Source organism: Pongo pygmaeus, chromosome X (assembly GCF_028885625.2).
Source record: "Pongo pygmaeus isolate AG05252 chromosome X, NHGRI_mPonPyg2-v2.0_pri, whole genome shotgun sequence".
Lineage (NCBI taxonomy): Eukaryota > Metazoa > Chordata > Mammalia > Primates > Hominidae > Pongo > Pongo pygmaeus.
This window is the reverse complement of record NC_072396.2, coordinates 85,667,517-85,739,605: the sequence shown is the minus strand read 5'-3', so window position 1 is coordinate 85,739,605 and position 72,089 is coordinate 85,667,517. Positions and strand designations below refer to the sequence as shown.

The 72,089-nt window shown below is 35.9% G+C and overlaps 1 non-coding gene across 1 annotated transcript; it reads left to right on the top strand.

Annotated features, from left to right (window-relative positions):
* The first annotated feature begins 47,873 nt into the window (after positions 1-47,873).
* LOC129025513 (U6 spliceosomal RNA) lies at positions 47,874-47,981 on the top strand. The gene has a single exon (XR_008497268.1). It is a non-coding gene; the product is annotated as a U6 spliceosomal RNA (small nuclear RNA).
* The last annotated feature ends 24,108 nt before the right edge of the window (positions 47,982-72,089 follow it).

The window sequence follows — 72,089 nt, the reverse complement described above, 5'->3', positions numbered from 1 at the left end:
ACCATTATGCAATGCCCTTCTTTGTCTTTTTTGATCTTTGCTTTTTTGAAATGTATTTTTTTCTGAAATTAGGGTTGCAACTCATGCTTTTTTTAGTGTGTTCCATTTCCTTGGGAGATTTTCCTCCATACCTTTATTTTGAGCCTATTTGACTTTGTTTTCACACTGCCATAAAGAACTGCCTAAGACTGGGTAATTTATAAATAAAAGAGGTTTAACTGACTCACAATTCCACATGGCTAGGGAGGCCTCAGGAAATTTACAATCACGGTGGAAGGCACTTCTTCACAGGGCGACAGGAGGCAGAATGAGTGCCAGCAGGGAAAATGCCAGATGCTTATAAAACCATCTGATCTCCTAAGAACTCACTTACTATCATGAGAAGAGCATAGGGGAGTCATCCCCATGATTCAGTTACCTCCACCTTGTATCTCCCTTGACCAGTGTGGAATTATGGAGATTACAATTTAAGATGAGGATAGGGTGGAGACACAAAGCCTAACTGTATCAGAATGTCACTATTTGTGAGATGGGTCTCTTGATAACAGCATATCATTTGGTCTTGCTTTTTTATCCTGATTGACGTTCTGTGCCTTTTAAGTGGGGCATTTACCCTGTTTACATTCAAGGTTTGTAATGATAAGTATTGAACTGATCCTGTCATTTTGCTGTTAGCTGGTTATTATGTTGGCTTGTTTTTGTGATTGCTTTATAGTGACACTGGCCTGTGTGTTTGTGTGTTCTTGTATTAGCTGGTAGTGGTCTTTCCTTTCTATATTTACTGCTCCTTTCAGGATATCTCTTAAGACAGGTCAGGTGGTAATGAATTCTCTCAACTTCTGCTTATCTGAAAAGAATCTTATTATTCCTTCACTTACACAGCTTAGTTTGGCTGAATATAAAATTCTTGGTTGAAGATTTTTTTTTTCTTTACAGATATTGAATATAGGTCTCCAATCTCTTCTGGCTTAGAGGTCCACTGTTCGCCTGACGGGATTTTCTTTGTAGGTGACCTGCCCTTTCTCTTTAACTTACTTTAACACTATTTTTTCTTTTTTCACTTCAACCTTTAAAAATCTCATGGTCTTTGGGATGATCTTCTTATGTACAATATTTCAGGAGTTCTCTGTATTTTCTGATTTTGAGTGGCGGCCTCTCTAGCAAGGTTGACAATGTTTCATGAATGATATCCTGAAATATGTTTTTCAAGTTGTTTGCTTTCTCCCCCTCCCTTTTAGGGATGCTAATGATTCATAGATTTAGCCTTTTTACATAACCCTGTACTTTTCAGAGGTTTTGTTCATTCCTTTTTATTTTGATTTTGATATTTTGATCTTACTGTCTTATTTCAGGGAACCAGTTTTCAAGTTCTGAGATTTTTTCATCAGCTTGGTTTATTCTGCTGTTAATACTTGTGATTGCATTGTGAAATTCTGGTATTGTGTTATCCAGCTCTTTCAGACCGCACAGGTTTTTTGTTGTTGTTGTTTTTTATTGACTACTTTGTCTTTCAGCTTCTGCATCCCTTTATTATGATTCTTATTTTCCTTGATTTGGGATTTGCCATCCTCCTGAATCTTGCTGATATTTTGTTCTATCCATATTCTGAATTCTATTTCTGTCATGGCAGTCAATTCAGCCTGATTAAGAACTCTTGTTGGAGAACTGGTGAAGTTGTTTGAAGGACATATGACAGTCTGGCCATTTGAGTTATTGGAGTTCTTGAGATGGTTTTTTATCTCATCTGTTAATAATCTCTTTTATTAATAACTGCATTGTAGATTGAGAACAGTCAATAGACTTCTTTTCTGGATGTTTTCAAAAGGCCGAGTCTCTATGAAGAGTCTTCAACTGCATCTGCCTTCTTGTCTATGTTTTCAGAGGGGGTTATATTAGTGAGGTGTTTTCATGTTGAAGCTTTGGGGTGTGATCCAGCAGGTAGCACTTAGGCTTATTGGTCAGTTGTTAGGCTCTTGATCAGTTGTGTGGCCCTGTTTTCTCACAGTTGCAGCCATGTTCCCTTTCTGTGCTCTGAAAGTGTTGGTTTCTCTCCCCCATGAGTGCTGGCTGCAGATTGCAACTTAGCACTCCTGGGATGCCCACTGCAGTTTTAGGGTGAACTCAGTGTTTATGTTTCTTCCCCAACTTGGAGGCAGCAGAGAAAGGGATCTTAGTAGTGTTTGTCTCCTGGGGGCTCCATCCTAGAGAGATGCAGCTCAGCAATCACTCAGTGCAAAAAGTCCAAGATTGAGGGTAGGTGCTGTGGGCCCAAGCCAGAAGTTCCCAGTCTGGTGACAAGAAGCGGGGGGTGGGGTGTGTGGGACCTATGGGAAATGGACTGGCCTCCTCTCCTAGGGTTGACTGCAGCTTGATGGAAGTATGGATAAGGCACTTAAGGTCTTTGCTCCTTTGTTAGTTTGAGGGTGGTAAGGGCAGTTCTACTGCAAAGGCAGTGGCAGAGACTTTCAGTTGCCCCTGAAGGTTCTGCCCAGGGAGTTGCTGAGTTGCTACTGGCTCGATTGCTCTTGCGTTATGTGGCTGGAGGCCCAGGCTTGGAGAACATTCCTGGTGAGGAGATATGAAAACGTGTACCTGATTTCTTCTTATTTTTTTCAATTTGGATGCACTTTATTTCTTTTTCATGTCAGGTTGTTCTAGTTCTAGGTATGACTTCCAGTACTGTGTTGAAAAACAATGGTGAAAGTGGGCAACCTTGTTATGTACCAGATTGTATTAGTCCATTCTCACACTGCTGGAAGAAATACATGAGACTGAGTAAAAGATATTCTGTCATTTACAACAATGTGGATGGAACTGAATACCAGAATGTTAACAAAATAAACGAGGCACAGAAAACAATCATTGCATATTTTCACTATTTGTGTGATCTAAAAATCAAAACAATTAAACTTATGATGATGGAGAGTAGAAGAATGGTTTATCAGAGATGGGACCCAGTAGTGGGCAGGTAGCAGAAGTAGGGGATGGTTAATGACTACCAAAAAAAAAATAGAAATAATAATAAGATCTAGCATTTGATATTACATAAGGGCGACTATAGTCAATAATAACTTAATCATACATTTATAAATAAATTAAAATGTAATTTGTTTGTAACACAAATGATTAATGATTGAGATAATGAATATCTCATTTTCCATGATGTGATAATTGCACTCTGCATGACAGTATAAAAATATTTCATGTATTTCATAAATATATACAACTACTATATACCCACAAAATTAAAATTTTCTAAATAAAAATATTCTATTGTATTTCATTCACAAGAAGTCAACTTTAATTATAATGAGACACATAGATTAAAATTAGAAGAACAGATAAAGATAAATCATGCTAACATTAATAAAAACAAAACTGGAGTAGTTATATCAGTATTTTATTAAAGATAGATAAATTACATATTGACAAAGTGATTAATTCACAACAAAGACATAACAATTATTAATGTGTACACACCTAACAGCAAAGCATCAAAATATATAAGGCAAAAACTGACAGAATTGCAAAAAGAAATGTATAAATCCATTGTTATAGTTGAGAATTTTACATATCTCTATCGGTAATAGGCAGATCCATCAGATATAAAATTAGTAAGGATATAGTTAAACCTAACAACATAATCAATCAAATGAATATTATTGTTATCTATAAAATAATTTTTACAACAACAGCATAATGCACATTATTCTCCAGCTTGCATAGAATATTCCCCAAAATATATTTCATTCTGGCTGGGAGCATTGGCTCACATCTTGTAATACTAGCTCTTTGGGAGGCAGAGGCAGGAGGATTTCTTGATGCCAAAAGTTTGAAAACCAGCCTGGACAACGTACTGAAAATGCTCCTTTATTAGTCAATTTTCACTCTGCTGATAAAGACATACAGGAGATGGGGAAATTCATACAGGAAAAGGTTTATGGGACTTATAATTTCACATGGCTGGAGAAGTTTCACAATCGTGGTGGAAGGCAAGGAGGAGCAAATCACATCTTCCATGGATGGCAGCAGGTAAAGAGAGAGCTTGTATAGGGAAACTCCACCTTATAAAGCCATCAGATCTTCTGAGACTTATTCACAGTCATGAGAACAGCATGAGGAATACCTGCCCCATGATTCAATTACCTTCCCCCGCATCCCTCCCACAACATGTGGGAATTCAAAATGAGATTTGAGTGGGGACACAGCCAAACCACATCGTTCCACATCTGGCCCCTCTCAAATCTCATGTCCTCATATTTCAAACCAAATCATGCCTTCCCAATAGTTCCTCAAAGTCTTAATTTATTTCAGCATTAACTCAAAGTCCATAGTCCAAAGTCTAATCCGAGACAAGGCAAGGCCCTTCCACCAATGAGCCTGTAAAACCAAAAGCAGGTTAGTTACTTCCTAGATACATTGGGGTACAGGCATTGAGTGAATACAGCCATTCCAAATGGGAGAAATTGGCCAAATCAAAGGGGCTACAGGCCCTGTGCATGTCTGTAATCCAGCAGGTCAGTTAAATCTTAAAGCATCAAAATGATCTCTTCTGACTGCAAGTCTCACATCCAGGTCACACTGATGCAAGTGGTGGATTCCCATGGTCTTGGGCAGCTCCATCCCTGTGGCTTTGCAGGGTACAGCCTCACCTCCTGGCTGCTTTCATGGGCTGGCATTGAGTGTCTGTGGCTTTTCCAGGTGCATGGTGCAAGCCATCAGTGGATCTACAATTCTAGGGTCTAGAGGATGGTGGTCCTCTTCTTACATCTCCACTAGGCGGTGTCCCAGTAGAGATTCTCTGTGGGGGCTCTGACCCCACATTTGTCTTCTGCACTGCCCCAGTAGAGGTTCTTCATGAGGGCCCCGCCCCTGCAGCAAACTTCTGCCTGGGTATCCGGGCATTTCCATACTCCTCTGAAACAGAGGTACACAAACCCCAATTCTTGACTTCTGTGCACTGGCAGGCTCAATACCACATGGAAGCTACCAAGGCTTGAGGCTTGCATCCTATGAAGCCACAGCCTGAGCTTTTTGTTTACCCCTTTCAGGCATGGCTGGAGCACCTGGAATGCAGGGCACCAAGTTTCTAGGCTTCACACAGCACTGCAATTCTGGGCCCAGCCCATTAAACCACTTTTTCCTCCTAGGCCTCCTGGCCTGTGTTGGGAGGGGCTGCCATGAAGACCTCTGATATGCCCTGGAGACATATTCCCCATTGTCTTGGGTATTAACATTAGGCTCCTCATTAACTACGTAAATTTCTGCAGGTGGCTTGAATTTCCCCTCAGAAAATGGAATTTTTATTTTCTATTGCATTGTCAGGCTGCAAATTTTCTGAACTGTTATGCTCTGCTTTTCTTGTAAAACTGAATGCTTTAAACACCACCCAAGTCAAGTCTTGGATGCTTTGCTGCTTAGAAATTACTTCCACCAGCTACTCCAAATCATCTCTATCAAGTTCAAAGTTCCACAAATTCTAGGGCAGGGGCAAAATGCCACCAGTCTCTTTGCTAAAACATAACAAGTGTTACCTTTTCTCCAGTTCCCAACAAGTTCCTGATTTCCCTCTGAGATCACCTCAGCCTGGACTTTATTTTTTATTTTTATTTTTTTGAGATGGAGTCTCTGCCACCCAAGCTGCAGTACAGTGGCGGGATCTCAGCTCACTGCAACCTCTGCCTCCCGGGTTCAAGCAATTCTCCTGCCTTAGCCTCCAGAGTAGCTGGGATTACAGGCACGCACCACCAAGCCCAGCTAATTTTTGTACTTTTAGTAGAGATGTGGTTTCTCCATGTTGATCAGGCTCGTCTCAAACTCCTGACCTCCTGATCCTCCCGCCTCGGCCTCCCAAAGTGCTGGAATTACAGGTGTGAGCCACTGCGCTCGGCTGATCTTTATTGTCCATATTGCTAACAGCATTTTGGGAAAAGCCATTCAACAAGTCTCTAGGAAATTCGACACTTCCCTATATTTTCCTGTCTTCTTCTGAGACCTCCAAATTATTCCAGCCTCTGCCTGTTACCCAGTTCCAAAGCCTCTTCCACATTTTTGGGTATCTTTTCAGCAGTGCCCCACTCCTGGTACAAATTTACTGTATTAGTCTGTTTTTACACTGCTAATAAAGACATACCCAAGACTGGGTAATTTATACAGGAAAAGGGGTTTATTGGACTTACAGTTCCACATGGCTGGAGAAGTCTCACAATCATGGTGGAAGGCAAGGAAAAGCAATTCAAGTCTTACATGGATGGCAGCAGGCAGAAAGCTCATGCAGTGAAACTCTGCCTTATAAAATCATCAGATTTCATGAGACTTATTTACTATCATGAGAACAGCATGGGAAAGACCTGACCCCATGATTCAATTACCTCCCAGCACGTCCCTCCCACAACATGTGGGAATTCAAGATGAGATTTGAATGGGGACACAGCCAAACCATATTACCTACCCCTTCTAAAAATAAATTACCTGGGTGCGGTGGCACATTCCTGTAGCCCCAGCTACCTGGGAGGCTGAGGAGAAAAAATTGCTTGAGCCCAAAACTCAAATCTGCAGTGAACTATTACTTCACCACTGTACTCCAGTCTGAGTGACAGAAAGAAACCCTGTCTCTCACTAAATATATATAAACACTATACTCTGGCCATAAAATACACTGAAACCAATGTAAAATATTAGAAATTACAATGTCTGTTCTCTGACTACAGTGAAATTAAATTGACAGTTAATAATGGGAAGATAGTTTTAAAATATCAAAATACTTTGAGATTAAACAGCACACTTCTAAATAAAATTGTCAAAGAAGTAATTTCAGAAAAATTTAAAAATGTATTTTGAACAAAATGAAATTGAAAATACAATTATCAAAATTCATAGGATGGAGTAAAAGCAGTGTTTAAGAAAAAAATAGCATCGAATGCATATATTGAAGAAAAGAGATTTTAAAATCAGTAATTCTAGACTCCACCTTAGGAAAATGGATAAGTAAAATTAAAAAAGAATAAAAATAAAAGAAAATAAAAAGTAGAAAAATTAAAATCCAAAATAATCAGAACAAAAATAAAATTAAAAATTTGAACACAAATCAATAAAATTGACAACAGAAAATTAATAGAGAAAATCAACAAAATTAAAAGCTGGTCTTTTCAAAAGTTCAAGAAAATAAAAAAAATTCTTGCCATTATAAGAAAACACACACACACAATTTACTGATATCAGAAATTAAATAAGGAACATTTCTACAGATCCCATGAACATGAAAAATATAGTAAAGGAACATATTGAACAAATGTATTTTCAAAAATTGGATAATCCAAATGAAAGAAATTACTTGAAATACACAAACTGCCAAAATTAAAGCATTACCAAAAAAATGCTACAAATTAATATTTCTCATGAACATAGATGCCAAAAATTCTCATCACAATGTTAGCATACTATAATTTAAAAATTGTACAAAAAATTATACACTAAATATCAGTTTATATTTATCCTATGTATGTAAGGTTGTTTTAACACTCAAAAAGAACTTTATGTAATTCATATTAACAGGCTAAACAACAAAACATACATAATTTTATCAGTAAATAAAAAATTATTTGACAAAATCCAACACTTCTTCATAATTAAAACTCTCAGAAAACTAGAAATTGAGGGAAAAATCCCTCAACTTGATAAAGAACACCTGCCAAAACAAACAAACAAATGAACAGTTAACTTCAAACTTGATAGGGAGAAACTAGATGCTCTCTTACCTAAGATTAGGAAAAATTTTTAAATGTCCCTTTTTTCCCTTCTTTTCAACATTATAATGGACATTCTAGCTAATGCAGTAAGATAAGAACAAATGAAAGGCATTCAGTTTGAGAAGAAAAAATACTTTTTGTTCTCAGATAATAAGTTTGTCTATGTAGAAAATCTGAATAAATCAACAAAGAAGTTCCTGGAATTAGCAAGCAATTATAGGAAGGTTGAAGAATACAAGGTTAAAAGCAAAAGTCAATTATTTATTTATACACTAGCGACAATTTACTAGAATCCAAAATTAAAAATACAGTGCCATTAACAAATGCACTGACAAATTAAGTACATAGAAATAAATTATATGTACAAGATTATTATTAAGCAAACAAAAAACTCTAAAAATTTATAAAACTCAGATAAATAAATATTTAATGTGCACACAAGAAAAGATTCAATATTGTCCAGATATCAGTTTTTTCTATGTTGATCTATTCATTTAAAAACATTCTCAATTATAATTCCAGTAAGTTATTATATAAATACCAACAAACTAACTTTTAAGTTTATACAAAAAGGAACAAATATACAGAATAGCTAATATAATCTGGAAGAACAAAGACAAACCTGAAGGACTAAAACTATGCATTCTAAAGATTTATTATAAAAGTACAGTAACCAATCAGTGTGGTATTTGTGAAGAAAAAGACCAGTAAAAAATTGTAACAAAATAAGCAGAAGTATACTCAAACAGTCAAGTAATTTTGATAAGAATCAAAAACAATAAAATGGAGAAAATATTTGTTTCTTTTAAATAAACATTTGCCTTTATAACAAATGACATTGGAACAGCTGGATATGTAATGCAAAGAAAAAAAATCTGGATGCAGATGTTACACACTTTATAGAAATTAACTCAAAATGGATTATAGACCTAAATGTAAAATAGAAAACAATGAAAGATAACTCCTAGCATGTAACATCTGCATGCCTTTGGGTTTGGTAATGATATTTTAAATCCAGCACAAAAAGAAACATTTATGAAAGAAATAATCTTCATTAAAATAAAAATGTCTGCTCTAAGACAGTATCAAAAATAAGAAGATAAGCCACAGACTTGGGAATACATTTGCACAAAACATTTAAGATAAATGATTGTATCTGAAATATACAAAAAAAAAATCTTAAAATTCAACAAAACAAAATGAACTTCACCACTGTATTCCAGTCTGAGTGACAGAAAGAAACCCTGTCTCTCACTAAATATATATAAACACTATACTCTGGCCATAAAATACACTGAAACCAATGTTTAAACCAATAAAATACACTGAAACCTGATTAAAAATAGACAAAATATCTGGACAGACACTTCACCAAAAAAGATATACAAATAAAAAACAAACATATAAAATATGCTGTATATATTTTGTTATCACATAATTGAAAATTAAAACAACAATGAGATACACAGCAATAGAGAGTGAGAGTAAAATGTTGATTACCGGAAGCTGGGGTGGTTGGAAGGGTGGGTTTAAAAAGATCTTGGTTACAGGATACAAAATTACACTTTGATTAAAAGAAATAGTTACTGCATCATCTAAGTGTAATTACATCTAAGTGTAATTTTGTAACCTGTAACCAAGATGTTTTCATCCCCACCCTTCCAACCGCCCCAGCCTCTGCTAATCACCATTTTAGATTGCTGAGAGTGGATATTAAGTATTGTCTTTAAAAAACAACTATGTTAGGTAATGCATATGTTAATTAGATGGATTTAATCATTCAAAAATGTATATATAATCAAAACCTAATCAAAATATATTGTATATCATAAATACATACAATTTAATCTGAAAATGTAAATTAAATATAAATAAAATTGAAAATAAATAAACTAAATCACTATAGACACAGAAAGATGCAGTATTTACCACATGATGTTTTCGAAGCATTTCTGCTTAATCAAAAGTAACTTTAATACATTTTTATTTTTTATTAGATACCATTTTCTACTTGCAGAAGAAAACAATTTTCTCAATTGTGTATTTTTTATAAAATGTTTTGTTAGGTAAATGGAACAAAAAATTGTGAATATAGAATCTAGAGAGTCTACAGGGCATTTGGCAAAGATAATATCATCTATAATAATGTAGTTATAAAAGAAAAAAAGTACAACAAACTATACACCTATTAGAATGTTGAATATACAAAACATTGACAACACCAAATAGTGGCATAAATGTGGAGAAAGAAAAACCTTCACTCATTTCTGGTGGGAATGCAAAGTAGTGTAACTATTTTGAAAGACAGTCTGAAATTTTCTTTTTTTATATAACTTATTTAGGGGTACATGAACAGGTTTGTTATATAAGTAAATTTTGTGCCATGGGGGTTTGGTTTATAGATATTTCACCACTCAGACAATAAGCATAGCACCCAATAAGATAGTTTTTTGATCTTTACCCTAGTCCCTCCCTCCACCCTCAGGTAGGCCCTGGTGTTTGTTTTCCCCTTCTCTGTGTCCCCGTATGTACTAATGGTTTAGCTTACACTGGTAAGTGAGAAAATGCAGTATTTAGTTTTCTGTTCCCATGTTAGTTTACTTAGGATAATGGCCTCCAGCTCTATTAATGTTGCTGCAAAGGGCATGATCTCCTTTTTTTAATCACTGTGTAGTACTTGCATGTACTATATTGTCTTTATCTAGTCTACTGATGATGGACATTTACATTGATTCAATTTCTATGTTATTGGGAATAGTGATGAGATGAACATACATGGCATGTGTCTTTATGATAGAATTACTTATTTTCCTTTGGGTATATGCCCAATAATGGGATTGCAGGGTCGAATAGTAAATCTGCTATGAGTTAGTGGACCAATCAACAAACTGCTTTCCACAGTGGCTGAGTTAATTTACATCTCTACCAGCAGTAAATAAGCATTCCCTTTTCTCCACAACCTCACCAGCATCTGTTAATTTTTGACTTTTTAATAATAGCTATTCTGACTGTTGTGAGATGGTGTCTTAATTTGCATTTCTCTAGTGATTAATGATGTTGAGCATTTTTATATGCTTGTTGGCAATTTGTACGTCTTTTTTTGAAAAGTGTTCATGTCCTCTGCCCACTTTTTTGATGAGGTTGTTAGAGTTGGATTGTTAATTTAAGTTACTTATAGATTCTGGATATTAGAACTTTGCCAGATGCATAGTTTGCTAGTGATTTTTCCAGTTCTGTAGGTTGCCTGTTTACTCAGGGGGGTAGTTTCTTTTGCTGTGCAGAAGCTCTTTAGTTTCATTATGTCCAATTTGTCAATATTTGTTTTTGTTGCAATTGCTTTTGGCATCTTCATCATAAAATCTTTGCCTGGCCCTATGTCTAGAATGGTATCTCCTAGGTTATCTTTCAGTATTTTTATAATTTTAGTTTTTTTTTTTTTTTAACGGAGTCTCACTCTGTCACCCAGGCTGGAGTGCAGTGGCGCGATCTCAGCTCACTGCCAGCTCCACCTCCCAGGTTCATGCCATTCTCCTGCCTCAGCCTCCCGAGTAGCTGGGACTACAGGCACCCACCACAACGCCCGGCTAAATTTTTGTATTTTTTAGTACAGATGGGATTTCACCATGTTAGCCAAGATGGTCTCGATCTCCTGACCTCATGATCCACCCGCCTTGGCCTCCCAAAGTGCTGGGACTACCGGTGAATTTTAGGTTTTATAATTAAGTATGCTATTAATCTTGAGTTGATTTCTGTATATGGTGCCAGAAGTGGTCCAGCTTCAATCTTCTGCATATAGCTAGCCAGTTACCCCAGCACCATTTATTAAACAGGGGATCCTTTCTCCTTTGCTTGTTTTTGTCATCTTTATCAAATATCAGATAGTTAAGGGTGTGCAACATTATTTCTTGACTTTTTTATTTTATTTTTTTATTTTACTTTAAGTTCTGGGATACATGTGCTGAACGTGCAGGTTTGTTACATAGGTGTACATGTACCACGGTGGTTTGCTGCACCCATCAACCCATCATCTAGGTTTTCAGTTCTGCATGCATTGGGTATTTGTCCTAGTACTCTCCCTCCCCTTTCCCTCCACCACCCGACAGGCCCCTGTGTGTGATGTTCCCCTCCCTGTGTCCATGTTTTCTCATTGTTCAGCTTCCACTTATGAGTGAGAACTTGCAGTGTTTGGTTTTTTGTTCCTGTGTTTATTCTGTTCAATTTGTCTATGTGTTTACCAGGCTGTTTTGGTTACTGTAGCCTTGTAGTATAGTTTGAGGTCAGGTAACATGATGCCTCTAGCTTTGTTCTTTTTGCTTAAGATTGCCTTGATTTCTACAAAACCAAACATGTTCTTACAATACAATCTAACAGTTCATCTTCCTTTGGTGTTTATCCAAATAACTGAAAACATTTTGTACACACTAACACCTGCACATATATGTTTACAGCAGCTTTATTATAATTGTCAAAACTTTGAAAGCAAGATTTCCTTTAGTAGATGAATAGATAAACTGTGGTATGACAAGACATTGGAATATTATTGAGTGCTAAACAGAAATGGGCTATCAAGCCTTTAAAAAACACCGAAGAACCTTAAATGCATATTATTAAGTTAATTGAGCTAAACTAAAAAATCTACTATTGTAAAATACCAGTTCATTGTCATTCTACAAAATGCAAAACTACAGAGACTGTAAATAGATTAGTGGTTGCCAAGGATTGAAGAATGGGTTGGTTGAATGGGCAGCGCAGAGTGCATTTGTAGGACAGTAAACTTATTTGGTGTGTTACTATAATTGTGGACACATATTATTCTTTATCAACACCAATAGAATTTACAACACCAAGTGTGTACCCTAATGTGAACTATCAATATTGGGTGATGAAATGTCCATGTAGATTTATTAGTTTTTACAAATGTACCACTTTACTTTGAAATGTTGATAATGGTAGCGTTGTGAGACTTCCCCCTTAGTTCAGCTAAAACGGGGTCCTTGTCACATGGCCACAAAAAATTAGGCTTGCAGATTATTTGAATGGGGAGAAAAATGAGACTTACTGGGCAAAAGTAAAATAAAATGGAAACAGGGACCCTCCACAAAGCCAGAGTCTCTGCTAGTGCACTTTCTGCCTCACAGATTGAATCCCAGATTCCACCAAGGAAGAGTAGGGGCCAGGCTCCTCTCTGCTGCAGAAAGCGTGAACTTCTGTGGCTCCATCCCAGCGTGCACTCCTCCCAGTGTGCAGGCTGATAGGAGTTTCTCTGGGGACCACTTTCCACCTGCTGTCTCATTCCCCGCCTATAGAGAAGTACATAAAATAAGGATAAAGATAAGGACAAAGACCAATCTTAACTACTCCTTCCTGCTGAAGGGGGGCATGGTTTTGGGGAAACGGGCAGTTAGCTCTCTTTCAGAGGCCTATTTAAGGGTTCTCAGCAGAAGGGACCATTGTCAGAGGCTCCAGTTGCATGACCGTTTGAAGTTTGATGGCCCGAAGGCAAAAAGGGACAAACCAGGTTATTAGAAAACATGTATCAATAGGAAACAAAGGAAGGAGTAAGGACAGCTCAAATATCCTGAGGCCTTTTACCAGTTTGCACAGAGAGAGAAAGGCCAAAAGCTTGATTGGCAAAAAACTTTACCCTTTTGCCGGCATGTTGAGTTTCTGGGTTCCCTTCCCCTGGGCCCAATCTTAAGTCAACTAGTTTAAGGTTTGGGAAATTAACTCTTTCCAGTTTGGAGGATGCATCTGAGGGTAGTGTTCCATAGTACGGAGATACTATTATTTATCTGTGAAGAGAGAATCAAGGAGAAAAAAGAAAGAAGGCATTTTTTCAAAGCAGTCCCAGGGGTTCAGGATGCATTAGAAAGGGGTACAGACCAAAGATGAATGGCTGCCCATCTATAAAAAGGGGAGCAGGCATCTCTGGTGTATTTATTTTCCTAGTAAATACCCAGGGTATGTGAGGAAGAGAAGGAAGAGCATCCTGTTTCCCTCTTCTGTCCTTGTATACCCCAGTCCCTGGTCCCTGTGACCTTGGCAAGCACCACCATGCGTGACAAAGTGGCTTGCACCCATGAAGCAGGGGGGCCTAGGGCATGGGAATTATCTCCTCTACCCATGTATGACCTATCTCCCCTGCTCCCCTATCTCCAAAGACCCCTGCAGTAGCCTTGAATTCCCTAGACCTCATTTATGCCATGGATACTAAAATGGCCTCTATCCATGAAATGAGAAGCTTAATCAAAATGAATCAGCCACGGTCACCTGCACTGTGCCTTTTAACTACCATTATCATCTGTCCCAGTATCACTCAGATCCAGTTTTCCTTCCTAGGCCTTCTCCCCAAAGCTTGGAATTGAGTTTGGGACAAAAATGTGTCTCAGGGGGCGTGCATGGGCTTCTTCTCATAAGCCAAAGCTAAGGTGAAACTGTGAAACTGAGTCCTCCTCCAACAATAGAGAGAAAAGGATGTCTTGTGACATGCCGAGATAACTAGTAGCTATAGCTATGCTTGCTAGGATTTGGGTGCATGGTGCTTGGCCTTGGTTAGCTCCCGTAGTCTTACTTTCCCCAAAGGAAACCTCCAAATCATGGGCATTCTATTTATTCCTGCCACCTCGTAGGATTTGCGAGACAATTGCTCAGAACTAGAATATTGATCCAGATATTTATGTTACCTATCCCACTTGCTCTTTCTGAACTACAGCTGGAGATTGCTGGTTGGTTCACAAGAACAAGAAGGGTTAGTCTAAAAATGTAGGCAAAAACTTAAAAACAACTAATGAGTTTAGAATTTAGTGGCAAATGTGTAAAAAGTTTTGAAACATAATTTCTCTTTCTCCAGTCCTCATTTTTGTTAAAACAAAATCATCATAAGACTGAGCTGTTTGCAAAGTGGACTTAAGTCTTATACTTGAACTGATTATTTTCATAAAGTGCAGCAAGAATAATTATTTCTACATAGGCCTTTTCAATGGACTTTGATGACACACTGTTCCAAAAGGAATCTCAGAAAAGATCTTTTAAAGCTGAGTCCAGCCATGGGTTTATATCCTCAAATACCTGTGAGTTGGGTGAATTTCTCCCTTTTGTTTTTTGAAATGGAGTCTTGCTGTGACACCCAGGCTGGAGTGCAACGTCACGATCTTGGCTCACTGCAGCCTCTGCTTCCTGGGTTCAAGCGATTCTCCTGCCCCAGCCTCCTAAGTAGCTAGGACTACAGGCACGAGCCACCATGCCCAGCTAATTTTCGTATTTTTAGTAGGGACAGGGTTTCACCATATTGACCAGGCTTGTCTTGAACTCCTGATCTCAAGTGATCTGCCCTCCTTGACCTCCCAAAATGCTGAGGCCTTCTAATTACCTCTTATTAAAGAACACATTTTATTGTTCTTAAACACCTTGCATGTAAACCTTACTTCCAGTAGTCTCAATTACAAGTCTTAATGATAACTCCTAGCAATTTTTACATAAAATTGTGATTTTAATGTAAAACCTGGTAAGTTGTTTTAATTGTGTGCTAGGTGCAGCCAAGGTTTGACTCCCAGAATAATTAAGTGTGTGGTTAGTTTCCTATGTTCTCAGGCCTTACCAGTTGTGAAGCTGACAAGTCAGATAGTTCTCAAAACCCAAAAGGCATAACCTTAAAACACTTAGCAAACTTTGCGTGTGACCTGCATAATTTAGTTCACCTATTTACATTTTGAGGACATCTGCTTTTTACCAACAATCTTTAAGGCTGTTTTTTATTTCTCAAAGATTAAAATCATGTGAACTCAAAGGTACCACAGCTTTTATCTTTCCTTTGAAAAAAACATATTTGATCCAAGTGCTTGTCTTCCTTTAGGCCAGATTAAATAGAGCTCTTTTTTTTTTTTTTTTTTTTGAGACCGAGTCTCACTGTGTCACCCAGGCTGGAGTGCAGTGGCACGATCTTGGCTCACTGCAAGCTCCGCCTCCCGGGTTCACGCCATTCTCCTGCCTCAGCCTCCCGAGTAGCTGCTGGGACTACAGGCGCCCACCACCGCGCCTGGCTAATTTTTCGTATTTTTAGTAGAGATGGAGTTTCACCCTGTTAGCCAGGATGGTCTCGATCTCCTGATCTCGTGATCCACCCGCCTTGGCTTCCCAAAGTGCTGGGATTACAGGCATGAGCCACCGCGCCTGGCCAATTAGAGCTCTTTTTACAGACATCATACACAACACATATATAGTTAAGAGAAAGGCAGAAGAAAACCCAGTTGCTGGTGGGGCCCTTTAAGAGACAGGGCTAGGAAAACATGCAGATAACAAATCAGACAGGGCTCATCCCCTAAGGCAGGATTGCTAAACAAAGCCTTGCCACTGGGTTACAGACCACAACCCCATGATGTAAAACAAGTTGGAGGCATGCAGCGAAGTTTGATACAAACCATATATGAAAAGCACATCAGATTGGCTACAGCTTAACACCAGCCTCCCAAATCCTTTTTCACAATTAAAACTTCACAGAAAATGTTAACAGGGATCCTTATTGTTCCTAGCATAGCAAAACATCTTCTAAAAGGAAAAACCTCACTTAAAAGTTAACTGCTTATTGAGTGGAGAAAGGGAAGAAAAGAAGTAGTTTTAAAATGCCTGGGAAAGAACCTCTTATTCTTATGCAACTGGTTCTTCTACCAGGGAGAGAAGCTGAATTACTGTCCAATGAAGTTGAACCCCTTGGCTGGGTGAGGGGAAGATGCTATGGATGTGTGGTGCTCCCCAGCCCCAGATGGGAAGGGAGTGGAAGTGAGGAGATGAGGAAAGCCACACGTAAAATGGAAGGAAAAGGCCATGGAGACCGAGGCTGACCTTCTGAATCCCTGGTGACAGGAGTAGGGGCATGGTATCCACTACCCTCAGAAGTCCAAGGGTGAGGCCGGGTGTGGTGGCTCATGAATAATCCCAGCACTTTGGGAGGCTGGAATGGGTGGATCACCTGAGGTTGGGAGTTTGAGACCAGCCTGGACAACATGGTGAAACCCTGTCTATACTAAAAATACAAAAATTAGCCGAGCATGGTGTCAGGCATCTGTAATCCCAGTTACTTGGGAGGCAGAGGCAGGAGAATCACTTGAACCTGGGAGACGGAGGTTGCAGTGAGCCAAGACGGTGCCATTGCACTCCAGCCTGGGCAACAAGAGTGAAACTCTGTCTCAAAAAAAAAAAAGAATTCCAAGGGTGAAAAGGCTTAGAAACGACAATGAGAGGTTTTCAGTCTGCATTTTACTCACCCCTTCTCAAGCCCCACGTCCTGGGCATCAAAGATATTATAGGACTTTCTTCTTAGTTTGGCTAAAAACAAGGTCCTTGTCACATGGCCATGAAAAATTAGGCTTGCAGATAATTTGAAGGAGGAGACAAATGGAATAATGGGCAAAATAATGGCCCAATAATGGGCAAAAATAAAATAAACAGGGACACTCTGCAAAGCCAGGGTCCCTGCTGGTGCACTTCCCACCTCGCAAATTGAATCACAGTTTCCACCCAAGGGCAAAGAGGGGTCAGGCTCATTCTGCTGTATATGGCACACACTTCTGTGGCTCCACCCCAGCGTGCACTCCTTCCAGTGCACAGGCTAGTTGGAGTTTCTCTGGGGACCCCTTCCAGCCTGGCTGTCTCAATAGAGGCTGTGTGTTTGTGAAGGCAGAGTATGTATAGGTAAGTTATTTTTATTTTCCCATCAATTTATCTGTAATTCTAAAACTTTTCTAAAAATACAGTCTAGTTATAAAAGAACTATGAAAAATATATATTTGCAATATTTTTAATGCTTCCGTGTTTTTCTTTACCAGTGTTCTTTGTATTTTCATGGGGATTTATTATTCTTTGTTTTCCGTTGCTTTTAGCTTTATAAATGTCCTTTAGTATTTCTTGCTAGGTAAGATTGCTAATAATAAATTGTCTCATTTATTGCCTGTCTGGGAATGTTTCTATTTTAAATCTATTGCTGAATGTTAGATTGGACAAATGTAGAAATATGAGTTGAGAGTTTTATTTATTACATTTGTGCCCTTTGAATATGTAATCCCACTGCCTTTTGGCCTTCAGTGTTTCTCATAAGAAGTCAGTTGTTAAGCTTAGTGAAATTTGCCTGTAAGTAAGGAATCTTTTTTTCTCCTCCTATCAAGATTTTTCTCCCCATATTTACCTTTTGGCATTTTATCTATATTGTATCTGAATGTGGATCTCTTTCTCTTTAACTTAATTGAAATTTGAAGAGCCTTTAGATGTGTAGTTTAATGTTTTTCAATAAATTAAGGAAGTTTTTAGTCATTGTTATTTTATTAACACATAATAAAGATACACATTTATAGTGTACATGTGATGTTTTGTTACATGAATACAATGTGCAATGATCAGTTCAGGGAATTTGGAGTATCCATCACCTCAATTATTTATTATTTCTATATTTTGGAAATCCTTCAATTCCTCTCTTATAGCTATTTTAAAATATATAAACATTATTATTGACTATAGTCTCCCTACTCTGCTGTTGAACATTATAACTTATTCTATCTAAATGTGTTTGAACACATAGACCAACCTCTCTTTACCCCTTGTCTCACACACAGTATGATTCTACTTTCCATCTTCATGTTATGATCTTTTTTAGCTCCCACGTATGAACAAGAACATGGGATGTATGTATCTCCATGCCTGGTTTACTTCACTGAACATACAGACCTCCAGTTTCATCCATGTTGCTACAACAACAGGATTTTATTTTTTAAGACAAAGTACTATTTCATTGTATATATATATACTTAACACATTCTTATTCAATTTGTCTATTGATAGACACTTAGGTTGATTCCATATTTTAGCTATTGTGAATAGTGCTGCAATAAATATGTAAGTGAATAGATCTCTTTGATACACTGACTTCTTTTCCTTGGGATAAATACCTAATAGTTGGACTCATGGATGATGCAGTAGTTCTATTTTTTAGTTATTAAAAAAATTCAATGGTGTTTCCATAGTGGCTGTACTAATTTAGATTTCCACTAACAATATATAAGAGTTCACTTTTATCAGCATAGGGTTTTTGGCATTTTTATTAATAGCCATTCTAACTGGGGTAAGTTGAATTCTCATTTTGGATTTGATTTGCATTTCTCTTATGATTAGTAATGTAGAGCTTTTTTTTCATATATACCTGCTAGCCATTTGTATGTCTTCTTTTGAGAAATGTCTATTTACATATTTACCACTTCTTAAATTGTGTTATTTGATCATTATTTACTGTTGAGTTTTTAAATTCCATGTACATTCTTGATATTATTCACTTGTCAGATGAATAGTTTACAGCTATTTTCTCTCATTCAACAGGTTGTCTCTTCACTCTGTTAACATTTTGCTATGCTATGTAGAAGTTTTTTTATTGTAATATAATCCAATTAGTGCTGAGCCTGTCCTGCAAACTCTGGCCAAGTGACAGATGAAAGAAGTATACTGACACAGATATTTTGCCTGACAGCACAGCTAGGGGACTGCACCCCTCAGCACCACCGATGAGAGTGCCGCAGCCACCGAGAGAGTGCAGCAGCCACCAAGAGAGTGCAGCAGCCACCAAGAGAGTGCAGTCCCGATAAGCCAGCCCTGCTCACATTTATTTACTACAGATTTAATGACAAAGGCTTGGAGAAAATACAATTTGTGGGTAATAAACATTGTCAACCACCCCCCCCACCCCCAGTAGAGAGCAGTCCTGTGCCCAAATGGTCAAAGGTTGGTTTCTGGAGACAGGAATAAACAAATTTATCTAGATAAGTTCATTTACATTCCCTTGTTATCTACCCTTTACTCTCAGGCTCCAGATAAGAGAATTTGGCTGCCTTCAGCCATAATTCTTTCCCGAAGTTTTGCAAAACCTCCCAGCCATCCAAGAAGGTTTGCATCTTTCCCTATAACTTTTTCTTACAACTTTTTCCACCACCCTGACCAAACTCCTACGAATTAGTCTATTTTTGTTTATGTTGCCTGTACCTTTGAGCTCTTAGCCATGAAATATTTGCCTAGACCAATGTCCTGAAGTGTTTGCTTTTGGTAGTTTTATAGTTTCAAATGTCACATTTAAGTGGTTACTCCTTATTGAGTAGATTTTTGTATATGGTAAGAGATAGGGGTCCAGTTTTATTCTTTTGCACATGGATATCTAATTTTCCCACCATTATTTATTGAGGAGGGTGCCCTTTTCCCAATTTATGTTCTTGGTGCCTTGTAAAAAATCAGATAGCTGCACATATATAAATTTATTTCTGGGTTCTACATTCTGTTCCGCTGGTCTATATGTCTTGTTTTTTGCCAGTGCCATAATGTTTTGGTTACCCTAGACTCGTAATGCATTTTGAAGACAGGTAGCATGATATGTCCATCTTTGTGCTTTTGGCTCAGAATTGCCTTGGCTGTATGAATTTTTTGTTGTTGTTTCATACATATTTTAGATTTTTTTTTATTTCTGTGAAAAATGACATCAGTATTTTGATAGGAATTGCATTGAACATGTATATTGCTTTGGGAAGTGTGGCCATTTTAATGGTATTAATTGTTCTAATTCATGAGCGTGGAATGTCTTTTCATGTGTTTGTTTCTTCTGATATTTCTTTCATCAGTATTTTGTAGTTTTCTTTTTAGAGGTATTTCACCTTCTTTGTTAAATTTATTTTTAGGTTTTTTATTATTTGTGTAGCTATCATTAATCCAATTGCTTTCTTGATTTCTTTCTTAGATAATTCAGTATTTGTACACAGAAATTCTACTAATTTTTCGTGCAGATTTTATATCCTGACACTTTGCTTGCTCTATCAATTATATCTAGGAGTGATGTGATGAAGTCCTTAGATTTTTCTTGATATAAGGTCATAACATCAGTGAAAGAAAACTATTTGAATTCATCTTTTTCAATTTTAATGACTTTCATTTCTTTCTCTTGCCTGGTTGCTCTGAATAGAACTTCTAGTACTCTATTGAAAAGGAGTATTGAAAGTGAGTATCCTTGTCCCATTCCAGTTCTTAAAGGAAATATTTTTAGCATTTCCGCATTCAGTATAAGCCATGGGTTTGTTATATATGGCCTTTATTATGTTGAGATATGTTCCTTTTAAGCTTAGTTTGTTGGGAGTCTTTATCATGAAGGGATGTTAAATTCGATTAAATGCTCCCTCTGTGTTTGTTGAGATGGCCATATGATTTTTGTTATTCATTCAGTTGATACGATGTATCACTTTTTTTTTTTTTTTTTTTTTGAGATGGAGTCTTGCTCTGCCGCCCAGGCTGGACTGCTGTGGCATGATCTCAGCTTGCTGCAACCTCCGCCTCCTGGATTAAAGCTACATGAGATTCTCCTGCCTCAGCCTCCCATGTAGTTGGGACTACAGGCATGTGCCAACATGCCTGGCAAATTTTTGTATTTTTAGTAGAGACAGGGTTGATCATATTGGCCAGGCTGTGTATCACATTTTATGATTTGCAAACATTTCATCATTCATGCATCCCTTGGATAAATCACACTTAATCATCGTGTATTATATTTCTAATGTGTTGTTGTATTCACCTTGCTAGTATTCTGTTAAGAATTTTTCCATCTATGTTCACCAGAGACATTGACACATAGGGCCGTGTGTGTGTGTTTGTGTGTGTGTGTCTGGTTTTATTATGGTTATTGCTGGCCTTGTAAAATGTTTTAGGAAGAATTTTTTCCTCTACAATGTTTTGGAATAGATTGACAATATTGGTGTTAGTTCCTTTCTTGAATCTTTGATAGAATTCTACAGTGAAGCAATCCAATCTCGAACTTTTCTTTGTTGAAAAAATTTTAATTACTGATTAAATCTCATTACTTATTAATAGTATGTCCAAGTTTTCTAGTTCTTCTGGAATCAATCTTGATGGGTTGTATTTGTCTAGAAATACATTCATTTTCTCTTAAGATTTTACAGTTTATTAGTGTATAATGGTTAATGATAATCTCTAATTATCCTTTTGTATTCTGTATTATCAGTTGTAATGTCTCATTTTTCATTTTCAAGTTTGTTTATTGGGTCCTTTCTTAGTCTAGCTATTTGTTTTTCTATTTTGTTTTGTATTGCTTTTTTTAGTCTTTGTTTTGTTTAGCTTTGCTCTGATTTTAATCACTTTTTCCATTTTACTTATTGGTTTGTTATTAATTTTCCAGTTCCCTGAGGTGTATTATCAAAGTGTTAATTTGAAATCTTTCTACTTTTTTGGACAAAGGTGTTTACTGCTATAAACTTTACTCTTAGCATTACTTTTGCTGTATCCCAGAGGTTTTCATATGTTGTGTTATCATTTTCATTTGTCTCAATAATTTTTTTTTCTTTCCACTTTAATTTCTTTTTGACCCAATGGTCATTCAGGAGCATGTTGTTTAATATACATGTATTTGTACAGTTTTTTAAGTTTCTCTTGTTATTGGTTTCTAGTTTTATTTCATTGTTGTCTGAGAAGTTGCTTGATATATTTTTTAAAGTTGTTGAGACATATTTTGTGTTCTAACATGTGGTGTATCTTGGAGAACATTCTATCCATTGATGAAAAGAATGCCATACAAATGTATTTAAGGTCCATTTGGTGCAGCATGCAGTTTAAATCCAATGTGGGTTTTGTTGTGGTTGTTGTTAATTTTCTATTTAGGTTATCTGTCTAATACTGAGATTGAGGTGTTAACATTCCCAAGTATTAATGTATTGCAGTCTATCTTTCTCTTTAAATCTAATACTATTTGATTTATATATCTGGGTGATCCAATGTCAGGTGCAAATTAGTTTATAATTTTTTACATCCTCTTTCTTCATTAAGTAAAAATCTTTGCTCTTATCATTATTTTTAAATTAATGTCTGTTTAATCTGACATAAGTAGATCTCTTCTTATTTGGCTTTTGTTTTGTTTGCATGGAATATTTTTTATATCAACCAATTACTCATAATCTAAATGTGTCTTTACAAGTGATATGAGTTTCTTATTTGTAGCATAGTTGAATCAGCATATAATTTTATTTTTACCCCATTGAGTCAGTCTGTATCTTTTAAGTGGTTAGTTTAATCTGTTTATATTCCATGTTATTATTACTATGTGAGGGCTTATTCCTGTTATTTTATAAATTGATTTCTGGTTCCTTTGTATATTGTTTATTCTTTTTTCTTATTTTTTATTATTGTGGCTTGGTTGTTTTTTGTAGTGATAACATTTGAGTTCTTTCTCTCCCTTATTCATGTATTTGCTCTAGATTGAGTTTTATATTTTTATGTATTTTCAGGAAGTTAGGTATCATTCTTTTATATCCAGGTGTTGGATTCCCTTAAGCGTTTCTTGCAGGTTAATCTAATTTTAATGAATTTCCTTAGATTGTTCTTATCTGAGAAAGACTTGTTTTTTCTTTCAGTACTTTTAATATATCATCGTATTCTCTCCTGGCCTGTAATTTTTGCTGAGAAATCAACTATTGGTAGGCTAGAGGTTCGCCTTATAAGTGACTAGTTGTTTTTTTCTTGGTGATTTTAGAATTCTATTTTTGTGTTTGACTTTTGAAAGCTCAACCCCTGTGGAATGAAAAGATCTTTTTGAAATGTATTTATCTGGCGATCTCAGCTTTTTATACATGAATGTCCAAATGCTTTACTAGAGTTGAAAAGTTTTTAACTACCATTTTGTTAAGTAGGTTTTCTGTCATTTATATTTCATCTTTAACTTCTGGTACATCCAAAATTTGAATACTCTATTGCTTTATGGTGTCACATATGTCACATTGGCTTTATCAATTTTTATTTATTTATTTACATTTATTTTTCTGCAACAGGTTTGTTTCAAGAGACTTGTCTTTAAATTCTGAAATTCTTTCTCTGGTTGATTTAATCAATTGTTGAAGCTTTAGAATGTATTTTTTAAATTAATTCAATGAATTCTATATTTCTAGAACTTCTTTTTGGGTCTTTTTTATGATATCTATCTTTTTGGCAAACTTTGTATTTATATTTTAAATTCTTTGTCTCATTTCTTTGTATTGTATTTCTGTATTTTCTTGTAAATCATTAAGCTTCTTTAGTGGCAGTATTTTGAAATCTTTTTCCAGGATTTTATAATTATTTTTTATTGGAATCTTTTGTTGGGAAATTACCCTTTTTGAAAGCATTTTATTTTATTGCTTTTTCATGTTTTTTTGTGTGTTTTTACATTGATATTTGCACATCTTATATAACAGCCACATCTTCCAATTTTTTGAATTTGCTTTACCATAAACTGGTGAGATTTAGTGTAGTACTTGCTGTGGTGGCCTCCCTTCAGGAAGGCATGGTTGCCTCCACCCAGCAAAGTCATGGGTGAGGACAACTGCCGTAACATATCTGAAAAGTATGATCTTCATCAAAATGTATCTGGAAGGCAGGACCTCCACAACATTTTTCATGGAGGGCAAAGCATTAAGCCAGAGAATTAAGCTTGAAACTTAAGGTCTAATAAAATTTTCTCCATTGGGTTTTGGACTAATTTAGAACCTCATCACTATTTTATGCTTTCCTATCCTACCTTTAGGAATGAAAATGAATATTTCTCTCCTATTGCACCATTGGATTTGGAAAGCAAGTGGCGCTGATGTCACAGGTGCTCAGTTGGAGAAAAAAAATTGTCTTAAAAAGAAATGTACTTTCATTCTCACCCATATCTTGTCTAAATAACATTTATGTGAGACTTTAAACTTATACTTTAAAGTCGATGCTAAAATGAGTTAATTCTTTTGGGCTACTAGGATGGAATGAATGTATTTTGCATAACAGAAGAATATAAATTATGGGGAAGCAAGTGTGGAATGTGATGGTGTGAATATTTTGTGCCTCAAAATGTATATGTTGAAATTCTAACCCCCAAGGTGATGATATCATTATATGAGACCTTCGGGAAGTGGTTTAGGTCACAGGGGTGGAGCCCTCATGAATGGGAACCAGAAAGTGAGCCCTCACCAGACAGTGAGTCTGCTGGTGCCTTGATCTTGGACTTCTTAGCCTCCAGAACAGCAAAAAATAAATTTCTGTTGTTTATAAGCTACCCAGTAAATGATATATTATAAAAGCTGTTGCAATGGACCAAAATGGGGGACCAGGGACGGAATGTTTATATCCTTTACCCCAATTTATATATTGAAATGTAACACCTATTATACTGTTAGGAGGTGGGATTTTGGAGAGGCAATTAGGTTATGAGGGTAGGGCCCTCATGGATGAAATTAGTGCCTTTATAAAAGAGACCCCAATCACCTCTCTCATGACTTCCACAACATAAAATTATAGTGAGAAGATGGCTATATATCATCCAGGAAGCAGGCCCTCATCAGATAGCAAATCTACTGACATTTTGGTTTTGAACTTCCAAGGCTACACAACTGTGAGATATAACTTCCTGTTTTTTATAAGTTACCCAGTTTATCTTATTTTATTGTAGAAAACAATACAAGCTAAGACAGTTGGTACACAATAATCTAAGTTTAACTTTTTAGGAAACCACTCAAAGATTTTACTTTTTTTTTCTTTTAGTGTTTCAAAGTAATTAATTTGTATTTCATAATTTCAAATTAACTGGATTTATCTGCATATATGCCCAGTTTTTTCTAGTATCATTTTTCTAACCCTTTTACATGATATATATGTATCTATATTCATAACTTCAATCAAATGTTCCATATATTTATGCGTGCAGTTTGTCTTTGTTATTTAATTATTTAATATATAAATTACAGTTGTTTAAAATTTCTTCTCTTATTTTTCCAACACTTGGTTCATCTTTGAGCATGATTGTGTTGGTTGCTTATAACTTGACAAAATGCTCTTATCTTAATAGACTACTGCCAATCAGGCATGGTGGCTCATGCCTGTAATCCCAGCAATTTGAAAGGCTGAAGTGGGAGGATCACTTCAGGCCAGGAGTTCAGGACCAGCCTGAGCAACACAGAAAGACACTGTCTCTACAAACAAACAACAAAACAAACCCACCTTAACCAGGTAACTAGGCATGGTGACATGTGGCTATCGTCCCGGCTACTTGGGAGTCTGGGGGAGGAGAATCGCTTGATCTCACGAGAGTGAACCAAAATTACACCACTGCACTCCAGCTTAGGTGACAAAGGAAAGCACTGTCTCTAAAAATTGCTGAATATGTTGTATAAGAGAAAAAATAAAGCACAATATAAATAGTATCTATCCTCAGAAATTGGTATGGCTTTGATTATCTGAGGCCAACAGTGGAGTCAAGAGTTGACTCAATCTAGTCAGGAGTTAAATTCAATTTGTTTTATTTTTGCTACATTTATGTTCAGTGCAACACAGCCTTAAAATTCTTGACGTAGTGGTTTGTTGTTACCTTGTGCATAGTGTGGAAACCTTAAACCAGAAGATTTTTCTCAATGTTTCTCTTCTATCCCGAAATTTCAGCAGCCGTTGCATTCTTAAACCACAGAGCGGTTTTTCTCTATTTTACTCTCCCACAGCTCTAGATGTAGGCTACCACTTTTGTTACTTATTCTCATCCTAGTCATATAGCCAGAAGAGATTCTTGTCTCTCCTTTTTTTGTCTCAATTTTAGACAGGTTCTTTGTGCCTAAGAGTTGGGGTAAGGCTCTTTTATTCTTCTTATTGCTTCTACCTCTCCCTGCATGCCAATTAAAGTATGTCTTGTTTTTGTTTTGGGTCTTGATCAGGAGAGTTTCCTGACTCTATCACTGGTAGCAGGTATCCACTTTGTATTAGCACAGAATCCTCAATCAACTAGGATTTTTCTGTACCTTTCCCAGAGAAGAATAATTTTTGGTTTTACTCCTCTCCAAGTAGAAATAGATATTGATGTGAAGCAAACAGAATTTTTAATAATTTCCTTAGAGGAAGATATGTTTTACATCTAACCCAGCCATAGAAACAGTGGAAGTTTGCCTGATCATTGAAACCAAGGGAGTTTCCTGTCTCTCCCACATCAGCTTAATGTTTTCTCTTTTTATGAGAAAACTGTCCTAGTAAGTGTGTGCAGAGTTTTCTACCGGTGTGCTACTGATAGTAACTTATTTTATAGTTTCCTGTCCTGCCCCAATCTTTCTCTTGAGAACTTGATGAGTGCCTATAAAAGAGAGCTTGTCAGTGAATGCAAACTCCCATTGTGTCTGGTGGTGGCAGTTATTCTAAAGGAATGTTTGACATAACTCATCCTTTAAGAATTAGTATCATTTTAGTCGATTTCTTATAATCTACTGTTATGGTACTACATCTTTTCATGCCTGGTTAAAGATGAAACAGTCTGTGTGTCCTGTCTCTTCTCAGAGGGGCCTGCTGTACTTTCAAGTTTCATTTAACCTTGTTTCCATAAGACCCCATCTATCTAAAGGGATCATAAAAGTTATTAGTTTCATAATTTTGAGGTTTTTTCCAATGTTATTAGCATTGTGGCAACATTCTCTTTGATACACCCTGAACAGCAGAAAATAACACTTGAATTTACCTGTAAGATCCTCCAATGTTTAGCCTTCTCCAATTTCTCCAACAGCACTTTAGGCCACTTCTTTCAACACACTCCCCTAATGACATGCTATGTTTTTTGACACATAGTTTATCAAAGTTTAATTCTTTTCATCACAGATTCTTGAATTATTCTGATATTACTGACTTCAATGCTCTTCACAAATCCCTTCTCCCAGTTAACTCTCATATACAATTAAGATTTGGATTCAAATATTGTATTAGTATGGGGTCTTCAGATAAACAGAGCAAAAAGGAAAAAATGGATAGGATTATAAGAAACTAGCTCACATGGTTATGGAAAGTGAGAAGTCACAATATCTTCAGTTGGCAAGCTGGAGATCCAGAATAGCCAATAGTACAGTTTCAGTTCAAATACAAACACCTGAGAACCAGGAGAGCCAATGTTGTAAGCTCTAGTCTGAGTCTGAGGCCAAAGGCAGAAGAAGACTAATGTCTCAGCTCAAAAACAGTCAAAGAGATAAAGAAAATTATTATTTACACAGCCTTTTGTTCTATTGAGGACTTCAATAGATTGGATGAAGGACACATAACTTAGGAAAGGCAATCTGTTTACTCGGTTTACTGATTCAAATGTTACTCTCATCCAAAAACACACTCGAAGACACACTCAGAATAATGTTTAACCAAATACCTGAGCAACCCTCCTCCACTCAAATTGACACATAAAAGTAACAATTTCAAATCTCTTCAATTTAGCACCCATGCACATCTCCTTAAATAATACTAAATCTCTAAGTAAAGATGATAACAAGGTCAGAATCCCACTTAACATAATACAGTTATCCAGTGTACAACTGAAAACACCTATTAAAACGTGTTTTCCTCAGAATAAAAATGGTAGATTATGTCTTGTTTGCTTTACTTCTTGATGTCTTGTACACTAAATAAAATAAAGTAAAATTGACAGTACCTTACTTAAATACTGTGATAACAAGTGCATACCTCTTATGTCACATAACAAAGGAATAAGAAAGATAAGAAAACAACTATATATGCCTACATATATGTGTGTGTATGTGTACATTTATGACAAAATAAGAAATACTCATGAAAATTAGAGTCCTCATTTCTTGGACTGATTATACAGTCATAGTTGAAATTGATAACTACTCTCCTCCACTGTCCATTGTCTATTTCCTTTAACTTCAGGAAACACATCAACTCACTGTAGATATTTATCTGGTAGAGTGACTCAACACCTCCTGAAAGCTCTGGGCCACTAGTAGTCCTGCAAGAATTATGTAATTGCAGTTTTCCATTAACATTGATGACAGGGTCCGGTAAAACTAAGATATCCTCAGAGATCTTCTGTACCATAGACATACTCTTCCTTACCTCCATTATGGAGCAACAGTCCAATTTCTCTTTGGTGGTCAGGAGCAATCACTTCAGCCAACACTGTAACTCCCTTCTTTGCCTGTTGACTCAGAGGCATGAGGAGTTAAAAGTGGCCAGGTAGAAGGCTTAACATCCAATTCAATAGAAATATTGTTGGCTCTCCCAGTGGAAGCATTCTTCTCTCTGGAACTAAGGCCACTAGGCCAGTAGGGCATAAAGTCATAGAAACAGGAAGAAAATATTTTGCTATTGGGCACTAAAGTATAGTAAGTGGTTTCAACTCCCGTTTCTATCTCTTAATTCCTGGACCCATAAATCCTGGGTATAGAAGAAACATCCAATGCTGATTCAGAACATATGCAGTGTCCTGGAGAACTATGTTTATACCCTGCCAGGTACAGCCACCTAGAAAGTGCTGTAGCTGAGTTGTTAAAAGGCCATTTCACTATTCTATTAAACGTTAGCTGCTTAATGATGGTGGGAACATGGTAAGACCAGTGAATTTTATAGACCAAATGTAGCACTTCTTTTGCCATAAAATCAGTTTATTCATCAGCAGCATACTGTGTGGAATACCATGATGATGGATAAGGCATTTTGAAAGTTCACTAATGGCAGTTTTGGCAGAATTATTTCATGCAGGGAAGGCAAATTTATATTCAAAAGTAAGTTTCTATTACAGTAAAACAAAACACTACTCTTTCTATAATACAAATAGCTGTAATTAACTTGTTATCAGGTAGCTGCCTAATCACTCTAAAAAATGGTGACATATTAAGAATTCAGTGTTGGTTTCTGCTACTGGCTGATTGATCATTCAGCCATGGCCATAGCCAGTTTGGCCTTGGTGAACGAAAGTTTCTATTGCTGAACCAATGTATAACCTTCATCTCTGCTATCATGGCCACTTTGTTTATGAGCAGGAACAGCTGTGGCTGAGAAAAGAGGCTGACTAGTATCCAAGTGTAATGATTAAAATCCTCCACTGATGAGGTAATTCTTTGTTGAGCATTCACAGGGGGCACAAATATTTTCATGTTTTTTTTGCCCATTCAGGAGAATATACCCACATATCTCTTCTCCTAATTTCTTTGTCACCATTTGTTCAATCATGTTGGCTGTGGTTTGGATGTGGTTTGTCCTTGATAGAACTCATGTTGAAATTTAATTGCCAATATAATCATGTTAGGAGGTGGGGCCTTTAAGAGGTTATTAAGTCTGTGAGATAAATTAATTTCTTCTTGCAAGATTGGGTTAGTTCTTGTAGGAGCAGATTGTTACCAAAAAAGTCACCTCTCATGTTTTGTCCTTTTTGAACTCTTGCTTCCTCTTCTACTTCTTTGACATCTTATGACACAGCACAAGGCCCTCAAAAGAAGCCAACCAGATGTGGCTGCCTATTCTTGCACTTTCCAGCCTCCGTAATTATAAGCCAAAATAATCCTCTTTTAAAATATAAACTACCCAGTCTCAAGTATTCTGTTGAAGCAACACAAAACAGACAGAGACAATATTCCTTCCAAGTCCCTGGCCATCCAGACAACTATTGGCCACAGTCCATTAGTTGGTATAGTTTTACATCTGGTCATTTCTCCTTCCAAGAAAAGTAAACAACCAGGTGCACTGCTCAAAGTTTTGTCTACTAAAATAATTTCCATTTACTATCATTTCTTAGGGATGTGCAAGAAAGGCACTGTTGGGTGGTACTTATAAATCGTACAGAACTAACTGCAAATAAGGCTCAATTTTTTTTTCATCTGTCAACTAGTTGCAGGAAACTTCTTATGAGGCCATAGGTGCAGGTTAGGAGAGAGAAAGCAGTGTAGCAGGAGTGGGAACCATGAACATTTGGGCCACATTTTCATGTAACTTATTTATGTGTTCAGGACCTGCTCAGACCCATTAGTGTATATACTACTTCCATTTGATTAAGGAGTGCTGCTCTGAATACCAAAATGCGTGGTTTTCTGGGTGAGATAGTATCAGGTTTATGATGGGCAGCTCAGGCCACATGGTAACTTAGTGACCCATGGTTAAGTTCTAATCTCTACCAGACTCAGTAGCAAGCCAAGAGCTTTTACTCAAAAGGAGAGTAGTTATCTATGGAAGAAGGTATAGCATTGCTCCAAAATCCTAAAGGCTTAAACTATAATTCATACATATAGATACCCACCTAAGGCTCAAAACAACTTATGCATGTGCCACTGACACTTCAAGCATCATTGGATCTGCTGAATCATATGGTCCAAGTGGTAGAGCATCTTACACACTAGTCTGGACCTTTTGAAGAGGCTTTCTTATTCTGAGCCCCCACTCAAAACTAGCAGCTATTTAAGTCACTCAGTAAATAGACCAGAGGAACACATCCAAATGAGGAATATGTTGCCTTTTAAATTCAAATAGGTCCACTAGACATTGAGCCTTTTATTAGGTTATAGGAGAGGCCAGATGTAGCATTTTATCCTTCAGCTTAGACAGAATATTTTGACTTACCCTAAATCACTGGATCCATACAAATTTCACTGAGGTAGAAGGCCCCGAATCTTTTCCTGATTTATTTCCAACACCCTGACATGCAAGGATCCAAACTATGTTTAATGTAGTTGCTATTTCTTACTCACTCCAATCAGCATAATGTCATCAATGTAATGAATCAGTGTGTTATCCTGTGGAAGAGGAAGGTCGTCAAGGTCCTTGAAAACTAAATTAAAAAATAGGACTAAAGAGTTGATATACATTAGAGGTAGGACAGTGAATGTGTATTGCTGATCTTGCTAGCCGAAATCAAACTGCTTCTGATACACCTGATGATAGGTTAAGATAAAAAGGCATTTTCCAGATAATTAGCTACACACCATGTGACCAGAATGTGTTAATTTTTTCAAGCATGAAATTGCATTTGGTATAGCAGTTGCAATTAGAATCAACATCTTGTTAAGCTTACAATAATTCACTGTCAATATTCAAGATTTGTCTGTCTTCTGCACAGGACAAATAGGATATTTGAGTAGGAATATTTCCTGCATCTCTCAAGTTTTTGAGAGTGACACTAATCTCTGTAATATCTTCATGAATGCAGTATCGCTTTTGATTTACTAGTTTTCCAGGTAGAGGCAGCTCTAATTGCTTCCACTTCATCCTTCCTATCTTAATAGCCCTCACTCCACAGGTCCGGAAACCAATACGAGAATTCCACCAGTTGCTGAGTACATTTATTTCAGTTTTGCATTCTGGGACTGGAAAAATAATCACAAGCTGGGTTAAAGGATACACTGGTCCCTCTTAGAAGTGGACCTGAGCTAAAAATCCATTTAAATCCTGACATCCATAAGTTCCTACTCCAACCACTGGACTGCAGTGATCTTTTAAATCTCCTGAAATAAATGCCAGTTCAAATATAGTACCCAGTAGTCCCCAGAAGGTGTGTTTATTTATTTATTTATTTTAAATATAAAGGCCTGGCAATAGGCCACAGGCCTTTTTGGGTAAGGCAGGAAGAAAGATTAACAATATAATTTTTGACCATATCCCATGGTTCTTCCTCAAGTGAACTCAGCCTCCTCCACTTCACTAGGGAGATTCTAAGTCTGTAAACTAACTTAGATGTAGAAATTGATTGAGAGGCAATGACTCTCTGTTTATATAATGTGAGTGTCACCACTTGTCCCTTGAGACCCTATTATCCAATTACTTCTGTTACATTTAAGATTTCCAATTAAGTGACAGCATTTCCCAGTGTAAGGTCTGGCCTGTAGTGATGAGTGATTATAGAGCTCATCTAAAGTGGTGATGATTCCCTTATAAATATATTTTACCCAGTATTTCTGAAAAGTATGTCTTCTGGACCCTCTAAGGGTGGGACAGTATTAAATGAAAAATCCACTCCAACATACTAATATCCTTTAGCCTTTGAACACCTTTATGTACATTAAACCAAGGAATCAGCTTTTCTAATTCTCTCATGTTTAGTGAGCTTGTATTAATAAATTTGGCCTGATCTAACTGTATGTTCCTTTTACCATTATGCCAAACCCACAACATGCATTCTCATATATATTTCCCAAATTTCTGTCTCTCTCTCTCTATAATATATATAATAAATATATAATATATGTAATATATAACATATATAATATATATAACATAACATATATAATATATATTACATAATATATATAATGTATATAACATATATAATATATATTACGTAATATATATAATATATATAACATATATAATATATATTACGTAATATATACAATATATATAATATATATTACGTAATATATATAATATATAGTATATATTACGTAATATATTATATATAATATAATATATATAATGTAATATATATAATATATAATATATAATATATATAATGTAATATATATAATATGTAATATATAATATATATAATGTAATATATATAATATATAATATATATATTTTTTTTGGTTTCTTTTTTTTATTTTTTTATTTTTTTATTTTTTTATTTTATTTTTTATTTTTTATTATTATTACTATTATTATTATTATACTTTAGGCTCTATGGTACATGTGTGCATATTACATAATATATATGATATATATAATATATATATTACATAATATATATGATATATATAATATATATATTACATAATATATATGATATATATAATATATATATTACGTAATATATATGATATATATAATATATATATTACGTAATATATATGATATATATAATATATATATTACGTAATATATATGATATATATCATATATATATTACGTAATATATATGATATATATCATATATATATTACGTAATATATATGATATATTATATATATTACGTAATATATATATGATATATATCATATATAGCGTAATATATAATATATATAATATATATCATATATGTTACATAATATATAATATATATAATATATAATATATATAATTTATATTACATAATATATAATATATATAATATATAATATATAATATATATTACATAATATATAATATATAATATATATAATTTATATTACATAATATATAATATATAATATATAATATATATTACATAATATATAATATATAATATATAATATATAATATATAATATATATTACATAATATATAATATATAATATATATTACATAATATATTATATATAATATATATTACATAATATATTATATATAATATATATTACATAATATATAATATATAAAATATATATTACATAATATATTATATATACTATTATATATAATATATAGTATATATAATATAGTATATATTACATAATATGTAATATATATAATATATATATTACATAATATATATAATTTATATGATATATATATTACGTAATATATATAATATATATATTACATAATACATATATATTATATATAACTCAGGTAATTCATTTAGAATATAGTGAAACTCCTCTTGAGTCACACTCACCTTTATGCACCTGCTGAGATTTGAGTTTATTTAAATTTCCTATTAAAATTTATTTGAATTCTCAAATATGAGATTCTGTTGGAATTCTCATATTGGTTTCCTTTGCTTTAGAAGAAAAAAGGTGTCATGCGAGTCCATCTAGAGGAAAATCAGCATTATATTGTATGGCCACAGCCTGGGAAGGCCATTACAGTTTCCTCAGGTAATCTAAGGGTTAATCTCCTCAGACAAGTGTGCAGAGGCTGCTACTACTAAGGCTGCAGAGTTTGCTTCTTCTAGGGTTTTGTAATCTTTTTCTTCTCTAATTTTGGAGGATATATCCACTGGGAGTGGGGACTTCTACTGACAAAGAAGATACATCAAAATTCCGGGGTTTTATGTTCCCAGTTTTGTCAGAGTGTTTCCATGCATCCTCATTTCCATTGGTCACATTATTTTCCAATCAATGCCCTCTTTTTAGCAATAGACACCGTGTAATACTGGGGATTCAACTTGTAATTCAGCCAGATACAGGATGAGATTAGTATTTTCAGCAATTTCAACATTGTGGTTACAAAATAAGAGTTTCCTTCATGGTACGCATAGAAGGTCATTTATGTGGTGCTTTAGCTGCGAATTTAAATACTGAGCTCATTTTTTTCTTTCCCCAGTTACTCCAGAAACATTAAAAGCAACCATGCAACCTCATTATATTTGTTAGCATTCCAAAAATATTTCAAAGGGCAGTATGAACAGTCACCCAGCTCCTTGCTTCTGATAAGTGGTTGATTAGGAGTATCCAGTGAAGATATTTTGAACATCTCTATTTCCACACTATGCCATGCACTATCAGCACTCTCTTTACTACTGGAAATACAGCCATGGTCTTTTAAAATCTAATTAGACTAGAGGGAAATTTCCAGAAACTCCAGAACCAATTTTAAAAACTCACTTTTAAAATTATCTTCCCATAAAACCACTCTTGGTACCAAAATCTGTAATAGTCCGAGTTCTTCCAAGAAACAACACAAATTTGTGTGTGTGTGTGTGTGTGTGTGTGTGTCTGTGTATGCATCTGCACGTGTGTGCGTGAATGTTTTTATGCATATATGTATAAAGTCATTTATTGTAATAAATTGTTTCACACACTTATGGAGGTACAGAAGTACCAAGATCTGCATTTAGCAAGTTGGAGAAACAGGAGAGCTGTGGCATAGTTCCAAGTATTCTCTGAAGGCCTGAGAACCAGAAGAGCAAATGGTGTAAGTTTCAGTCTTGAGTCCAGGTCTGAAGGCAGGAGAAGACCAATGTCCCAGCCTGAAGGCAGTCAGGCAAAAAGAGTAAACTTTTCTTTTTTACTCAGCCTTTTGTTCTATTGAGGCCTGCAAATAATTGCATGAGGGCCACTCACATTGGGGAGAACAATATGCTATGTCAATCTACAAATTCAAATGTTAATATTATCCATGAACACTCTCACGGGCACACCCAGAATAATGTTTAAGCAAATATCTGGACACCCCATGGCCCAACCAAATTTACACATAAAATTAACCACCACAAATATTGCTACTTCCTCCAGGTAATACTGACATTAAAAGCCAGTGTCAGTTCTCTGTTATATGCCTTTATAGAATCATGCAATTCCTTGTGGTTGGATCATACCTCTGAATTATATTTGCATGTGTGTGTAGTAATTTAATTAATGTATTTCTGAATGCCTGTACGAGTAATTTCATGATAGCAGAGTCCACTCCTTCTTACAGTTTTACCTTTAGTTCCCAGTCTGTGTGTGTGTGACACAAAGCAAGCACTGAAAAATACCTGTTTCATAAATTACTGAATATCGATGTGCATGTCTTTCAAGACTTTTAATATTTTACTTTATGTAACATGTTTGTGGGGTGATGTAGGGGAAGATGTAGTTGTCAATAATGTGATAACCAGAGATATGAGATAAAACCTCCCAGAAACTGAACACAAGCATGAAATAAACAGATTCAGTTTAGTAGTAAAGAAGTAAAGTTCCATGATTAATATGAATGGGAGACAACAAGAGATGTGGAGGGCAAGTTCCAGAGACAGTTGATATACAGAAACAAATAATCAAGTACTAAAATGCAGATATTAACAGGAAACAGAGGAGCAGGTAGCAAATGCTGGGATATATGACCTAACGCAGTTAAAGGGCGAGTTTTGGGTAAATATTATGCTTGGTTGAATGTTTATTATTATATGAGTAATGCATGTTCATTCACCAAGTTTGGAAAATACAGAAGAGTTCAATAAAGATAATAAAAATTATAGAAAACCTTACTACATTGCATTGCCAATGTCAACACTGTGTTTTAAGTTTTTTTGATTTTGTAGATATATATGAATATTTAAACCTTATTAATTACATACATATAAGTGTGTTTGTGTGTATGTGTGTAAAATAATCCTCTTATGTATATGTCCTTTTAACTTTAGGATAAAATTGTGAAAAAATATATGACACAAATGAAATTATACTATTTTTAAAACTTTTTTCTATTATAAAAGATTATGATCTTTCTAAAAATATTATTTTAATGGCCAGAAGGGGCTCTATTGTACAGGTGAATCATGATTCATTTAACCACTCCCTTCTTGTCAAAAATTTAGATTTATGGAAGTACTAAGCAATTTCCTTAATCCTAACTAGTAAAGCCTTAGTACGAATCTATGAATGTCTATGGAACAGGAAAGCTGCAGATATGATAGAACCTGGAATATTGGATAAACATAATTTTATTTCTTTGATTTCTCACATATTTCCATCCAAATTTGTCTGTAGATTTTTTTACCAAACAAAAAAATTAATTCATGAAGCTGTGGACTCTTGTCTTTCATCTGTTATTTTGGATCTGGAAATAATCGTTTTTCAATATTGTCTGTTCTAGTGCCTTTTCTGCCACAATTTTTAACTTCTTCCCTAAACATACTTATATCTGAGAAAAAAAAGACATTTATTTGGTGAGTTTTTCTCCTCTAATTACAAATTAAATTTATTTTTTATTGTATTGGAAGAATCTGGTCTAAGAAAAGAAAGATGCCTTCTAGAAATACAATTATTCAATAATGAATTGTGGGTCATATACAATATAAAAATACAAGCAAAGACATTATAAAGAAGGAAGAAAACTGTCATCTGTTTACAGACAACATTATTAGCTATTTCAAAAACCAAGATATTAAACTAAAATTTAAAGAGCTCATAAGATAGCAGTCAGAAAACCAGATAAAAAATAAACAAGTTAAAATCATTAGCTTCTCTGTATTCTAGCAATAACAATTAGAAGATATACTGATAATGGAGAAAGATCTTTTCTTCACAATAAAAACAAAAATACAAAATATCTTGAAATAAACTCAACTGAAATATAAAATAATATGGATAATCAATTTTTAAATGCTGAAGATTTAAAATATAATGACTAAATGGGGCATATACCATGTTTATCAGTAACACAATGTGTTAATTCTCCATGACTTAATCAATAAATCCAATCCCAATCACACTCAACAAAATTTTTTAAACCCTAAAATATGCTTTTAAAATTAATATGAAATATAAACTAATGAAGGAAATCCAAGAAATATTTGAGTTAGAACAACAGAGGACATTACTTATTAACAATACCAATTAAAATAGTACAGTATTGATAAAGAAATAAATCGACAGAAAATAATAGACCGACGTGGCACATATACACCATGGAATACTAAGCAGCCATAAAATGGGATGAGTTTCTGTCCTTTGCAGGGACATGGACGAAACTGGAAACCATCAAAAAAGTAACCATCAAAGTAACACAAGAAGAGAAAGCCAAATACTGCATGTTCTCACTCATAAGTGGGAGTTGAACAATGAGAACCCATGGACACGGGGAGGGGAACATCACAGACCAGGGCCTGTTGGGGGGTGGGGGATTAGGGGAGGGATAGCATTAGAAGGAATACCTAATGTGAATGACAAGTTGATGGGTGTAACAAACCAACATGGCACATGTATACCTGCGCTGTAACAAATCTGCACATTGTGCACATGTACCCCAGAACTTAAAGTATAATAATTTTAAAAAAGAAAATAATGGACCATAAAAATCCCAGAAAACTGGGAGAGGAAACATAAGGGCTAGTGAACACTAAGCCTGCAGGCTGATCACACCAGAATCTATCAAGGCAGCAGAGGAACAGAGAGAGAGAGAGGAGAGAAGCTGGGCATCAGCCTGTCTGGGTTCCACTCAGAGCCAGGAGAATCTTCCAACAGGAGTTAGTAAGTGAGAGTCCCCAGGGGGATTTACACTCTCTGCAGGTACCTGTAAAAGACTAGGAATGAAAGAATCCCCTGCCTCCCCATGCAACCCCCCTCACCTAGCCACTGATAGTCAGGAAGGCAATGCCTGGCAGAGCTTCTGGCCCATTGTTCCTGCCTCTGTGAGAACTCATCTGGAGGGCACAGCTTTCTATTGTCCTGAGAAACACTGGGATGACAGAGCAGACAACCCCACCCAACCCGGCCACTAATAGTCAGGCAAGCAACACTTGCTAAAGCTTCTGGCCCAGAATTATTGCTTATGTGGGAACTCAACTGGAGGGCACAGCATCCTTTTGCCCAGGGAAACATCCAGATGGCAGAGCACATGACTATTCCCCCCCACACAATGATAGCCAAGTGGGCAATGTCTAAAGCTACTGGCCCAGTGGCCCTACTTCTGTATGAACTCAGGTAGAGGGTACAGCTTCCTCTTGTCCCAGGAAACACCCAAACAGCAGGGTGCATGACCCCATTTACCCCCAATGCTGATAGCTAGGGAGCCATTTCTGCTAGAGCTTCTGTCCCAGGGGTCCTATTTCTGCCTGAATTGGCTGAGTGGTGAAGCCTCCAGTTGCCCTGGAAACACCTGAATAGCAGGGTAAGTGACCCCATTGACCCTTACCTCCCGTACTCAGACAGGCCACACCTGCTAAAGATTCCAACCCTGTGGTCCAGCTTCTGCCTGAACTCTGCAGGCAGGTGCAATCTAGTGTTTCCCCAGGAAGAACATGGACAGTAGATTAGGTTTGAGCTGGCAAGGTTACAGCTTGTCTGCCAACTGCGTCCCCTGCCTGAAGGAGCCTTGTGGACCAGATCACCCAACAAAAGAAACATAGGCATGGATAAGGTTCAGAAAGGGCTCTTCCAAGACACAGGAAGACTAGAAATCAAAGCCAGTCAACTGAACTCACCTTACACCATAATCAAACCTCCTTCAAAGCAGAAAAAAAAATCAATTTGAAAAACAACTACTTCAAAGATGGAAGGAACACTAGGCCACACAAATGAGAAAAAAACAGTGTAAGAATTCTGGAAACTCAAAAATCCAGAGTGCCTCATTGCATCCAAAGAACTCCACTAGTTCCCTAGTGAGGTTTATTATCTGGGCTAGAATGGCTGAAATGACTGAAATAGAATTCACAATATGGATAGAAATCAAGATCATTGAGATTCAGTAGACTATTGAAACCCAATCCAAGGAAGCTAAGAATCATAATAAAATGATACGGGAGCTGATACGATGAAACAGCCATTATAAAAAAGAACCAAACTGATCTGATAGAGCTGAAAAACACACTACAGGAATTCCAAAATACACTTGCAAATATTAAGAGCAGATAAGACCAAGGTGAGAACAAAACCTCAGAGCTCAAAGATTGGCTTTCTGAAATATCTATCTCAGTCAGACAAAAATAAATCAAAACTTTAAAAGAATAAAAAAATTGGAGAAATTTAGGATTATGTAAAGAGACCAAACCTATAACTCATTGGCATCCCTGAAAGAGATGGAAAAAAGCAAGCAACATGGAAAACATCTTTCAGCATATCATCCATGGAAACATTTGCAACTTTGCTACCGAGGCCAACACTCAAATCCAGGAAATGCAGAGAACCCATGTGAAATATTATACAAGAAGACCTCCCCAAGAAGCATAATTATCAGATTCTCCAAGGTCAAAATGAAAGAAAAAAATATTAAAGGCAGCTAAAGACATGAACCCAGTAACTTACAAAGGGAACCACATCAGGCCAACAGTAGACATTTCAGTAGAAACTCTAAAAGCCAGAAGACATTGGGGGCCTATATTCAATGTGAAAGAAAATAAATTCCAAGGAAGAATTTCATATCCAACCAAACTAAGCTTCATAACTGAAGGAGAAATAAGTTTCTATTCAGAGAGCAAATGCTGAGAAAATGTATTACCACCAGACCTACCTTACCAGAGGTCCCAAAAGAAGCAGTAAATACGGAAAAGAAAGGATATTATCAGCCACTACAAAAGCACACACTTAAGTACATAGACCAGTAACAATATAAAGGAACACACAAACAAGTCTGTATAATAACCAGTCAAGAACATGATGACAGGAACAAATTCACAGATATCAATACTAACCTTGAATGTAAAGAGGTTAAATGCCCCAATTAAAAGGGACAGAGTAATAATCCTGGTAAAGAAACAACATCGAATGGTATGTTGTCTTAAAGAGACCCATCTCACATGCAGTAATATTCATACACTCGAAATAAAGAGATGGGGAAAAATCAACCAAGCAAATGGAAAACAGAAAGAAAAGCAGGGGTTACAGTCCTAATTGCAAACAAAATGGACCTTAAACCAACAAAGATCAGAAAAAGGCAAAGAAAGGCATTATATAATGGTAAAAGCTTCAATTCAACAAGAAGACCTAACTATTCCACATATATATGCACCCAATACAGGAGCACCTATTTTAATAAAGCAAGTTCTTAGAGACATGCAAGGAGACTGAGATTTCCACACAATAATAGTGAGAGACTTTAGCTCTCCACCAACAGTATTACACAGATCATTGAGGCAGAAAATTAACAAAGATAATAAAAATCTGAACTCAACACATGACCAAATGGACCTAACAGACAAAACTCTCCACTCAAAAGCAACAGAATATACATTCTTTTTATCATTACATGGCACATACTCCAAAATCAACCAAATATTCAAACATAAACCAATACTCAGCAAATTCAAAAGGACCAAAATCATACCAACCACCCTCTCAGGCCACAACACAATAAAAATTGAAATCAATTCTAAGAAAATTACTTAAAACTACACAATTATATGGAAATTAAACTCCACCTGAATGACTTTTGGTAAACAATAAAATTAAGGCAGAAATAAATAAGAAGTTCTTTGAAATTAATAAGAGCAAGGATACAACATACCAGAATCTTTGGGACACAGCTAAGGCAACGTTAAGAGGGAAATTTATAGCACTAAACATCCACTTCATAAAGTTAGAAAGACCTTCAATTAAAAATCTAACATCAGCACTAGAACTAGAGAAGCAAGAGCAAATCAACCCCAAAGCTAGCAGAATACAATAAATAACTAAAATCAGATCGAAACTGAAATAAGTTGAGACATGGAAAACAGTTTGAAAGGTCAACAAATTCAGGAGATGGTTCTTTGAAAAAATTCATAAGATAGATACAGCACTAGCTAGACTTATGAAAAAAAAAAGAGAAGCTCCAAATAAGCAGAATTAGAAATAACAAAGGGGATGTTATCAGTGACCACACAGAAATAAAAAGCAAACCATAAGAGCCTACTATAAACACCTCTATGCATACAAACTAAAAAATCCTGAAGAAAGAGATGAATTCCTGGACACGTACACCATCCCAAGACTGAAACAAAAAGAAATTGAAACTCTGAATAGACCAATACCAAATTCTGAAATTTAATCAGTAGTAATTAACCTACTAACCAAAAAAAGTCCAGGACCAGATAGATTCATAGCTGAATTATACCAGATGTACAAAGAAGAGCTGTTACTATCCCTACTGAAGCTATTCCAAAATAATGAGGAGTAGGAGCCTCTTCCCAACTCATTCTGTGAGTCCAGGATCATCCTGATACCAAAACCAGACAGAGAAACACCAAAAATAGCAACAACAGCAAAACACACACACACAAACCACTTCAGGCCAATGTCTTTGATGAACATAGATGCAAACATTCTGAAGAAAATAATAGCCAACCAAATCAAGCGGCACATCAAAAGGCTAATACACCATGGAATACTATACAGCCATTAAAAAGAACAAGATTATGTCCTTGCAGCAACTTGGATAGAGATGGAGGCCATTATCAAAAGTAAATTGACACAGGATCAGAAAACCAGATATTGCATATTCTCAGTCATAAGTGAAAACTAAACAATGAGAATATATGAATACTAGGAGGGGAACAACAAACACTGGGATATACTTGAGGATGAAGGGTGAAAGGAAGGACAGGATCAGAAATAATACCTATTGGGTACTATACTTATCACCTGGGTGACAAAATTATATGTATTCCAAACCCCTGTGATACACAGTTTACCTATATAATAAACCTGCACATGTACCCCTGAACCTAAAAGTTAAAAATATAATAATTAAGAAAAAAGAAGATATATGTATGTCATTTCAGCATACATTTAAGGCAACATTTTAAACTAGTAAGACAAATAAAAAACTTTATTGATGATTTGGGGAAATCAATCACCCAAAATTAAAAAAAAAGCATGAACTCACTTCAAGTGGCTATTACTATTTGAATTAAATAAAATTTTAGAACAGATTTTGATCTCTAAAATCCACAGACACAAAAATATTATAAAGGGTGAGCTAAGCAACTTATAAAATCCAGAGTTCATAAAACAATTGACAGATTTAAATTATAAGATAGAATCTTTTTGTCATGAAACACAATACAAGTAATTTTAATATAAAATATTAATTAGAATTAATTATAATGACAGGAGAGTAAGTAAAATAAGAGAGAAGATCCCAATAAGCTCAATAAAAAATGAAACTGGAGATGTTGCAACTGATGCCACAGAAATACAAAAGATCACCCAAGGCTAATATGGACAGCTTTACATACACAGACTAGAAAATCTAGAGGATGTGGACAAATTCTTGAAAATATACAACTTCTAGATGAAATAAGAATTAGAAACCCTGAACAGACCAACAACAAACAGCAAGATTGAATCAGTAATAAAAACAAATTGCCACCATGAAAAAGTCCAGTAAGAGATGGATTTACAGCTGAATTATATTAGACATAAAAAAAAGATTAAAAAAAAACCTGACAAACTACTACTGAAAGAAATCATAGACGACACAAACAAATGAAAACACATCCCATGCTCACGGATGGGTGGAATCACTGTTGTGAAATTGACCATACTGCTTAAAACAATCTACAGATTCAATGCAATTCCTATCAAAATATCATCATCGTTATTCACAGAACTAGGAAAAAATTCTAAAATTCATATGCAACAAAAAAGAGCCCACAGAGCAAAAGCAATCCTAAACAAAAAGAACAAATCTGGAGACATCACATTACCAAACTTCAAGGTATACTACAAGGCTATAGTTACCAAAACGGCATGGTACTGGTACAAATAGAGTCATGTAGACCAATGGAACAGAATACAGAACCCAGAAATAAAGCCAAATACTTACAGCCAACTGTTATTTGACAAAGTATACAAAAACATGAAGTGGGGAAAGGACACCCTATCCAACAAATGGTTCTGGGAAAACTGGTAAGCTACATGTAGAAAAAGGAAATTGGATTCTCATCTCTCACCTTATACAAAAGTCAACTTAAGATAAATTAAAGTATTAAATCTCAGACCTAAAACCATATAAATTCTACAAGATAACATAAGGAAAACTTTTCTAGACACTGGCTTAGGCAGAGAATTTATGACTAAGAACTCAAAAGCCAACTCAACAAAAACAAAAATAAATAAATTGGACCTAAATAAACTAAAAAACTTCTGCACAGCAAAAGAAATAATCAGTAAACAGACAACCCACAGAGTGAGAGAAAATATTCGCAAACTATGCATCTGAAGAATAACTAATATCAAGAATCTACAAGGAGCTCAAACAAATAATCAAGAAAAAAGCAAATCTCATCAAAAAGTGGGCAAATAACATGAATAGACAATTCTCAGAAGACCATATACAAACAACCAACAAACATAAAAAATGCTTACTGATTCCACAGAAATACAAACTACCATCAGAGAATACTATAAACTCCTCTATGCAAAGAAACTAGAAAATCTAGAAGAAATGGATAAATTCCTGGATACATACACTCTCCCAAGACTAAACCAGGAAGAAGTCTAATGTCTGAATATACCAATAACAAGTTCAGAAATTGAGGCAGCAATTAATAGTATACTAACCAAAAAAAGCCCAGGACCAGATGGATTCACAACCGAATTCTACCAGAGGTACAAAGAGGAGCTGGTACCATTCCTTCTGAAACTATGCCAAACAATAGAAAAAGAGGGACTCTTCCCTAACTCATTTTATGAAGTTAGCATCATCCTGATACCAAAATTTGGCAGAGACACAACAAAAAGAAAATTTCAGGCCAATATTCCTGATGAACATCTATGTGAAAATCCTCAATAAAATTTTAGCAAACCAAATCCAGCAACCCATAAAAAAAAACTTATCCACCACGATCAAGTCTGCTTCATCCCTGAGATGCAAGGCTTCTTCAGCATACACAAATCAAAATCCATCACATAAACAGAACCAATGACAAAAACCACTTGATTATCTCAACAGATGCAGAAAAGGTCTTTGATAAAATTCAACACCTCTTCTGGCTAAAAACTCCCAATAAACTAAGTATTGATGGAATGTATCTCACAATAATAAGAGCTATTTATGACAAACCCACAGCCAATATCATACTGAATGGGCAAAAGCTGGAAGCATTCCCTTTGAAAACCGGCACAAGACAAGGATGCCCACTCTCACCACTTCCATTCAACATAGAATTCGAAGTTCTGGCCAGGGCAATCAGGCAAGAGAAAAAAATAAAGGGTATTCAAATAGGAAAAGAGGAAGTCAAATTGTCTCTGTTTGTAGACTACATGATTATATATTTAGAAAACCCCATTGTCTCAGCCAAAAATGTCCTTAAGCTGATAAGCAACTTCAGCAACGTCTCAGGAAACAAAATGAATGTGCAAAAATCACAAGCATTCCTTTACACTAACAATAGACCAGCAGAGAGCCAAATCATGAGTGAATTGCCATTCACAATTTCTGCTAAGAGAATAAAATACCTAGGAATACAACTTACAAGAAATGTGAAGGACCTCTTCAAGGAAAACTACAAACCACTGTTCAAGCAAATAAGAGAGGACACAAACAAATGGTAAAATATTCCATGCTCATGGATAGAAAGAATCAATATCATGGAAATGGCCATACTGCCCAAAGTAATGTATAGATTCAATGCTATCCCCATCAAGCTATCATTGACACTCTTCACAGAATTAGAAAAAAATACTTTAAATCTCATATGCAACCGAAAAAGAGCCCATATAGCCAAGACAAACCTAAGCAAAAAGAACAAAGCTGGAGGCATCATGCTACCTGACTTCAAATTATACAAGGCTACAGTAACCAAAACAGCATGGAACTGGTACCAAAACTGATATATAGAACAATGGAACAGAACAGAGTCCTCAGAAATAACACCACACATCTACAACCATCTGATCTTTGACAGACCTGACAAAAACAAACAATGGGAAAGGGATTCCCTATTTAATAAATGGTGTTAGGAAAACTGGCTAGCCATATGCAGAAAACTGAAACTGGACACCTTCCTTACAGCTAATATAAAAATTAACTCAAGATGGATTAAAGACTTAAACGTAACATGTAAAACTCTAAAAACCCTGGAAGAAAACCTAAGCAATACCATTCAGGACATAGGCATGGGCAAAAACTTCAGGACTAAAACACCAAAAGATATGGCAACAAAAGCAAAATTGACAAATGGAATCTAATTAAACCAAAGAGCTTCTACACTACCATCAGAGTGAACAGACAACCTACCGAATGGGAGAAAATTTTTGCAGTCTATCCATCTGACAAAGGGCTAATAACCAGAATCAACAAATCTAATTTTTCTATGTTATTCTACACTAATCTACTGTCATTGTTGTATATTCTTCTATGTTTTTTATGTGACTCCATGGCTGAGAAAGTTTATTACATTTATGGAGAGTTGAGAAGAAGAAAAAATTAGAAGTAGTAGGAGGAGAAAGATGGAAAGAAGGAGGATAAGCAGGAAGAAGAAGAGCAGGAGGAGGAAGAAGGAGAGGAAGAAAAAGAAAGGGAGCAAGAGGAGGTGGAGAAGGAGGAGAAAGTACATTTTGACAAATGTACTATTGTTATGTAAGATATTAATATTCGGCCAATTTAGGTGTCTTTAGATGTGAGTCAATGTGAAAAAAGCAGCATCGCATTAGTGGTATATCTGCCAAAATTTCATATCCTGAGCCTGGTCATGAAAAACGCCAAACAATATCAGCCTTCCTTCCCACAGAATAAAAGGCTATTATTCCTTAAAATTGGCACAGTCATGAAAGAGAGGGTAAGACAGAAAAACTGTTCCAAATTAAAGGGCAGTAAAGAGATGTGATAATTGAGTGCAACATTTAATCCTGGATTAGATTCTGGACCAAAAACATAAAACACAAGTTATTGAGACCATTAGCAAAATTTGAACGGAATCTGTAAAATGAATGGCAACATTTACTAATTTGGAGGTTGTAATGGTGGTATGGTGAAAAAAGTCATTACTTTGGCAAATGTATACTGTAATGTTTTAAATTTGTAGCATCAGACTTACGCCATATTCTTAACTTATTCAGAAAAAGAATAATGCAATATTTCTATCTAACCATATGGTTATTTATTGACAGGGAGAGAGAGAGAGAGAGAGCACATATCATAAATCATTGACAATTGGGGAGTATGAGTAAAGAAGATACATACTTTTTGTACTGTTCATACAGCTTTTTTAAGTTTGAAGTTATTTCAAAAATTGATGTCTCAGGTGGTTCTAGTAGATGAAGAAAACAAATACATAGTTTGATGAAGAGGAGCTGCTGCCCAGTGATGAAGAAATGATACTAATTAAAAGAGGTGGAAAATATGTGCAGGCATTAATTAATCTAGACTACTTATTGTTTGAACAGAAGTCTTCTTTATGCAATGAAATTATTGATAATTGTCTACTTCATATGCCTTTCCTAATTTTCCAAACAAGTGTGTATTGAAAAAAGACATTTTACTCTGAATATTTTTAAAATATTAATCTTACAAATATTTTATTCATAATTAATTATGCTGTCAAGATTAAATGAGTGAGTTTAAGAAAATGCTATTTCAAATTTCAGTTACACTACTTGCTTTTGACTCATAAATAATCAATTTTTTCTAGAAATTAATTTCACACACCAACCTGTTTATGATATTGATATCAAGTTAATTTTAGGATCTGGAATTTTCTATCATTAAAATAACCAGAATCTCATTACAAAATTTATTCCTGAAGCCTTAAAATATGAATTTCATTGATAATGAATTTTTATATTTTCTCAACTAGTATTAATACTGTGTAACATTACTTTTTATTTCAAATAATTTTCATTGCCTAAGATGAATCATGTCACTATTACATTCCACAATATTAAAGGCACTTCTGATTAAATAGAAATTCATGATCAAAGATTAGCCACTCACACAGAAGTACTCAAAATGTGAAAATGCATTTGCAGCCTTGGATGGTTATATCTAGGGACAGGACAAAATTTCCTATAGAAAATTTAATTCTAAATTTAAAATTCTGTGCCCACTTTGGCAGCATATATACAAAAAATTAAAACAACACAAAGAAGGTTAGCATGGCCTCTGTGCGTGGATGACATGCAAATTTGTGAAGCATTTCATATTTTTCCAGGAAAGAAAGGAAGAGACAAACAGCCTAAAAAGTAATCAATCAGAGCTTCTGTAGTTAAAAAACTAATTTAAAAAATTAAAAAGTTCAATTGAAATCTTTATCAATAGACTACACAAACCAGAAGAAAAAAATCTGAATTTTAACACTGGTCTTTTGAGCTAACATAGTCTACAAAAAATAAATAGGAAACATATTTTTATAAATAAACAAAGTCTTTGAGAAATATGAGATTATGTAAATGACCACATCCACAGAAAAAGAGGAAGAGAAAGTAAAGAAACTGGAAAACATATTTGTGGGAGTACGTCAAGAAAATCTCCTTAATTTTACTACAGAGATTTACAGCAAGATGCAACAAATCTAGAGAACACCTGTTAGATATTATACAAAACAACAGCAAGGCATACAGTAAATGGATTGACCAAGATCAAGGCTGAATAAAAAATGGAAAGGTAACTAGACAAAAAAGTCAGATTACTTCCAAACACCATCAGGCTAACAGCAGATCATACAGAAGAAACCTTACAAGCCAGGAGAAATTGGTGGCCTATTTAGAGCATCCCCCATTTTTTTTTTGAGGCAGAGTCTCGCTCTGTCACCCAGGCTGGAGTGCAGTAGCGTAATCTCGGCTCACTGCAAGCTCTGCCTCCCAGGTTCACGCCATTCTCCTGCCTCAGCCTCCCATGTAGCTGGGACTATAGGTGCCTGCCACCACGCCTGGCTAATTTTTTGTATTTTTAGTAGAGACAGGGTTTCACCATGTTAGCCAGGATGGTCTCGATCTCCTGACCATGTGATCTGCCTGCCTTGGCCTCCCAAGAGCACACTTAAAGGAAAGAAACTCCAACCAAAAATTTTATTTCCCACTAAACTAAGTTTCATAAGGAAAAGAGACACATTCTCCAGGCAAGCAAGCACTAAGAGAATTTGTTACCACTAGGCCAGCCTTGCAACAGATCCTTAAGGGAGTTCTAAAAATTGAAATAAAAGAACAAGACCTGCTGTCAGAAAAACACACTTAAGTACATAACCCACTGACCATATAAATCAACCACACAATAGAAACTACAAAGCAACCAAATAACAGCTTAATAATAAGATCAAAATCTGTCATGTCAATACTAACCTTGAATGTAAATGGCCTAAACACCGCACTTAAAAGGCACAGAGTGGCAAGTTGGAATTAAAAAAAAAAAAAAAAAAAAAAAAAAAAAAAAAAAAAAAACCTCTCTGCTGTCTCCTAAAGACCTCTCTCACATGGTCACATGGAAAGATACACATGGGCTCAAAGTAAAGGGTTGGAGAAAGATTTATTATGCAAACAAAAAATAAAAAAGAGCCAGGGTCACTATTCTTATAACAAATAAAACAGACTTTAAACTAACCACAGTAAAAACAGACAAAAATGGGTGTTACATGCTGATAAAGGATTCAATTCATCAAGAATACTTACCTATGCTAAATATATACACATCCATCACTGGAGCACCTATTTTATAAAACTAGTACTTCTAGACCTATAAAAAGACTTTGAAGGAAACACAATAATAGTGGGGGACTTCAACACCACACTTATAGTGTTATACCTAACATCAAGCAAGAAAATTAACAAAACAATTATGGAATTAAATTTTACATATGACCAATTAGACCAAATAAAAATCTACAGAATACTCCACCCATCAACCACAGAATATGCAATCATCTCATCTGCAAAGAGTACCTGCGCCAAGACTGACCACATGTTCAGCAAAAAAAAAGCACATTTCTATAAATTCAACAAAATCTAAATTACACCAACCATATTATGAGACTACAATGAAATAAACATAGAAATCAGTACCAGGAAGATCTCTCAAAATTACACAAATTAATGGAAATTAAAATTGTTCCTGAATAACTCCAGGGTGACCATTGAAATAAAGGCAAACATTAAAAAATTTTAATTAATGAAAATAGGGACAGAACTTATAAAAAACCTTTGAGATACAGTTGAGGTAGTGTTAAGAGAAAAGTTTATGGTGTTAAATGTCTACCTCAAAGAGTTAGAAAGATCTCGAATTAATGATATAACACCATGTCGAGAGGAACCAAAAAGTCGAAAACAAACACCAAAGCTAGCCAAAGAAATAAAATAATTAACATCAGAGCAGATCTAAATAAAATTGAGACCTCCCTCAAATTAATGCAAAGTATCAAAAAAGTTGGTTTTTTAAAACAATAAAATATATTGATAGAAAACTAGCTACATTAACAAAGACAAAAAAGAGAAGATCCAAATAAGAGCAATCAGAAATTATCAAAAGTGACCTTACAATGGATGCCAAAGAAACAAAAAAGATTCTCAGAGACTATTATGAACACCTCCAGATAAATAAACTAGAAAATCTAGAGGATATTGATAAATTCATGGAAACACACAACTTCTGAAGACCGAATCAGTAAGAAATTGAAACCCAGAACAGACCAATATTGAGTTCTAAAATTTAATCTGTACTACCAAAAAACAAAACAAAACAAAACGTAGACACAAAAATCCTTAACAAAATAATAGCAAACCAAATCCAGCAGTACATCAAAAAGGTAATTCAGTATGATCAAGTCAGCTTCATTCCTGCGATGCAAGGTTGGTTCAACATATGCAAATCAATAAATGTAATTCACCACATAAAAAATTAAAAACAAAATCCATATAATCATCCCAATAGATGTGGAAAAAGCTTTTGAGAAAATTCGACATCCCTTTATGATGATAAAAGCCTTCAAGCAAGCATTGGAAGAACATAACTCAAAATAATAAGAGCCATCTATGACAAACCCACAGCACCATACTGAATGGGCAAAAACTGAAAGCACTCCTGTAGTAGGCCATCCTTGCATTACTATAAATAAATATCTGAGACTGGGTAATGTATAAGGAAAAGATGTTTAATTGGCTTACAATTCTGCAGGCTTTACAGAAAACATGGTGCTGGCATCTGCTCAGCTTCTGGGGAGGCCTCCTGAAGCTGAAAATCTTATAGAAGGTGAAGAGGGAGCAGTCATATAACATGACCAAAAAGGAAGAAAGGAGTGTGTCAGGGGGATGGTGCCACACATTTAAGAAAAAAATTATTTAATTTTTTTAAATTTTCAACTTTTAAGCTCAGGGGCACATGTGCAGGATGTGCAGGTTTGTTACATAGGTAAACATGTGCCATTGTGGCTTGCTGCACAGATTATCAATTGTTCAGGTATTAAGCCCAGCATCCACTAGCTATTCTTCCTGATCTGCTCCCTCCTCCAACCCCCACCCTCCAACAGGCACCAATGTGTGCTGTTCCCTCCTATGTGTCCACTCATTCTTACCATTTAGCTCCCATTTTTAAGTGAGAACATTGAATATTTGTTTTTCTGTTCTTGAATAAGTTTACTAAGAATAATGGCCCCCAGCTCCATCCATGTCCCTGAAAAGGACATGATCTCATTCTTTTTTATGTCTGCATGGTATTCCATGGTGTATATATACCACATTTTTCCTTATCCATTCTATCACTGATGGGCATTTAGGTTAATTGCATGTCTTCGCTCTGGTGAATAGTGCTGCAATGAACATGTTCATGTGTCTCTATAATGAAACAATTTATATCCTTTTGGTATACACTCAGTAATGGGATTGCTGGATCAAATGGTGTTGCTGTCTTTAGGTCTTTGAGGAATCATCACACGATCTTCCACAATTGTTGAACTAATTTACATTCTCACAAACAGTGTGTAAGTGTTCCTTTTTCTCCACAACTTCACCAGCAATTTTTTTTCTATCTTTTTACTTTTAATACTACCCATTCTGAGGGGTTGATCTTCTAATGGTGTATCTTCCTGCAGTTCTCTGGATTTGCTGAATTTGAATGTTGGCCTGTCTTGCTATTTTGGGGAAGTTCTGGATGATATTGTGAAGTATATTTTCCAACTGGTTCTGTTCTCCCCGTCTCTTTCAGGTACCCCAATCAGTCATAGGTGCAATCTTTTTACATAATCACATAGTTCTCAGAGGTTTTGTTCATTGCTTCTTATTCTTTTTTTCTCTAATCTTGTCTGCCTGTCTTATTTCAGCAAGATAGTCTTCAAGCTCTGAGATTCTTCTCTCCTCTTGGTCTATTCAGCTGGCTATTGATACTTGTAGTTGCATTCTGAACTTCTCATGTTGTGTTTTTCAGCTCCATCAGGTGATTTATGTTCCTCTATAATTTGGTTATTCTGGTTAACAGCTCCTATAATGTTTTATCATGGTTTTTAGCTTCTTTGCATTGGGTTAGAACATACTCCTTTAGCTCAGTGAAAGAGTATTTGAGCTTATATACCTTTGATCTTTGAGGCTGCTGACCTTTGGGTGGGGTTTTGTGGGGTCTTTGTTTGTTGTTGCTTTCTGCTTGTTTTTCTTTTATCAGTCAGGCTGCTCTTCAGTAGGGCTTCTGTAGTTTTCTGGGCTTCCATTCAAAACATTATTTGCCTGGGTCCCTCTCACACATGGAGGTGTTACCAGTGGAGGCTGCAGAACAGAAAATATGGCTGCCTGTTTCTTCCTCTGGGAGCTCCATCCCAGAGGGGCACAGACCTGATGCCGGTGGGAACGCTCCTGTATAAGATGTCTGCTGGCCCCTGTCAGGGGGGGATCTCACCAAGTCAGGAGGCACGGGATCAGGGATCCATTTAATGAACCACCCTAGCCCCATGGAAGAACAAGTGTGCTGAGCTGGGAGGAATGCCCCTCCTCTGAGTATTCTTCAGAGCCAGCAGCCAGGAAAGACCAAGTTGGCTGGACCCCAGAGACCATGGCTGCCCCGCCCTCTGGTGGCTCTGTCCCAGGGATTTCAGAGTTCTGTCCATAAACCCCTTGCTGCAGATGCTGAAATTCCTGCAGGGAGGCCCCGCCTGGTGAGGAGGAATGGATCCAGCTTCTACCTGCAAAATCAATCTGGCCATGATTTGCCACAGCCGCTGTGCTGTGCCGTGGGGAATTCCTCCCAGTCCAAATCACCAAGTCTCCTGCCTCAGCATGGGAAAAGGGCAAACTGGAACTGACATGATGTCAGCTGCCCCTTCCACCGGGTACTCAGTCATCTTGGGCAGTCTTCATCCTGCTGATGCTGGCTGCAACCCCAGCAGCCACTGAGCATCTGCACAGCTCCATTCTTGGGACAAAATCCACAATCTACAAGGAACCTAAATTTACAAAAAAAAAAAAAACCCATTTAAAAGTTAGCAAAGGACATGAACAGACACTTCTCAAAATAAGATATGTATGCAGTGAAGAAACATATGAAAAAAGCTCAACATCTGTGATCATTAGATAAATATAAATCAAAACCACAGTGAGATACCATCTCACGCCAGTCAGAATGGCAATTATTAAAAAGTCAAGAAACAAGAGATACTGATGAGGCTATGGAGAAATAGGAATGCATTTATACTGTTGAGGGAAGGTAAATTAGATTACCCATTGTGGAAGACAGTGTGGCAATTTCTCAGAAACCTAGAACCAGAAATATCATTTGACCTAGCAATCTTACTACTGAGTATACACAAATGAATATAAATTATTCTATTATAAAGATACATGCACACATATGTTCATTGCAGCACTATTAACTATAGCAAAGACATGGAAACAACATAAACGCTTGTCTTATTTCATCAATGATAGAGCGGGTAAAGAAAATGCAGTTTATGTACACCACAGAATACTATACAGCCATAAGAAAGGAACAAGATCATGTCCTTCGCAGGGACATGTATGGAGCTGGAAGCCATTATTCTCAGCAAACTATACAGGAACAGAAAACCAAACACTGGATGTTCTCACTTATAAGTGGGAGCTGAACAATGTGAACACATAGACACATGGAGTGGAAAAACACCCCAACACACACTGGTACCTGTATTGGGGGCAGAAGGAGGGAGAGCATCAGGAAAAATAGCTAGTGCATGCTGGGCTTAATATCTAGGTGATGTTTTGATCTGTGCTGCAAATCACCATGGCACAAATTTTCCTGTGCAACAAATTTGCACATCCTGTACATGTATCCCAAAACTTAAAATAAAATATGAAAGGGGAATATTCATACACTGTCATTTGGAATTTAAATTAGTTCAGCCACTGTGAAAAAACAGTTTGGAAATTTTTCAAATAACTTAAAACAGAACTACCATTTCACTCAGCAATCACATCACTGGGTATATATCCAAAGGAAAAATTTTTCCACCAAAAAGACATATGCACTTGCATGTTAATCCAAGCACTATTTACAATAGGAAAGCCATGAAATCAACACAGGTGACCATTAATGGTGGATTGTATGAAGAAACTGTGGCACATATATATCATGGAATACTACACAGCCATAAAAAATAAAGTCATGTTTTTGCAGCAACATGAATGAAGATTGGGACCATTATCATAAGTGAATTAATGCAGGAATAGAAAACCAAGTATTTCATTTTCTCATGTATAAGTAGGAGCTAAATATTTGGTACTCAGGAACATAAAGATGGCCACAGTGGAAACTGGGGACTACTATAAGAAGAAGGGAGGGACGGCAGCAAATGTTGACAAACTAACTGTTGGGTATTTTGTTCAGTACCTGTGTGATGGGATCATATGTACCCCAAACCTCAGCGTGACACAATATACCTGGGTACAAACCTGTACATGTACCCCCTTAATCTAAAATAAAAGTTAAAAATTAGAAAAATAAAACTAATTTTAAAACTAAAATGACTAAAATGGCAAATACTATAATATGTATTTCACCAAAATATAAAATCTTGTTTAAAAATTTAAATTTCTTCACCCAGCTTTCTTCTGGCATTAAGGCATAGTAATTTCTCTTGTTATTCATGAAGAAATATTTTACTTATATGTGCTACCAAACCCTCACAGTCTACTGAGGGCTCAGACACGTAAACTACTTACCATAGGACCCTCAGCCTCACCCCTATATTCTCTTTGCTTGTATAATATTTTTCTTCCCCAGGAACATGGAAGTTCAATACTTTTAGAGATCAGGAGAGAGCTAGTCTTTGGTGTCTACTCGGTATGTATTTAATTTAATTCTCACTACAACTCAATGATACAGAAATTGTTGTAATTACAATTATGCAGTTAAGAAAACTGAGTCAAATTATGGACTGTTGCGAGTTCAAAACCAAAACATGGTAGAAACTTTAAGACTCCAGAGTTCACAATGTTAAGCATTCTATCTCACTGTTTTCTGCATGCTGCATCCAAAGGATTTTAATCAAGTCTTGGGAATGTGCGTGAGTAATTTAAATTTTCTTGTTCCACTTATTTGATTTATAATTTGAGAGAGTTAAACTACATTATACAACATTCCTACCTAATTATGCTATACCATACCAAGAGTTGTACCAATACATCCAGAGTAGTCTTTTCTTACACCTTACATCCTGTGACCCATGTCTCGGCAATAATGAACTATGAGAAGTCAGACATGTGGGCAGCAATTATCTAAAAAAGTCTCAACATCGCTGATCATTAGAGAAATGCAAGTCAAAACCACAATGAGATATCGTCTCACACCAGTCAGAATGGCTATTGCTAAAAAGTCAAAAAATAACAGTTGCTGGCAAGATTGCAAAAAAAAAGGGGGAATACTTATACACTGTTGAGGGAGTGTAAATTAGTTCAATCATGTGAAAGACAAATGTGGTGGTTATCAAAGACTTAAAAACAGAAATACAATTTGATCTAGCAATTCCATTACTGGGTATAGATCCAAAGAAATATAAATTGTTCTACCGTAAAGGTACATGCACGTGAATGTTCATTTCAGCACTTCTCACAATGGCAAAGACATGGAATCAACATAAATGCCCATCAATAATAAACTAGATAAAGAAAATGTGGTACATATACACCATGGAATACTATGCAGTCATAAAAACAAAAGAGATCACGTCCTTTGTGGAAACATGGATCAAGCCGAAGGCCATTATTCTTCTCAAACCAGTGCATGAACAGAAAACTAAATACTGCATGTTCTCACTTATAAGTGAGAGCTAAATGATGAGAACGCATGGACACATAAAGGGGAACAACTCACACTGGGGTCTATTGGAAGATAGAGGGTGGGAGGAGGGAGAGGATCAGGAAAAATAAACAATGGGTACTAGGGTTAATATCTGAGGGATGAAATAATCTATATAGCAAACGCCATGACACGTTAACATATATAACAAATCTGTGCATGCATCCCCGAACTTAAAAGTTAAATTAAAAAAAAATCTTATACACCATAACTTTTATACATACAAATAAATTATGCATTACTTAATAACATGGATGCATTTTAATAAATGCATCATTAGGTGATTTCATCATTGTGCAAATATCAGAGTGTTTTTACACAAACCTAGATGATATAGCCCACTATAAAAATGACCTATATGGTATAGCCTATTGCTCTTGAGCTACAAATCTCTACAACATGTTACTGTACTGAATACTGTAGGCAATTGTAACACAGGGTAAGTATTGGTGTATCTAAACATATCTAAACATAGAAAAGTACAGTAAAAAAATGACATTATAATCATATTGCACCATGGTTTTATATGCAGTTTATCATTGATGAAAGTCCATTATATGGCTCATGACTGAATAGAAAAATAGCCAGCTACTATTTATTGAACATTTAATAATGTAGGCACTGGGTGTCTAATTCATATTCATATTTATGGCACAGTTTCTTCATCTGCAAAACTAGGGTAACGATTTCATATATATATATGAAATTATATATATAAGTTATATATAATACATATGATATATAATTTCATGTACTTGACATACCATAAATGAAATATATATAAATAAAATATATGTAAATAAAAAATATTTATATTTTATAAATTATATATTTTATATCATAGAATTTTATATATGATATATCATATATGCAATTTCATATATATGATATATATTACATATGTAAAATCATATATATGAAATTATGCGTATTTATGAATATACATAAAATCATATTTGTAATATATATATTTCTTAAGATTCAGGTAAACAGGAAAAAAAGCATATGTGATGATATATATGTAAGGGGATGAATTTGTTAACTAGCCTAATTTAATATTCCACATTAAAAATGTATAATATCATGACATTGCACCCCATAAAACTAGAAAATTATGTCAATTAAAAATACAATTATATTTTTAAATGAACAATTATAAATTTAAAAAGGAAAGACCTTGGAACAACTGCTGGCTTATGGTAAAGTTATCCATAAATGTTGACTATTAAGAGTATCCAATTATGGAATCCTCACAACAACCTTGTAAAGTAGATACCAGTATTGCCCCCAGTTACAGGCAATTACATGTAGGTCCAGAGAAAGTCCATAACTTGAATGTGGTCACACATATAGTAGGTAGCAAAAAAATGATTCAAACTTAGGTATGTCTAACATTTTTCACTATAACAAACTTCCCTAACAAACTTCCCCTCCAAAAACTTATTTGATAATCTATTTAATGTTAAGATGTTTATATTTCAGTATTCTTTTTCCAGGGACATTATTTTCACTTTCTATCTCTAATAACTCCATTGAATTCACACTTCTCACATCCAACATGACTTTTCCTCTAGAGTAAATTTCTCCAACTTGCCTTAGCAGGTAATTCCTACTTATTATTTTATACATCATCTTTTTAAGAGGTGAAAATCTAGCTACCCACATTTTTTATTGTTGCTTTCAGATCATTACTCCTTCATTATCTTCCCAAACTCCAAGTTCCTCAGAAACCCATAAATTCTACTTCAGTCTACTGTTATCCATTCTTCTTACTTGTTGTCTTATATTGACTCCTGCTCTATCTCTCTCAGTTACTAAAGATCTTAGCACCTGAATCATTGTATTTCTTTCTGCTTTAAAAACTGTCATCATCCCGAATGGTGTCACACCCATGTGGATAATGTTGTCATTCTGGGCAATTGATTTCCTACTTTTTCACCTTAAGTGATCTCCACTGACAATATATTTAGGTTTTACATGGCCATGCACCACACCTTTCCATTATCTGAAATTTAATCACATATGAGCTCTGATATCCCCTTTCTCATTAAACTCAACAAAACTTCCTATCTCTTCACTCTTTTAATTATAATTTAAACTCTCATGTAATGAAAATTACTGAGATAAATCATTTGATTGTTTACCTCTCACTTCAACCTTTTCTCCTTTGCTAACGCACTTCTTTTATCTTTACTTAATTTCTTTCTTTTTTTTTTTTTCTTTTTGAGACTGAGTCTCACTCTGTTGCCCAGGCTGGAGTACAGTGGTATGATCACAGCTCACCACAACCTCCACCTCCTGGGTTCAAGTGATTATCCTGCCTCAGCCTCCCAAGTAGCTGGGACTACAGGTGCGCACCACCATGCCTGGCTAATATTTGTATTTTTAGCGCAGACAGGGTTTCACTATGTTGGCCAGGCTGGTCTCAAACTCCTGACATCGTGATCAACCCACATCGACCTCCCAAAGTGCTGGGATTACAGGTGTGAGCCACTGCGCTCAGCCTCTTTACTTAATTTCTTAGCCAGCATATTAATTTTCTAAAGTCACATTGTTAACAGGGCTGCATTCCAGCTGGTTGATCTAGCATATATTCTGTTTCTTTGCTTTTTTCATTTTCTGCAATCGACCTGCATTCCTTGGCTCATGGCAGCTTCCTACATTGTCAAAGCCATCAGTGTAGCAAATTGAAATATTTTTCTCTCTCTGAACTCTGCTTGCCTGATCATATCTCTTCCTGTGCTTCTTTGGTCATGTTCAGTCTAGAGCCCATGGTCCTTTCAGTTTTAGATCAATCTTGTTGTCTTCTCTTCCTTTCCCTTCTTTTTCTTTTTTCCTTCTCTTCCTTTCTCTTCCCTCCTCCACTTCATTCCTTTTTCTTCCTTTCCCACACTAAGTTTTCAACTTTGACTACACATTAGCATCAAAAGTTTTGTATAAATACTGCTGTCGGGAGCCTCACTCAGTATCTGTTAAGTCAGAATATCTTGGATGGAGCTAAGGCATCCATGCTTTATAAAATCTCCCCAGGTGAATCTAATGTGGAATCAAGATTTTAAGCTTCTTCTCTACACTGTCCAGGGGTAATTTTCTTCACTCTTGTTGCTTCTATAATATCATTAGCCATGTGTTGATTTCCCATATAGATTTACAACTAAGACCTGTCTTCAAAACGTTATGTATTTATACGCAATGCTTACTGGAAATCTCCATTTAGCACTAAAACAGAAGATGGCAACACTGAATTTATTTTTCCCAGTCCCCTAAAGAGGAAACCAAAACACTTTACAGTCTTTCAAATGAGTGCCTTTTTCTCTGTCTCCAATGCCATTTTTAAATTGAACCATTGTCTTCTACCACCTTGCCTTCTCAATGCTCTGCCTCTCATCAACATAGCCACCTTTCAATTCACTTCACACCCTTTCGCTAGTGTAATCTTTCTCAAATGAAAATTGGAACATGACATTTATCTGCTTATGATGCATTGCCCTCCAAATAAAATGAAAACCTCATGGCATGTTATACTTGAACATCAATAATCTGATACTTACTAACTTTCTAGCTTTGTCTCATGCCATTAAAATCTCTTCCCTCATACTCTATGTTTTACCCATTCTGACATATTTGTTGATTAAGGCTTTCTCCTAGGCTTTGGTGTAAGTATTTTCTGTGATTGGACTACCTTATCTCCACACAACCTGCTTTTAATCTCACTCATGCTGCCGGACTTGATGGCAGCTCCTTCAGTTGAGAAAGTCATTTTTTTTTTTTCTAGCTTAGGTACATAACATTTAGAGAAATAGTTCTCAACATGTGATCTTTGTATCAGCATCATCAGCATCACCTGGGAACTTGTTAGAAATTCAAATTGTCAAACACACTTCAGACCTGCTAAATTCGAAACTATTTGCATTAACAAGTCCTCCGGGGATTCCAAATCAAGTTAAAGTTTGAAAATTACTGCTTTAAAGCACAGAATTGCAATATAATGTAAAAATTTTCATGCATGTTTTTCCTCACTGTATGAAATTACTTGACTGAGGTATTACATTTTTTTTTTAATCACTATCACTTCAATGCTGACTACCGCACCGGAAATGTTGATAATCAAGAAATAGTTGTTATATTTTTGAATAAATTAATATCTGAAAAATTAGAAGTTACTAAATTTAGTAGCTTACCAGGCAATAGCTAAATATTTGAGGCAAAGCGACTTGAAGGCATACCCCATAAGTACCTAATAGCTTGTCCCTGCGCACTCCAAAATAACTTCAACATCAGAGGATTTTAGATTTGCCTGAATTTTCTCTAAGTTTATTTGAGTGGATTCAACTTCACACTTCCAAAATCACACTCAAACATGAGCTTAATCCAGCTTCTATTTGAAAACCAGAAAATAAAATGTGAAAACACCAGCTTGTTCAGATTCAGACTTAGCTAACCCTTTTTTAAGACTTACTGTATGACACGTTTTCACTAGATGTGTTCACAAATGCCAATCTCAAAAGTTCTAAATTAATATAAAGAATAATAAGAATGGTAAGGTTTCCTTTAATATTTACATGTTTCAGTATTTTGTGATTTAGAATATATTTCACATCAATTGTAATTTTATCCTCACAGCTCCCAAGTGGATTGGTAGACTGGTAAAGTTTTAAGTCACCATTTTATAGATTAGAAAATTGAGACTGAGATTTTACTCTGATCGTAGTTTCTTTTGCTGTGCAGAAGCTCTTTAGTTTAATTAGATCCCATTTGTCAATTTTGGCTTTTGTTGCCATTGCTTTTGGTGTTTTAGACATGAAGTCCTTGCCCGTGCCTATGTCCTGAATGGTAATGCCCAGGTTTTCTTCTAGGGTTTTTATGGTTTTAGGTCCAACATTTAAGTCTTTAATCCATCTTGAATTAATTTTTGTATAAGGTGTAAGGAAGGGATCCCATTTCAGCTTTCTACATATGGCTAGCCAGTTTTCCCAGCACCATTTATTAAATAGGGAATCCCTTCCCCATTTCTTGCTTTTCTCAGGTTTGTCAAAGATCAGATAGTTGTAGATATGTGGCCTTATTTCTGAGGGCTCTGTTCTGTTCCATTGATCTATATCTCTGTTTTTGTACCAGTACCATGCTGTTTTGGTTACTATAGCCTTGTAGTATAGTTTGAAGTCAGGTAGTGTGATGCCTCCAGCTTTGTTCTTTTGGCTTAGGATTGACTTGGCGATGCGGGCTCTTTTTTGGTTCCATATGAACTTTAAAGTAGTTTTTTCCAATTCTGTGAAGAAAGTCATTGGTAGCTTGATGGGGATGGCAACTCATCTGACAAAGGGCTAATATCCAATATGTACAATGAACTCAAACAAATTTACAAGAAAAGAACAAACAACCCCATCAAAAAGTGGGCAAAGGATATGAACAGACACTTCTCAAAAGAAGACATTTATGCAGCCAAAAGACACATGAAAAAATGCTCATCATCACTGGCCATCAGAGAAATGCAAATCAAAACCACAATGAGATACCATCTCACATCAGTTAGAATGGCAATCATTAAAAAGTCAGGAAACAACAGGTGCTGGAGAGGATGTGGAGAAATAGGAACACTTTTACACTGTTGGTGGGAATGTAAACTAGTTCAACCATTGTGGAAGTCAGTGTGGCGATTCCTCACGGATCTAGAACTAGAAATTCCATTTGATCCAGCCATCCCATTACTGGGTATATACCCAAAGGACTATAAATCATGCTGCTATAAAGACACATGCACATGGATGTTTATTGAGGCACTATTCACAATAGCAAAGACTTGGAACCAACCCAAATGTCCAACAATGATAGACTGGATTAAGAAAATGTCGTACGTATACACCATGGAATACTATGCAGCCATAAAAAATGATGAGTTCATGTCCTTTGTAGGGACATGGATGAAATTGGAAATCATCATTCTCAGTAAACTATCTCAAGGACAAAAAACCAAACACCGCATGTTCTCACTCATAGATGGGAATTGAACAATGAGAACACATGGACACAGGAAGGGGAACATCACACTCTGGGGACCGTCGTGTGGTGGGGGGAGGGTGGAGGGATAGCATTAGGAGATATACCTAATGCTAAATGATGAGTCAGTGGGTGCAGCACACCAGCATGGCACATGTATACATATGTAACTAACCTGCCCATTGTGCACATGTACCCTAAAACTTAAAGTATAATAATAATAATAATAAAAATAAAAAATAAAAAAAGAAAATTAAGACTGAGATTTCAAAAGACATACTCAAGCCACACACAATGAGGGTAATGTAGGCAGACTAGACTAAGGTCTATAAATTCTAGGTTACTGATTTTCCCCATAAGCCATGATGCCTTCCAAATAGCACTAACTTTTTAAAATTACAGATTTCTGATACATATTTACTGGGGCTAATAGACAGAACTCTCTAAAATGTAGAGTTTTAGAAAAAACAAACAAAACTTTGAACAACTCTTCTATCCATCATGCAATATCGTAAGGATCCCTGTTTCATTTGTTTGCCAGATGAGGCAAAATTAAGATCAACAACCACAAGGCAACCATCAGATTGACAGAAAATGCAAATAAAGAATGAGATGTAAAACCAGAATTATACCAATAAATTAGAAATATTTATTTTAAAATCAAATTTTCAAACTAATATTCCATATACTTATCATGACCAACTGCCAATACTTTTCTTTCTTGAGCAAAAACGGCAAAGTAATTATTATGGTTTTCATTCCTGGTTTTTAATTATGAAACTCCATAATAGTTTCAGTTCATAACTATTTTCAAAATTGCAAATGGAACTTCTAAGTGGAAAATGATTTATCAATATTAGTAAATAAAATGTAATATTCACGTTAGTAATAATTGAAGCAGTCTTTGAGATGATACTCTGTTTATACATTTTTTTGTTATTATTCTTTAAGTTCTGAGTTACATGTGTAGAACAGGCAGTTTTGTTACATAGGTATACATGTGCCATGGTGGATTGCTGCACCCATCAACCCGTCACCTACATTAGATATTTCTCCTAATGTCAACCCTCCCCTATCCCCCCACAGGCCTGGTGTGTGATGTTTCCCTTTCTGTGTCCATGTGTTCTCATTGTTCAAATCCCACTTATGAGTGAGAACATGTGGTGTTTGGTTTTCTGATCTTGTGATAGTTTGCTGAGAATGATTGTTTCCAGCTTCATCCATGTCCCTGCAAAGGACATGAACTCATCCTTTTTTATGGTTGCATAGTATTCCATGGTGTATATGTGCCATGTTTTCTTAATCCAGTCTATCATTGATGAGCATTTGGGTTGGTTCCAAGTCTTTGCTATTTTGAATAGTGCTGCAATAAACATATGTGTGCATGTGTCTTTATTGTATAATGATTGAGAATCTTTTGGGTATAAGCCCAGTAATGGGATTGCTGGGTCAAATGGTATTTCTAGTTCTAGATCCTTGAGGAATCACCATGCTATCTTCCACAATGGTGGAACTAATTTACACTCCAACCAACACTGTAAAATGTTCCTATTTTTCCACAACCTCTCTAGCATCTGTTGTTTTCTGACTTTTTAATGATTGCCATTCTACGTGGCATGAGATGGTATCTCATTGTGTTTTTGATTTGCATTTCTCTAATGACCAGTGATGATGAGCATTTTTTCATATGTCTGTTGGCTGCATAAGTGTCTTCTTTTGAGAAGTGTCTTTTCAAATGCTTTTCCCACTTTTTGATGGAGTTGCTTGCTTTTTTCTTGTAAATTTGTTTAAGTTCTTTGTAGATTCTGGATATTAGCCCTTTGTCATATGGATAGATTGCAAAAATTTTCTCCCATTCTATAGGTTGCCTCTTCACTCTGATGATAGTATCTTTTGCTGTGCAGAAGTTCTTTAGCTTAATTAGATCCCATTTGTCAATTTTGGCTTTTGTTGCAATTGCTTTTGGTGTTTTAGTCATGAAGTCTTTGCCCATGCCTATGCCCTGAATGGTATTGCCCAGGTTTTCTTCTAGGATTTTTATTGTCCTAGGTCTTACATTTAAGTCTTTGATTCATCCTGAGTTGATTTTTGTATAAGGTGTAAGGAATGGGTTCAGTTTCGGTTTTCTGCATATGGCTAGCCAGTTTTCCCAACACCATTTATTAAATAGAAAATCTTTTCCCCATTGCTTGTGTGTGTCAGGTTTGTGAAAGATCAGATGGTGGTGGATGTGTGGTGTTATTTCTGAGGCCACCGTTCTGTTCCATTAGTCTATATGTCTGTTTTGGTACCAATACCATGCTGTTTTGGTTACTGTAGCCTTGTAGTATAGTTGGAAGTCAGGTAGCATGATGCCTCCAGCTTTGTTCTTCTTGCCCAGGATTGTTATGGCTATGAGGGCTCTTTTTTGGTTCCATATGAACTTTAAAATAGTTTTTTCCAATTCTGTGAAGAAAGTCAGTGGTAGTTTGATGGACATAGCATTGAATCTATAAATTACTTTGGTCAGTAAAGACATTTTCATGATATTGATTCTTCCTATACATGAGCATGAAATGTTTTACCATTTGTTTGTATCCTCTCTTGTTTCCTTGAGCAGTGGTTTGTAGTTTTCCTTGATGAGGTCCTTCACATCCTTTGTAAGTTGTACTCCTAGGTATTTTATTCCCTTAGTAGCAATTGTGAATGGGAGTTCACTGATGATTTGGCTCTCTGTCTCTTATTGGTATATAGGAATGCTTGTGATTTTTGCACATTGATGTTGTATCCTGATTTTGCTGAAATTGCTTATCAGCTTAAGGAGATTTTGGGCTGAGGCAATGGGCTTTTCTAAATATACAATCATGTCATCTGCAAACAGAGACAATTTGACTTCCTCTTTTCCTATTTGAATACCATTTATTGCTTTCTCTTGCCTGATTGCCCTGGCCAGAACTTCCAACAGTATGTTAAATAGGAGTGGTGAGAGAGGGCCGCCTTGTCTTGTGCAGGTTTTCAAAGGGAATGCTTCCAGCTTTTGCCCATTCAGTAGGATATTGACTGCGGGTTTTTCATAAATAGCTCTTATTATTTTGAGATACGTTCCATTGATACCTAGTTTATTGGGAGTTTTTAGCATGAAAGGCTGTTGAATTTTGTCAAAGGCCTTTTCTGCATCTATTGAGTTAATCTGTGGTTTTTGTCATTGGTTCTGTTTATGTGATGGATTACATTTATTGATTTGTGTATGTTGAATCAGTCTTGCATCCCAGGAATGAAGCTGACTTGATGGTGGTGGATAAGCTTTTTGATGTGCTGCTGGGTTCGGTTTGCCAGTGTTTTATTGAGGATTTTTGCATCGATGTTCATCAGGAATATTGGCCTAAAATTCTCTTTTTTGTGTTGTGTCTCTGCCAGGCTTTGGTATCAGGATGATGCTGGCCTCATAAAATGAGCTAGGGAGGATTCCCTCTTTTTTATTGGTCAGAATAGTTTCAGAAGGAAAGATACCAGCTCCTCTTTGTACCTCAGGTAGAATTCAGTTGTGAACCTGTCTGGCCATGGACTTTTTTTGGTTGGTAGGCTATTAATTATTGCCTCAATTTCAGAACCTCTTATTGGTCTATTCAGATATTCAACTTCTTCCTGGTTTAGTCTTGGGAGAATGTATGTGTCCAGGAATTTATCTATTTCTTCTAGAATTTCTAGTTTATCTGTGTAGAGGTGTTTATAGTATTCTCTGATGGTAGTTTGTATTTCTGTGGGATTGGTGTTGCTATCCCCTTTATCATTTTTTATTGCATCTATTTGATTCTTCTCTCTTTTCTTCTTTATTAGTCTTGCTAGCAGTCTATATTGTTGATCCTTTCAAAAAAAAAAAAAAGGCTCCTGGATGCATTGATGATTTTTGAAGGGATTTTTTTGTTTGTGTTTCTATCTCCTTCAGTTCTGCTCTGATCTTAGTTATTTCTAGTTTTCTGCTAGCTTTTGAATTTGTTTGCTCTTGCTTCTCTAGTTATTTTAATTGTGATATTAGGGTGTCAATTTTAGATATCTCCTACTTTCTCTTGTGTGCATTTACTGCTATAAATTTCCCTCTACACACTGCTTTAAATGTGTCCCAGAGATTCTGGTACGTTTTGTCTTTATTCTTATTGGTTTCAAAGAATATCTTTATTTCTGCCTTCATTTTGTTATTTACCCAGTAGTCATTCAGTAGCAGGTTGTTCAGTTTCCATGTAGTTGTGCGGTTTTCAGTGAATCAAACAAATTTTAAAAATTGTTTCTCATTCAAGAATGGTTTATTTATTTTATTCTTATTTATATTATTTGCATGATTCACTTTTTATTAAATGTTCAAAACATTTCATGAATGAGTTTCTTAGTCCTGAGTTCTAATTTGATTGCACTGTGTTCTGAGAGATAGTTTGTTGTGATTTCTGTTCTTTTACATTTGCTGAGCAGTATTTTACTTCCAATTATGTGGTCAATTTTAGAATAAGTGTGATGTGGTGCTGAGAATAATGTATATTCGTTGATTTGGAGTGGAGAGTTCTGTAGATATCTATTAGGTCCGCTTGGTACAGAGCTGAGTTCAAGTCCCAGATATCCTTGTTAATTTTCTGTCTCGCTGATCTAATATTGACAGTAGCGTGTTAAAGTCTCCCATTATTATTGTGTAGTAGTCTAAGTCTCTTTGTAGGTCTCCAAGAACTTGCTTTATGCATCTGGATGCTCCTGTATTGGGTGCATATATATTTAGGATAGTTAGCACTTCTTGTTGAATTGATCCCTTTACCATTAAGTAATGGCCTTCTATGTCTCTTTTGATCTTTGTTGGTTTAAAGTCTGTTATATCAGAGACCAGGATTGTAACCCCTGCCTTTTTTTTTTTTTTTTTTTTTGCCTTCCATTTGCTTGGTAGATCTTCCTCCATTCCTTTATTTTGAGCCTATGTGTATCTTTGCATGTGAGGTGGTTCTCCTGAATACAGCACACCGATTGTTCCTGACTCTTTATCCAATTTACCAGTCTGTGTCTTTTAATTGGGGCATTTAGCACATTTACATTTAAGGTTAATATTGTTATGTGTGAATCTGATCCTGTCATTATGAGACTAACTGATTATTTTGCCTTTTAATTGATGCAATTTCTTCATAGCATTGATGGTCTTTACAATTTGGCATGTTTTTGCAGTGGCTGGTACTGGTTTTTCCTTTCCATGTTTAGTGCTTCCTTCAGAAACTCTTCTAAGGCAGGCCTGGTGATGACAAAATCTCTCAGCATTTGCTTGTCTGTAAAGGATTTTATTTATTCTTCACTTACGAAGTTAGTTTGGCTGGATATGAAATTCTGGGTTGAAAATTCTTTTCTTTAAGAATGTTGAATATTGGCCCCCACTCTCTTCTGGCTTGTGGAGTTTCTGCCAGGAAATCCGCTGTTAGTCTGATGAGCTTCCCCTTGTGGGTAACCCGACCTTTCTCTCTGGCTGTCCTTAATATTTTTTCCTTCATTTCAACCTCGGTGAATCTGATAATTATCTGTCTTGGGGTTGCTCTTCTCAAGGAGTATCATTGTGGTGTCCTCTGTATCTCTGTATTTCCTGAATTTGAATGTTGGCCTGCCTTCTTAGGTTGAGGAAGTTCTCCTAGATAATATCCTGAAGACTGTTTTGTAACTTGGTTCCATTCTCCTTGTCACTTTCAGGTACAACTATCAAACATAGATTTGGTGTTTTCATGTAGTCCCATATTTCTTGGAGGCTTTGTTCATTTCTTTTCACTCTTTTTTCTCTAATCTTGTCTTCTCACTTTATTTCATTAATTTGACCTTCAATCAGTGATATCCTCTCTTCTGCTTGTTCGATTTGGCTGTTGAAGCTTGTGTATGCTTCACTAAGTTCTCGTACTGTGGTTTTCAGCTCCATCAGGTCATTTAAGCTCTTCTCTACACTGGTTATTCTATTTAGCCATTTGTCTAACTTTTTTAAAAATGTTTTTAGCTTCTTTGCGATGGGTTAGAACATGCTCCTTTAGCTTGGAGAAGTTTGTTATTACCAACCTTCTGAAACCTACTTCTGTCAACTCGTCAAACTCATTCCCCTTCCAGTTTTGTTCCCTTGCTGGTGAGTAATTATGTTCCTTTGAAGGAGAAGAGGTGTTCTGGTTTTTGAAATGTTCAGTCTTTCTGCTCTGGTTTCTCCCCATCTTTGTGGTTTTATCTACCTTTGGTCTTTGATGTTGGTGACCTACGGATGGAGTTTTGATGTGGATGTCCTTTTTGTTGATGTTGATGCTATTCCTTTCTGTTTGTTAGTTTTCCTTCTAACAGACCTTCCCCTCAGCTGCAGGTCTGTTGGAGTTTGCTGGAGGTCCTCTCCAGACCCTGTTTGCCTGGGTATCACCAGCAGAGGCTGCAGAACAGCAAATATTGCTGCCTGATCCTTCCTCTGAAACCTTCGCCCCAGAGGGGCACCCACCTGTATGAGATGTCTGTTGGCCGCTACTGGGAGGTGTCTCCCAGTCAGGCTACATTGGGGTCAGGGACCCACTTGAGGAGCCAGTTTGTCCATTATCAGAGCTCAAATGCCATGCTGGGAGAACCACTGCTCTCTTCAGAGCTGTCAGGCAGGGACATTTAAGTGTGCAGAAGCTGTCTGCTGCCTTTTGTTCAGATATGCCCTGCCCCCAGAGGTGGAATCTAGAGAGGCAGTAAGCCTTGCTGAGCTGCAGTGGGCTCTGCCCAGTTCGAGGTTCCCTGTTGCTTTGTTTACATTGTGAGCATAGAACCACCTACTCAAGCCTCAGCAATGGTGAATGACCCTCCCCCTGCCAAACTTCAGTGTTCCAGTTCGATCTCAGACTGCCTCACTAACACTGAGCAGGCATCAGTGGGCGTGGGACCCACCAAGCCAGGCACAGGAGGAAATCTCCTGGTCTGACTGTTGCAAAGACTATGGGAAAAGCACAGTATTTGGACATGAGTGTACCACTCCTCTAGGTACAGTTGCTCACATCTTCCATTGACTAGGAAAGGGAAATCCCCTGACCCCTTGCACTTCCTGGGTGAGGTGATGCCCCACCCTTCTTCAGCTTGCCCTCCATGGGCTGCACCCACTGTCCAAGCAGTCCCAATGAGATGAATCAGGTACCTCAGTTGGAAATGCAGAAATCACCTTGCACAGATCTTCTGCATTGATCTCACTGGGAGCTGTAGACCGGAGCGGTTCCTATTTGGCCATCTTGGAAGCCGGGCTGTTTATACCTTTTTAAGTATGAGTAGTATTTATGATGTAGCCAGGATAACAAATTAAAAAATTGTTTCTCATTCTAGAATGGTTTATTTATTTTATTCTTATTTATATTATTTACATGATTCAATTTTTATGAAATGTTCAAAACAAAAAAATACATGCAAACACAAAGTAAACTACTTGTTGTCAGGCCGGAGGTGAATATTCTTAGTGATGATAAAATAATCATAGAGTTTACTTTTAGAGTTATGGAAATGTTCTAAAATGAGACTGTAGTGAAGGTCATGCAACTTTGTGAATATACTAAAAACCATTGACTTGGACACTTACAACAGGTGAATTTTGTATTATAAATTATATATCAATAAAGCTGTTTGAAAAAAAAAGACTATTGTTACCAGAACTGTTTTTTTCCTAGAGATATAGGCACATAAATTAATAGAATGCAACAGAGTCCAAAATTAAGTATGTCTGTCTATCTATCTATCTACCTATCCACCTACCTACCAATCACTCATCTGTGTATGCATCTAAAGGAAATAAAATCAGCACCTCATAGAAATATCTGTGCTCCCATGTTCATTATAGCATTATTCAAAATAGCCAATATATGAAAACAACCTTAGTGTCTGTGGAATTATGACTGGATAAAGGTATTGTGTTATACATACAATTGAATATTATTCAAATTTTTAAAGGTAGATCCTGCCATTTGTGGCAACAGAGATGAACCTGGAAGACATTATGCTAAGTTAAATAAGCTAGACACAGAAAAAAAAATACTACTTGATTTCTCTATGTAGAATTTTAAAACAATCTAATAGAGAGTAGGATTGTTGTTATTACAGGTAGAGAGAAAATGGGAAGATGCACATCATAGGGTATAAAGCTGCAGTTATGTAGCATAAATCTACACAGATAAAATACAGCATGAGGATTATAGTAAATACTACCGTATATTGACAATTTGCAAAAAGAATAGGTTTTATGTTCTTTTACCTCACAGAAGAAAATGACTATATGAGGTAATGAATATGTTAACTGGCTTGACTACAGTAATCAAGAATGGTTTAAATGCCACTCTAAATGGCAATCCCTAATCCTTGCAAAACAATTCAGTTTTTATCTCCTTGATCAGGTTTCCTTCCGGTGGTTCTAAAAAGGTGGTCTTTTCTATTTGTCAAAAGAACAGTTTATGTTTTCAACTATTTTTAGATCCAGACGTTGTCTAGGATTTCCTCAAACCAAGATGGTTTTATTTTCAGTAATTTAGAGATTGTGCTGCAGTCTGTTAAATGAAAAACTTCAGCCAAAGTAAATTTAAAGAAGTGTACTTGAGCAATGAACGATTTGTAAATCAGGCAGCTCCCAGAATCACAGCAGATTCAGAGAGACTCCAGGGATGCCTCGTAGTCAACAAATTTATAGACAAAAAAAGGGAAGTGAAGTACAGAAATTGGAATTGAGGTACAGAAATAGCTGGGTTGTTGGTTACGGGTTGGTGTTTGCCTTATTTGAACACTCAGCGGTGTATGAGTGGTTACTGTATGGCTGCTGGGATTGGCCAAGACTGAGCTATTGTTACAAGCACATACTTCTAAATTAGGTTTTCAATCTTGTCTACCTATTAAATTAGGATACAGATGATAACCCACAGGGGCTCAAATATAGAAGTATGGAGTCCTTCTCAGGCCATATTTAAGTCACTTTAACAATTCCCCCCTTTAGGTCATCTTCTCAATTTTGAGAGATTGACCAAAACTTCAGTCATTGATGTCACTATTACTATTGGTATTGAAACCCACTGGGAAACAACAAAACAGTCAGTTTTGCAAAAGTAGGAACAAAGACTGAGTAGAGGTACCTCCTTATGCTTGAATGTTCTTTTTACAGGAGAAAAACAAAACCTGATCTGTTCTAGGACCTATGTGTTTCCTTAAAATTTTAATTTGATTATGTTACATTTAGCAAAAGTGAGTCTATTTTTTGTTTGTTTGTTTAGTCTGTTGGTGCCTAGTACATGAGGTCAGTCCAAATCAATGACCTCCCATAATTTTGTTTTAAAAAATTCTCTATTTGTAGTAAAGTTCTCACTTCAGTGACAGTGTGACAAAACTTAGGGCCTTAGCGCCACTCTCAGTTACCATTATTTTGGATTTCCCATCTCAGCATGTCATTCATAGTTACAGTGTCCACATGGTCGCACATTTCTTTCAGCTCTTGTCATTACAGTTGAAGAGAGATTATTTTACATTCTAGACATGGCTGCATGCAAACATTTAAAATATTTAAGAGAATACTGTCTACCAGGGAGAATATTATTATGATTATTTGGATAATAATATCAAGAGTATGGAGTATGCTGCTAACCCAGAATCCCCATAAACCAAACCACATGAATTCAAATAGATCAAAGAATGAGCTAGATAAAGAGTCTACTCACTTAACTAAGCAGTCTTTTCATTAATTCCCTAGAACCGAATCTCTATAACACCCAATGTTTTCTCCATAGGCCATAAGTGCTAGTAGCTGCACAGATACTGCTATTTAGCCAGTTAGTAATCTAGAGCAACTCGATTATTTAGCATAACTTTCACAAGAGAATGTAGAGTCTGCCATGTAACCATAGCATTTACAGTAGAATCTGCTATAGAGCATATCATGAGGGATACATTTATAACCATTGCCTGTTTTACTTCAAATCATAGAAAAATGACCTAACAAAGGATGCCCTTACAGAAGAATGAATGCTTCCTGGCAATGTTCAATTTAACCCATGATGTGGGTTA